At 40.8% G+C, this 71178-nt stretch overlaps 1 protein-coding gene and 1 long non-coding RNA gene across 2 annotated transcripts; both read right to left on the bottom strand.

Moving 5' to 3' along the window:
- Positions 1-11794: 11794 nt before the first annotated feature.
- LOC104930387 (rho guanine nucleotide exchange factor 10-like protein) lies at positions 11795-52870 on the bottom strand. Its single transcript, XM_027286269.1, has 28 exons — positions 52251-52870; positions 48529-48596; positions 44625-44885; positions 44498-44525; positions 43698-43771; positions 36601-36864; positions 36318-36451; positions 32716-32829; positions 32360-32468; positions 31982-32085; positions 29298-29375; positions 28477-28656; positions 27947-28063; positions 26975-27067; positions 25091-25261; positions 24696-24841; positions 23813-23979; positions 23493-23608; positions 22147-22274; positions 21969-22069; positions 21681-21802; positions 21067-21153; positions 20504-20724; positions 20149-20306; positions 19871-20013; positions 18788-18959; positions 18029-18145; positions 11795-11870 (listed from the first exon to the last, which is right to left on the bottom strand). The coding sequence occupies exons 2-28, from the start codon at positions 48563-48565 to the stop codon at positions 11830-11832; spliced, it is 3483 nt and encodes a 1160-aa protein (XP_027142070.1). The 5' UTR covers positions 48566-48596; positions 52251-52870; the 3' UTR covers positions 11795-11829.
- A 661-nt stretch (positions 52871-53531) lies between these two features.
- On the bottom strand, positions 53532-54568 carry LOC113748190 (uncharacterized). Its single transcript, XR_003464183.1, has 3 exons — positions 54510-54568; positions 53869-54010; positions 53532-53716 (listed from the first exon to the last, which is right to left on the bottom strand). It is a non-coding gene; the product is annotated as an uncharacterized LOC113748190 (long non-coding RNA).
- Between the last annotated feature and the right edge of the window lie 16610 nt (positions 54569-71178).

The following is a 71178-nucleotide window of genomic DNA, read 5'->3' as shown; positions in this document are numbered from 1 at the left end:
ATCCTTGAGAGGCCAGTCATATACAACCAAGGATGAGGGTAGGTTCCACCACTTTGTGAAACACTGCAAATAATTCAACACTTTAAGAAATCTTAACTCACTGAAACTGCACATTCAGAAATGTCTCATTTTCAATCAGACCATTTAAAGATTTAGAATCTCGAAGAATCTCATGAAATGCACATGACCTTGACCCGGGCAGCACTACTGTTACGGCCGCCGCCGTATCCTTGTGTGTAGTATTTTTGTATGTAAATACAGGGGTGCGGGTGCTGTTTCCTGGTTAGCCCCAACTGGAGGAGGGGCATAGACACCATTGAGCACGTCTTCAGGAGGTACAGGACCGAGATTGGCGTGGCACCCCTCCGGACCGGCCAATTCACGGGGCAACAATTTCATCATCACGGTATTTAAACTTGAACCGCCCAAAGCATCATTGCAACCTTGTTTTCATATTCTGTATTTGAGGTTGCCTTGTTTTTCAAATCATTATGTCACAGTGGTTAATCTAACTTTATGGTGGTGTGTTAGTGATCATGGCATGATGGGTAACTTGGACTGTGAAGGTCTGTGAAGGCACCATTAATACTGAAAGATACATCAGAGTTTAGAGCAACATTGCTGCCGTCCAGGCGACTTCTTTTTCTGGGAAATCCTGCTAATTTCAGCGAAATGATGCCAAGACACATTCGTATGTTTAAGAGGAGCAGTGGGTTCATAGTGAAAGGGTGTGGGTATTGACCTGCCTGCTACAGTCCAGACCTGTCCCAGTGAAAATATGTGGCCAATATGGTGCACAAATATGATGACAGAGACTCCATACTAGAGCTAGACAAAGACAAGAATGCTCTCCAACCTTAGTTGGCTTTATTCCTGCTAGCAGGCTTTCTAGTGCTGTCCTATTCAGAACATTCAACAAACATATTGTGCTGTCAGCTACTGTCTCAAGCCATTTCCATGGAGCAGTTAATTATCTCACAAGGATTGGTTATATAAAAGTGGATGATGAAATGCTGCTAACGTTTACCTTCTTTAGGCCATGTTCTAAAACAGTTTACCTTGCTCAATGGATTGAATTGTGTGAAAACATTCATTAACAGTCAACCTGACACAATGTTCTTGCAAATTTAGCGTTTCCATCACAGTGAATTGATTTTACTCCAAGGCAAGAGCAAGGGAGATCATGTGCCAGCACAAAAATAATAATTGAATAATAAATTAATATTTTCTTTTAGAATTAACCTCACAATAGATTCTGCCCCTACGGTCATGTATCATTTGCATCTGCACACATGTGGTGTTCTAATACAACCCTGCACCATCTACTGATTTCAACATTGGTGAATCCTCAGTTAAAAATGGAATATTATTCATATTAAATCCAACCAAAACGCTGGCAGATTAAGTTTGTTTAAGTTGGTGATATTCCAGCAAGTTTAAGTCATTCAAACTTTCAAGGATTATAAATAAAATATATTTTACGCGGCATTGAGATGGATCACGCGCAAACCTGTGCACCGTGTGCACATAAAGTCAGAACTAGTTACTGGTTTCTTCCCTGTCACTGTGTGTAATGTGCTCCCCATTAAAGAATTAAATTTTGATGGATAACGATGTCGCAGTGCTAGGGTACTCCTACGCTAGATGAGTTGGATACTCCCCAGCGCACAGAAACCACTCGTTCGGCAGGAAGTTGGCACTGAGATAGAGCTGTGATTGACGCCAGTCTCCTTAGGGAGCTGATGCTGAGCAGGCACCTCTACGGTACCTGGTAAACACGTGCACATTGTGCAAACTGTTAATTTAATGCTAGGCATTACCATCACATGTTTATTCCTGTGCGTACATGTTATGGCTATACAAATCCAGAGAAGGGTCCCGACAGTCTTGAGTTTTGCCTTAGCCCTGTTTCCGAGTGTACTGCGCTTGTTCTGGTAAGGACATCCCCCAGGTTGATAGGATGAGCTTTGTTAAATGTAACTCCATGTACAACTGTCTTTATTTCCCGCCTATACGTGAGGGGTTGATCAGATTTGGGGAGTGTTTTGACATTTATTGTCTTGTTTTCATAAGAAAAAATAAATGGATTGGGTGCTTAACAAAAAAAAAAAAAAAAAAAAAGTTTTTTGTCTTAAGGGGAGGGGTGTTATGGCCGGCGCTGTTCATGCCCTATATCTCTTGTGTGTAGTGTTTCTTTTTTTGTTGGATGTTAATCCAGATGTGCGGTTGCCATTCAGTGATTGGACCCCATCTGAGGAGGTGTGGCCCCGGTGGCATCAGATCCTAGAGCCAAGAGGACCGAGATGGGAGCGGCATCCTCTCTCGACCGGCCAACCGCGGGACCCAATCTGGGCACTTGGTTATTTAAACTTGGAGCACCAAATCGTCCTGGCAGTTTGTTTTTGTCTTCTGTGTTTGTGAGCTCGCCTCGTTCGTTTGTAAGATGTCATACGTTAACAATGGTTAACCTGGTGTTGTCATGGAGGTCGTTTGGTGTTTGTTTACTGGGAATGGGCAGGGTTTAGTTTTATATAGTTACTGATTATACACTAGAGAATCTTTCTGTTTAGGAGCATTAGTTTATGGGAGCTGTTTTTGATGTGTTTTGGTAGTGCTGTCAAAATTAACGTGTTAATTTTGGTGATTAATTTTAAACAATTAACGCTTTTAAAAAAATTAACGCAATTAACGCGGTTTTGTTTACTTCCGGTAGCGGCTGACCCCATAACCTTTGGTCAAATGCACGGTCAAACATCTATCCCATAGACTTATATAGATAGACGTCGCATTGAGCGCTGAATCGTTACGTCGACGTCGCCGCCATTTTGGATGTGGCAAAGTTAGAGCTTTGTTTTCCCAGATATATTAGTGTGTGTGTGAATGGGTGTATAAGAGGCATTAACTTAAAGAACTTTGTAGAAAGGCGCGTTTATGAAGTTCAGTCCATTACTTGTATTAGTTTACGGGCAGATCTGCCACATCCAATATGGTCGGAACCGTTAACGTATCGCAGCAACGGACCAACCTGCTCATGAGGCGTCTACAATATGTCTATGATCTATCCTACCTACAGGAAGAGTCTATTGTATATATGCCTATGATCTATCTAACTAAGGAGAGTCTATGTAATATGTCTATGATTCTATCCTACCTAAAGGAGAGTCTATGTATATGTCTATGATCTATCCCTAACTAAAGGAGAGTCTGTATATATGTCTATGAATCAGCTAGAGTGTGAAGATGACAAAACGATCAGTGAAAAAATAAAAAGTTTTCGACTATGGTGGCCTCAAATGCCCAGCTACAGACATGATTATCCCCTCAAATGTAGGAAAATTCTAGGTGATCGCAGTGATAACACTGTTGAAGCTGTCTCTGATATTGTTTTGGCTCTCTACGTGTTAATTGATCGACTACTCCCCCCTAGAGCTTCATAGACTCCCATGTTATTCGGAGCAGAGAATTTTCCGGAAGGAGCAGGGAGCACCTGTGCTTTCTCTGACTCCTACGGCCAAAGTTTATACAATTTTCGCCTGAAACTTGGCACAGACATGATCCACAAGACGAGCATTCTTCTGGTCATTTCAGGCCACCTTCGAGGGGGATCATTCAGACATATACTGTGCATCTCAGTGGGACAGACAGAGCATGCAGCACCTGTGTCTAGTTAATCTGACCTGCAGCTCACCCTGGTTGCTTGGCAACCTCAAGCATGCCTTTGACTAACTTTTTTGAAGTCTGTGTATGATATCAGACTATGAAGACTACATTTTTAATGTCGGCCATTTTATCCTTGTCTCTCGAAGACACAAACACAGAGACATAGATAGAGAGACAGACACACCAGACAGACAGGCAGACGCGCACACACACACACACACACACACACACACACACACACACACAGAACAAGAACACATGCACGCACACACACACACACACAGGCAGACAGACAGGCAAACGCACACACACACAGAGACAGAACAAGCACACATGCACGCACACACACACACACACACACACACACACACACACACACACACACACAGACAGAACAAGCACACATGCACACACATACACACACACAGGCAGACAGACAGGCAGACACACACACACACGCACAGACAGTAACACACACACACACACACACATACAGTCAGAGAGGCAGGGGACACAGACACAGATTGAAACACATAAGACAAAAGACTCCCTTCAAAATAAGAGTTCCTTCAAAATAAAAGACTTAAAACTCTTCTTACCAGCTCTCACCTACTTCCACAAATTTTGTATTACAGAAATAAAAATTATATAACGACATTCAGCTCATTTTACTTCTACACTAACCTTCTACAATCCTTCTACAGACCTACAATTTAAACTACCTGTCCTTCTACTACAGAGTTCAGTCAAACTACACAGTTTACCAAGATGTTGTACTATTATTTTACTAAATTCTACTATTAATATTCTACAAATTATTCAACTTTTTCTACAAATATTTTACCATTTCAAATCCATTATACAAACTTCAAATCTTTATACAGACCTACAATTTAAATGACTTCTACTTTACTACAGACTTAATTCAAACTACACATTTCAACAGGATCTTGTACTATTACACTTTTATTTAACATTTTTTTTAGATTCAACTCATTTAGAACATTTCTACAGACACAAGCATGCACACACACACACACACACACACACAGTAACACAGACAGACACACACACACAGACACACGCACACACACACAGACACACTGAACAGACGCTCAGTAAACAGATCGACATCATTGTGTTCAAACAATAAAAATCTGCTGATCTACGATCAATACAGGCTGAGCTGCACACCTGGACAGGTGAGTCTCAGGACAGTCTCAGGACAGTCTCTACAATCCTTCTACACTTTAAACTACTTTAACATTGTACTATTATTTTACTAAATTCTACTATTAATATTCTACAAATTATTCAACTTTTTCTACAAATACTTTACCATTTCAAATCCATTATACAAACTTCAAATCTTTCTACAGACCTACAATTTAAACTACTTCTCATTTACTACAGATTAAAATACAAATACATCATACAAACTTCAAATCTTTCTACAGACCTACAATTTAAACTACTTCTCCTTTACTACAGACTTCAGTCAAACTACACATTTCAACAAGATCTTGTACTATTAAACTTGTATTCAAATTTTTTTTTGATTCAACTCATTTAGGACATTTCTACAGACACAAGCATGCACACACACACACACACACACACACACACACACACACACACACACACACACAGCATTCAAAATAATCACACACACACACACATACCGATAGCTATTTAATGACAGAGACAGACACATACAACTTCACTTCACTTTCTTATACTATTACTTTCTACAGTTCTACCTTTTTTTTTTACAGTATTACAGAACATTGTACCACTTCATAGTATTCTACTCTTTTATAGCTTATTTCAACATTTTTAAGATATATCTTTTATGGCCTTTTCAAGCTTTATAGTATAGATACAGCTGAAGAGTGACAGGAATGTGAGGGGGAGAGAGAGTGAAAGAGACAGGGAAAAGACATACAGAAAAAGGGCAGCAGGTGGGCCGCTGGAAATGCGGTTTTCTAGTTAAAATTATTCTTACGCCCTTTTTTTGGCTCGCTACTCCCAGAGTTTTTGTCGCACATAGACAAAACGGGTATCAAAACATGCGGCTCGGCCAGGACATGTGTGAGAGAGTTTCGGCAAATGGTTTTGCCAAAAATCGCCAAAAACCAAGCCAAAAAATGAATGGGTGTGTATTGTTAGAACTTTCCAGAGCTAGAGTGCGTGATGTCATCACTACAGTGGAGAGGGAGAGAAAAAGTGGTCGAAAAATACATTTGTAAACTGCGACTGTGGCCGCAAATGTGAAGCTACAGAAATCATTTATAGGTAGAAACGTAGGAAAATTCGAGGAGGTCGCAGTTGATAACACTGTTGAGGCTGTCAACTTTATAGTTTTGGTGTGACACGCAAATACGCGGCAGCAACTCCCATCCTCAGCCTCATATACTCGGTAGGGTAACGTTTCTCTGAATTGCTCCTAAGGGCACATTTCTTCATTTATCGACACAAAACGACTATGTAGACGATCAGGAAGGGCTCATCCTGCTTGTGGTTAAGTCGGTTCAAAGATTGGAAATATGGTTTGGCCAGAAATCCTTCCTGTTCGAGGGAAGGTCTCAGCATTTTCTCTGTCTCTGTCAGGATTTCTAACTGACATTCTAACAGGTGCAGATTAGCTGCTGCTGATTAGGTCCTGGTTGCTTGGCAACCTCAGCCTGCTTGAAGGAGGAGAGGGGGGAGGGACCAGCAGGCAGAAGGCGAGCGGCGGCCATTTTAGTAGTTCTTGGCACTTAATTTGAACTTGTCTGTCTAAAATGGCAGACAGAGACAGCAGAGCAGCTAGCGCATTAGCGCTAGCTGTAAAGACATGCTATTTGCTAACTTTAGTGACCAATGCTAAAATTAGTACTAATTAACATTAGCCATTAGGAATTAAATACATGTTAATTGCTAACATGATAATGTTAACATGCTAATGTTAATTGCTAGCGCATCAGTGATAACATGCTAATGTTAACATGTCAATGTTAATTGATAGCGCATCAGCGCTAACATGTTTATGATAACATGCTAATGTTAATTGCTACTGCTAACATGCTTATGATAATGCTAATGTTAATTGCTAGCGCATCAACGTTAACATGCTAATGTTAACATGCTAATATTAACATGCTAATGTTAATTGCTAGCGCATCAGGGCATCAGCGCTAACATGCTAATGTTAACATGCTAATGTTAATTCTTAATGCTAACATGGTAATGCCAACATATTAATGTTAATTGATAGCGCATCAGCGTTAACATGCTAATGTTAACATGCTAATGTTAATTGCTAGCGCATCAGCGCTAACATGCTAATGCTAACATGTTAATGATAGCATGCTAGCGCATCAGCGCTGACATGCTAATGCTAACATGCTAATGATAGCATGCTAACACGTTTTAATGTTAATTCCGTGTTTTTTTTTCTGTTCGCTACTCCTCCCAGAGTTTTTGTCACACATACACAAAACGGGTATCAAAACAACCGGCTCGGCCGGGAATCGAGTTTCGGCAAACAGTTTTGCCAAAAATCGGCAAAAAAAAAACACACCAAAAAATGAATGGGTGTGTATTGCGAGAACTTTCGAGAGCTAAAGTGCGTGATGTCATCACTATAGTGGAGAGGAGAGACAACGATCTGTGAAAAAATAAAACGTATTTGACTTACGTGGCCTCAAATGCACCACTACAGACACGATTTATACATAGAAACGTAGGAAGCACCTGTGCTTTCTCTCAGTCCCGAGGGCAAAGTTTATACAATTTTCGCCTGAAAATGTACAAGGATATGGTCCACGAGACGAGGATTCTTGTGGTCATTTCGGATTTTAGTTTGCGGCACACCTATGCCATGTTCGGCCACCTCTTCGAGGGACTTCATTTGAAGGTTTTGTGTCTGCTCAGGGGTCAGAGGGAGAGGGAGGGAGAGAGAGTGAGCATGCGTGCGCACACCTGTCACTAATTATTCAGACACACACACACACACACTGACACACAGACAGGGAGGAGAGGGGGGAGGGGCTATTTTCAAAATAAGAGTCAGCAGGCAGAAGCCAAGCGCCGGCCATTTTAGCAGTTATTGGCACTTAATTTGAACTTTTCTGTCTAAAATGACAGAGACAGCAGAGCAGCTAGCGCATTAGCACTAGCTGTAAAGACATGCTAATTGCTAACATTAGCAACCAATGATAAAATGAGTGACGCGCTAGCAATTAGCATTAGCCACTAGGAATGCTAATTGCTAACATGATAATGTTAACATGCTAATGTTAATTGCTAGCACGTAAGCGCTAGCTGCTCCTGTGTTTAATTAAACAAGTTAAAAATTACTATCTGAGGTGTGCGGGAATTTTCTAGTACTGAATTTGTCGTGTCAGTAATAATGTATGGGGGCGACGGGGTCAGAGTCAGGCACACTTCTTTCGGAATTTTTCTACTTCGTCTTCCGTTTCTTCTGTGGTTTTCAGTGTTAATTTCGTCAGACGAGATGAAATATGTTCGTCAACGAGCCTTTTTCCCTTGATGACGACGAGACGATGACGAGACGACACAATGTTCTAAAAACACTGACGAAAAATGTGCCAATGTGCGTTTTTGTCGACAAATAAAAACGAGACGAAAATGTCATGCAAGAAATAAAAAATAAACAAAAACGCCCTCCTTGTTTTCGTCTAGAAAGTCCAGTGCTGCTGTCATGTGTTTGTGCCAGCACTTCTTTTACTGTAGCAATGTCACGGCCATACGTTTGAGATCCTCTTGCTGCGCCTGTGGCTTGAAAACGAACAGCATGCAGGAGAAACACGGTGTACGGACAGCGCAATCTAGAGCATGAAACAGGCCTTAGAATTCAGGACCGACCCAGCCCAGACCCGACAGAATTCAAACTGAGCCCAGCCCGGCCCGTTTTGATTGACAGCTTTGTAGAGCCCGAACCCATATGCAGCCCGACGTTATTAAAATGTGCGCATATGGGATAACAGTCAAGAATGAGTCTAGCCTCCCCATTTGTGCTAAACACTAACCATGAAAGACTCATCTTAATTTTAACATTTTAGTAGATGCAACTGGCATAAAATCAATTTATTTATATTGAAATTTAACAATTGCATGTAGAAGATGACAGAACATGTCATAATAGGGTGTACCTGCTATTAGTAGATTAAAAAATGAAATCAAGTGCATATTAAGTGTGTGTCATGGACACAGAGCCAACGTCATGGACACGGAACTTGCTCGGCAGCTGGGAATAGAATGCCACCACCTCTCCCCACACGTTCCTGCACGGGCCTTAGACGGACACCAACTCGGCACGGTGACCCACATCACGGCCCCCCTAATAATGGCACTCTCAGGAAACCACCAGGAGTCCATTCAGTTTCACCTTCTGACTTCACCCGGACAACCCATCATTCTAGGCTATCCATGGCTTCGCAAACATAACCCCCAACTCGACTGGGAGACAGGCACAACCAGAGAATGGGGAAGAGACTGCCACTTGACCTGTCTAACGAGAGCTGTTCTGCCCATCAACCCAGACCCTGCTACTCCAGCCACCGACATCTCCAATGTCCCAGTGTGTTACCATGAGCTCAGAGAGGTGTTTAACAAAGCCAAGGCCACGTCACTACCACCCCATAGACCGTATGACTGTGCAATCGATCTTCTGCCAGGAACTGCTCCTCCAAGAGGCCACCTGTACTCTCTGCCTCCCCCTGAAAGAAAAGCTATGGAGGACTATATTACAAATGCCCCCGCAGTTTTTCAAGCCTTGGTGAACGACATCCTCCGTGACATGCTTAATAAGTTTGTTTTTGTTTATTTAGATGATATTTTGATTTTCTCGAAGACCCAATCTGAACACGTCCATCATGTCCAGTCTGTACTCCGTCGCCTCCTTGAGAACTTGCTGTATGTCAAAGCGGAAAAGTGCGAGTTTCATGTCCGGACCACGTCCTTCCTGGGATTCATTGTGACGGAGGGGCGCATCCAGATGGATCCAGCAAAGGTCTCGGCAGTGTCATCATGGCCCATCCCAGAGAGCCGTAAAAAACTGCAGCAGTTCCTGGGCTTCGCCATTTTCTATAAAAGATTTATCCGCGGATACAGTGCGGTGGCAGCTCCTCTCACCTCGTTGACCAGCACCAAACGCCCGTTTGAATGGACCCCTGCAGCTGACAGAGCATTCCAGTCTCTCAAAGCTCGGTTCACCTCAGCCCCAATCCTCCGGATGCCAGATGAGGAACGGCAGTTTGTTGTGGAGGTGGATGCGTCCGATGTGGGCGTCGGAGCAGTACTCTCCCAGAGGTCGGCTGAGGACGGCAAGATGCACCCATGTGCTTTCTACTCCCGTAGACTGTCACCCACAGAGTGCAATTACGACATAGGGGCGGCTGTGGCTCACAGGCAGAGCGGGTCGTCCACTAATCAGACGATCAGCGGTTCGATCCCCCGGCTCCCCGGTCTGCATGCCGAAGTTACTGGCAAGATACTCGAAGGCTGTGTCATCGGTGTATGAATGTGTATGAATGCTTAAATCCTTGATGAGCAGTTGGCACCTTGCACGGTAGCCAATGCTATCAGTGTATAAATGTGTGTGAATGGGGATGGGGTGAATGAGATATGTAGTGTAGAGCACTTTGAGTGGTCGGAAGACTAGAAAGGCGCTATATAAGTACAGTCCATTTACCATTTATATCGAGAGCTGCTGGCCGTCAAACTTGCCCATTGGCTGGAGGGGAGTAGTCTAGACAGACTACAAAAACCTCCAATACATCCAGGCTGCCAAGAGGTTGAACTCCCGTCAGAGACGTTGGTCTCTTCTTCACTCGCTTTAATTTTACCCTCTCCTATCGGCCCGGCTCTTGCAACACAAAACCCTAACCCTAACTGTCTCGCATTTACCAGAAAGATGAAACTCCTGGTGAGGTCCCAAAATCTATCCTCCCAAGCCCCTGTGTGGTAGCCACGGGATGTGACACGGGATGTTGAGGAGCAGGTGAGGGAGGCCATCCTCACCCATCCCAGCCCAAGCACCTGTCCCCCGGACCGTCTCTTTGTCCCGGAAACCCTCCGCTCCCAAGTGATCCAGTGGGGGCATGATTCACGACTAGCCTGTCACCCTGGGGTTACCCGCACCCTCCACCTGCTCTCCCAGCGCTTTTGGTGGCCCTCTCTAAGGAGGGATATCCGTGACTTTGTGAAGGCTTGCCCCACCTGTAATCAAAACAAGACCTCCAGTCATGCTCCCGCAGGCCTCCTCCAGCCCCTTCCAATACCCATGCGGCCCTGGTCCCACGTAGCTCTGGACTTTGTCTCTGGTCTACCCCCTTCAGATGGAAACACTGTGATACTCACCACTGTTGATTGCTTCAGCAAAATGGCTCACTTTATTCCACTACCTAAATTGCCATCTGCAAAGGACACTGCCCAGATTGTCCTCGAACAGGTATTCAGGATCCATGGTCTGCCAAAGGGCACAACACCTGTCGTGGATTGAGTATGCGCACAATTCCCTGACCAGCACTGCCACTGGTCTGTCCCCATTCCAGTGCTTCTACAGATACCAACCACGCCTGTTTGCCAGCCAAGAAGGGAATATCACCTGCCCTTCTGCCCTAGCCTATGCTCGTCCTTGCCGTCGTACCTGGTCCCAGGCTAGGACCACTCTCCTCAAATCCGCCACCAGCTATGCCACCGGAGCTAACCGGCGGAGAAGTCCTGCTCCTGCCTACCAGGTCGGTCAAAAGGTGTGGCTCTCGGCCCGGGATCTACCTCTTCGAGTTGAGTCACGAAAGCTGGCACCCAAGTTCGTCGGTCCATTTCCCTTTCAGAGAATCATCAACCCATCTGCAGTCAGACTCCAACTACCACGGTCCATGAAGGTACACCCAACGTTCCACGTTTCCAGGCTCAAACCTGTTCATGAAAGCCCTCTGGTCCCAGCAGCACCACCGTCTCCTCCCCCTCGTATCGTGGATGGAGGTCCTGTGTACACCGTCCGACGGCTGCTCCGTTCTCGACGACGTGGCAGAGGTCTCCAATACCTAGCGGACTGGGAGGGATATGGTCCGGAAGAGAGGTCTTGAGTTCCCGCCCGGAGGATTGTGGACAAGACTCTGATCTCTGACTTCCATCGTCAGCACCCTGACCAGCCATCCATCAAGAGGGGTCGTCCACGGGGCTCCCAGAATGCTGGCTGCCTGTCTCCCATTCCACGGCCATTAATGGAGAGGGAAATGATAATTTATTTCAAAATTTACCATTTAAGGTAGTGAATGCTGGTTTTGTTTATCTTGCCAGTGTATATTGCCAAAACATTGGTTAATCTCTATAAGAAAAATTTCCTCTCTCTGCTTACAAGATTTTGAACGATGATCCTTACTAAATCTCTCCATAGCTGCCAGAATCAATGCAATTAAAATGAACATTTTTCCACGCTTTTTATACTTATTTCAGTGCATTCCAATCTTCCTCCCTCTTTCTTTTTTCCGTAAAGTAGATAGTCTTATTTTAGGTTTTATTTGGAACAAGAAAAATCCTAGGTTGCGTCTACAAGTTTTGCAGAGGCCCAAAGCTTTGGCGGAATAGCATTACCAAACCTGCTTTACTATTATTAGGCAAAAAATATTAGAAATCTGCATTTTTGGGTTAATTATGGAGATATCGAGGTCCCTCCATCGTGGCTGATTTTGGAATCAAACTCTGTCCAGCCAGCCTCATTGAAAGCACTACTGTATTCACCCTTGTCTTTTTCTACTTCTGGTCACACTAAGAATGTGATAGTCGCCTCCAGTATTAAAATATGGACTCAATTTAGACGTCATTTTGGCCTTTAAACCTCACTTGCAGCGAACCCTGTTTTTCCCCCATCGTTATTGGATAGCACCTTCTTTATTTGGGCTAGGCTGGGCATAAAAACTATTAGGGATTTATATGTTGATTCTAGTTTTGCTTCTTTTTAACAATTGGTAAATAAATTACAAGTCAGACATTTTGTTTGTGGCTCATTCCCAGGTTTTCCTACTCTTCCCAGGCCCTCAGATTTTGAGATTTTTCTCAAGCCTCTCTCTTCATTAAAAGGGGAAATTTCCTCTATTTACTCAAATATTTATAATCTTCGTCCAGGCTCTTCTACTGTACTTAAAACAGTTTGGGAGACAGACCTAGGAGAGGTGATTCCTGATGATGTCTGGGAAGAGATTTTGCGGAGAGTACACAAGTCCTCAATCTGTGCTGGACATAGCTTTATGCAATGTCGAATTCTTTATCGAGCCCACTACACTAAAGCCCGACTTACAAAAATGTTCGATACAGTGTCTCCACTATGTGATCGATGCCAACAAGCCACAGCAAATTACTCTCATATGTTTTGGTGCTGCTCTTCTTTGACTAGATTTTGGTCTGAAATCTTTAGCACTTTATCCAAGGTAACTGAAAGGGATGTAACGCCCAATGCCTTAACTGCTCTGCTTGGTCTATGCCCTTTCCCTTTTACTTTTCCCCTAGCTAAAATGGATTTGATAGCATTCACAACTCTGTTGGCCAGGAGGCTGATATTGTTAAAATGGAAATCCCCAGTTCCACCTACCTATACAAACTGGGTTAAGGAGGTCCTTTATTTTCTTAAATTAGAAAAAATTAGACTGACTTTGATTGGTAAGGATGTCTTATTTGAGAAGACCTGGAGTCCCTTTCTGTTTCATGTTAATAGCACAAGATGTCCGATCACTGTAAACTGAGTACCATAATGTTGTGCCTTTTTTTTTTTTTGATTAGGGCCCGAGCACAGCACGCTGGGGCGAGGCCCTATTGGATTTCGAACGCTGAACGACGTTTAAAAGTAAATCGCATTTTCGACGGCCCATATCCCCCCGAAAACTCACGAAAATTTGCCTATCCCCCCCATGTCAGGTGTAAAATTTTGCATTTTGGGGGTCTCACACATGGACATACGCATATGCCTCGACAGCACCACCTAGGTGTGTGTTTTTGGCAGTGCCCCTCGCCACGATTTCATCCACGTGTACGAAACTTGGTGGGAGTATGTAACATGCCCAGACGCACAAAAAAGTCTCCTGGTGCCCCGGGCTACAGTGAAGCGTACGGCGTCCAATTTTTGTCGAATGTGGACTTTTCCGGTTTTGGGCTCATTTCGAGGGGTCGCATTTGAACGAACTCCTCCTAGGGATTTCATCCGATGCTTGAAACTTGGCGTGTGTGTTCTCAAGGCCTCGACAATTAAAAGTGATCAAAATCACAACTTTTCATCAGAGGGTGTGGCCGTGAGGGCGTGTCAAACTTGACGCTGCCGTTTTTTTCGAAAAAAAAAAGAGACTCCATTGACCTTTTGGCTGATTTTCGGGCAAAAGTGTTGGGCTATCATATACTTTTTCAGAGCTGTCTGAAACTTCACGTGGTTGTTAAGACCAATGTTATGCACAATTCGGCTGCATAATTAATGAGGGGGCGGGGCAAAAGCGCTCTATAGCGCCCCCTGGAATTTTTCTTTGAAACAGCCCCGCCACAGTTTTGGACACAGAGACACAATTATGAAACTCAGCCCAATTGTAGAACATGGCAAGACCTACAAAAAAGTCTCTTGGAGCAATGGGCTACAATGAACAGGAAGCAAGATATTTAAGAATGAAAATCATTTTTGGTGTTTCGGCTGGTTGACAAGGGGTCATGTTTGAATGAACTCCTCCTAGGGATTTTATCTAATTCACTTTAAACTTGGTAGGTGTGTTCATATAGACTTCCTGAGTAAAAGTTATCAAAATTATGAATTTTGGGGAAATTTCCACATGCGCACATTTCAACATGCGCGCATCTGCGAGGGCCCAACCATCGCTGCTTGCAGCTTTAATTGTAATTATTATTTATTTATTTTATTTATCTTTCTTTTTTTAACTACCATATCTATTTATTTTGACATTGATCTCTTACTATCTGCCAACTCAAATATTTTGCTTCTTTACTGACCTTATTATCCTATTTATTTATTTATTTATTTATTTATTTTTTCTGAATATTACAACTGTTATTATAGTTTTTATTTTTATCTACTTATACGTTATTTACTCACTGGTTTGTTTACTTACCCATCCTTTGTTTTCTTTCATTATCTATTTTATTTATCTTATTTTTTTTTTTCTCTTTTTTTCTTCGTTTGATTGTCCTTAATTTATTTTTAATTACACATGTCTATCTGCTGGGGCTGGGTGCCGGAGGGATAGGGGTGGGGGTTGGTATCTGTTCTGGGGTATGCTGAATTTAGATTTGTAACTTGAATACTGTTGTTTTTCAGACATGTAAAACTCAATAAACAGAATGTTAAAAAAAAAAAAAAAGTGTGTATTGAAACAACAGACAAGACACTTAGCAAAGTTGCATTGAAGATGAATTCATTCAATTCAGTTCAATCAAGACATTTAATCAGTATGTTAGCTGTGGAACACAAGTGAACTGGAATTAATAAACAAAAAAAATGTTCCTGAAATAAATAGAAAAAGACTAAAATGTTTTGACTAAAACTAGACAAAAATTTTGAGACTTTTAGTCGACTAAAATATGACTAACAAAAATGATTTGTGAAAGACTAAAAGTGACTAAGACTAAGAATGAACTTTGAAACAAGACTAAGACTAAGACTAAATTGAAAAATGGGTTCGCATCTCCTCCCAGAGTTTTTTTCGCACACACACAAAACGGGTATCAAAACGACCAGCTCGGCCGGGAATGGTATGCTATGACTTTTCTAAGAGTTTCGGCAAACAGTTTTGGCAAAAATCACCAAAAACGACGCCAAAAAATGAATGGGTGTGTATTGCGAGAACTTTCGAGAGCTAGAGTGCGTGATGTCATCACTAGAGTGGAGAGGAGAGACAACGATCAGTGAAAAAAAAAATTTGTCGTCTCACTCACATTCGCCTGCTAAAGCTGTCGGATATATAGTTTTGCCGGGAGACGCAAAGATGCGGCAGCAACACCCACCACAGCCCCATAGACTGTCATGTTAAAAAGGCGGGAAATTTTCTGGAGGAAAGCAGAAGTAACCTTTCTCTGAATTGCTCCCAAGAGCACATTTCTTCACTTTATCAACACAAAATGCCTATGTAGACGATCAGGAAGGGCACAGGATGCTCCCAGTTATGTCGGTTCAATGATTGGAAATTTGGTTTGGCTGGCAATCCTTCCTGTTCAAGGGAAGGTCTCAGTATTTTCTCTCTGTCTCTGTCAGTATTTCTAACTGACATTCTAACAGGTGCAGTAACTGCTCTCCTGATTAGAGTTGGTCCTGGTTGCTTGGCAACCTCAAGCCTGCCTGAAGGAGGAGAGGGGGGAGGGGCCAGCAGGCATAAGCCAGCAGGCAGAAGCCGAGCGGCAGCCATTTTAGCAGTTATTGGCACAATATGCTAATGTTAACAAGCTAATGCTAACATACTAATGTTAACATGCTAATGCTAACATGCTAATGTTAACATGCTAATGTTAATTGATAGCGCATCAACGCTAACATGCTAATGCTAACATGCTAATGTTAATTGCTAGCGCATCAGTGGTAACAAGCAAATGCTAACATGCTAATGGTAATTGCTAGCGCATCAACGCTAACATGCTAATGGTAACATGCTAATGTTGCTTTTCGAATACAGTCCCCCGGCAACAGCCCACTCATCACTCTCAAAATTTCTGCGGGAATTTTCTAGTATTGAATTTGCTGAGCAGTGTCAGTAATAATGTATGGGGGCAACAGGGCCAGAGTCAGGCACTCTCAAAATTTCTTTAGAAATTTTCTAGTATTCTGTAAACTACTCAACAGTGTCAATGATGTATGGGGGAGAGTCACGGGCCAGTCACGCACACTCAAAGTTTCTACTTTTTATGTCCGCAAACGTGTTTTCTCAGCGAGTTATGCACTCCGCTAGTTTTGGTTTTAATTCCTCTGCAATTCAGTGTTTTAGGAGCTATTTGTCTGATAGGTCACAGACTGTATATTTTAATTGCTTTAATTTGAATTGTGCTTTTTCTTGCTGTAAGTCCCTGGACTGTGGAGTCCCCCAAGGAAGCTGTCTATGACCTTATTTTTACTAATCATATGCCATATTTACTCAGTAACGCTAGGGTGGCTATGTTTGCGGATGATTCTACTCTTTATTATGCAGCCACCACATGTTCAGAGCTTAATTAGGTTCTGTCTTGTGAGATCAACATATTATTTAACTGGATCAAAACAAATAAACTTATCCATAATATATCAAAAACAAAGAGTATAATGTTTGGTTCTAAGTATAGATTACTACATAATCCTAAGATTTATTTACACATCAGCAGAGTTGGTGCCAAAATGGATAGAGCTGTTGCCATAATGCGTAAATGTGCTTCGTTTCTCAACTCACAGTTGTTTCATCAAGTAGTTTGTTCACTGGTTTCATGTCATCTTGATTAATGTTAAGTTGTATGGTCTGCTGCACCTAACAGTCTTTTAAACAAATTACAAGTGGCTCAAAACAAGGCTGCAAGACTAGTTCTTGGTTGATGACAAATACTCATTCTTATAACACTAGAGGAAGTCTGACTCTGTGAAGTTGTCAGTATTTTATAGGTCAACTGCGTTCTTCCAGGTAAGGTTTGTGAAATTAAGGGAAAGGCGGGTTTTAAAAGAAGATTAAGAATGTATTTGATATCAACACCTTAATTACATCATCATCTTTTTTGAGTGTGATTGGGTTATGTGATACATGACTGTATAATGTCTTTTCTTTTATTTTTATATATTTTTTATATTTACTTGAGATTGTAATGCCTGTTGTGCTTTATTAAATATTATTGTCTGGACCCCAGGAAGACTAGCTGTCGTCTTGGCGACAACTAATGGGGACCCTTTTAAATAAACAAATAAAGAAATAGACATGTTACTAATCCAAATTGGCTTCAGTTTCAGTAAAAGGTGATACTTTTCACTTTTGAATGTTCCAAATCATCAACCAAATACAGTGTCTTCAATCTTTAATTGATGTAAAATAAAATAATTTACAGGCAAAATAAAAACAGTCCCTCTTTTGGTCCTTGTCTGAAAGAGGCTGCTAGAGGGTTTTAGTTCACAGTGAGTCAACACAGACAGGTCATGTGGTCATTTCATGCTACAGGGATGTTATATGAGCCAACTTTAACTAATAATGAGCACATGCTATATGTGTGTGCCCAAGCTTCAGTCAGAACATGCTGCAGCTAGGAGGTTAGTAGGAGAGCTCCTGTACTGAGTACTGACCTGTGATCTTGGGGATGCCCTCAAGGGTGGGTACAGGGAAGGCTACAATGATGCCTTAGTAGGAGAGCTCCTGTACTGAGTACTGACCTGTGATCTTGGGGATGCCCTCAAGGGTGGGTACAGGGAAGGCTACAATGATGCCTTGGCTGGTCCCCACCCACAGTAGGCCATGGCAGATCAGCAAGCTGGAGACACAAACCTGACCTGGACAAACAACAGACAATCAACCCTACACAACAACCTACAACAGTCTATGTTTAACAGTGACAAAATCCTGGATCACCATCTCCCAGAACAAAGACATGTCACTGAGCAGCTCAGGAAGTTACAAAAATACAAATTCACCAGATGGTAATAATAAACTTACTGGGAAAATAACAGCAATTGCCTGACTGAACATGGCACTAAATCATATACAGTGAGTTCAAGGTTTTATTATCCCCGAGGGGCAATTTGTTGTGCAGCAGCAGGATGCAACATAAATAACACATACAATATACAAACAAACAACAGCCATCAGTAAAAGACAAAACAAATGCACACTACACAAAAGTTCCACATGTCACATAGAGTTATTAAAAAAGCCTATAGCAGCAGGAACAAAAGAGTTTTTGTGTCTGTTTGTTCTACATTTAGGCAGGCAGAAACTGCGGCCAGATGGCAACAACATGAAGCAGCCATTCAGGGGGTGACTTGGGTCGGACAGGACTGACTGTGCACTTGTCTCATATAAATCAGTCAGAGGGTTTTTAAGATTGAGTAACAATGACTTCAACAGAAATGCTTCAGTGAAGCACTGTCAGTATACAGACTCTGTTATTAATCTGATTCATCTTGTTTCCTTACCTGGTGTCAGATGGGAGGTGCGGGTGGAGATGTTGACTTCCTGCAGTGGTTCCAAGGTCTCTGTGTGAAACAGGTGGATGGAGGAGCCCTGGGTGAAGGCCATCCAAACCCCACCACCTGAGTGAACCATGTGGCTGACACTGTAGCCTGGATCAGAGTGTGCTTCAAAACTCTACAATACAGACAGGAGACAGTGCAGAGGCTATCTGTGAACAGTCAAACACCTATTGATTATAGCTGTATTTAGAGCTGTCATTTAGAGCACAGAAATATATTTTTAGCAAGTATATAAATTATATTTTTGGATTTCTACCAAACCCGCTCGGTGCTCATTGTTTGTGTGTTAGCTATTATCCATATAAGCTCACAAAAAAACCCTCTCTCATTCACACACTGGCTCTCATTGGCACACTCGTGTGCTGAGAGGATGTATTATGAAAACTAGATATCAGACTCTAACATTGCGCATAGTCATCTGAATGAAATCTAAAAACACAAAGTGAATAAAACACATTAGTATTTGTCTTTACTCCACCCTCTAGATTTGACATTGGGATGACTAAAAAATAGCATCTGTAGATTCACACGGTTACAAATTAAAAATTGGATTTTACTTTACAGATGTTGATAATGGATGTCTCATTGAGTGCCACAGTCTTTTGGGTCTTCAAAAAAATGATATTCATTCATTCATTCAGCGAGTTGTCCACTTCTCCAGTTGGCACCTTGAATGGCAGTCTCTGCATGGTATGGCCATGTTTGTAATGTGGTTTCTAGAAGATATATGTATATATACATATACACATGTGTGTCTGTTATTTGAAAGGCTCTTTATGGGACAGGCATTGGAAATGAATTGCAACTTTCCAACGCTCCCCACAGGAACTGAGCTGCAGATGTCACTGGGGACATGGAGGGTGTCACGGTCACGCACACACTCTGTCAAGTTCACACTCAAGCGTATCCATGGTATCCCTGAGGACTCATCATTGAAACAGCCACTGGCATAAATATCATGCAGTACACCGAGGCCAAGAAGCTGTTGCAGACCTAACCTAACCTACCTTTTTAATATTTCTGTACCTGTGTGTGGAGGCTGGATCCTTGGATAACTGTGACCTGGTTGGTGCAGCTGGCCCATGCAGCATCTTCAAGTGTCAGCAGGCTGCAGACCGGCTCAGAGCACAAAGACACCAGCCTGCATGAGTCCACGTCCCACAGTCTCTCTGAAGATGAAGAGATGGTTTAGCATCTATTCTTACTGCAATGTGGATACAGTGGATGTGGACCACAGTCTGGTTACTCTGACATGCAAACCAGCCTTACATCAGTGTGTTTGTGCTTCTTCAGTGAGCACTCACCTCCAGTTCTTCTATGGTACACAGCTACTTTGCCATTGGCCAGTCCAGCGAAGAGGAAAGACAGTGAGTGTTTGAGGCAGAGGACTGGACAGCTGTCATGGTTTTCCAAAGTCAGCAAACACTGAACTGCTGTGTCCAGGCTGCTGTACACATGAATACTGGGAAGACAAGAAGACACATTCATGGAAAAATCAAATATTACATATAAAATGAAAGACAAGCTTACCAACACCTCTCAGGTTCAAGAAATAACATACTGCTATCTGTTCAATCTGCACACTACATTCTGTACCAGATAAAAAGTCATAATATCTGTGCCCTGATTCACTTTTGATCTACAGACAGAGGCACTGACCTCCCATCCTGCAGACCAACACAGATGATGTTTCCTATCTTGGCTGCAGTCTGAGCCTTCTCAGCCTGCATCTCATCTGCGCTGGGACACGGCTCCTTCACATACTCCAGACAGAGAACTGGGGCCTTCATTGGGATGGTTTTGACCAGGCGAGGAGTGGCTCGATTCAAGGAGAAGATCTCCACTTGACCATGGTTGGAGCTGCCTCCTCCACCAGTAACCTGAACATCATGGGAACAAAAGGGGGCCAAGCATCACAAAAACATGTAGAGAAACAGATAAGACAGACAGAGAAAAGAAAAGAAAAAAGAAAAAGTTTAACGTCATTAAAAATAAAATGAATAAAAATTTCAAATGGTGAGCTGTTAATAACTTTAGTACTTTGGTATTCCAGATCTTTAGAATGAAGATAAAGGCCAACCTGTATGCTATGATGAGAATACATTTGATAATTAAATCTAGAGGAGTTACTTAAAGATGATGGGAGACAAAGTGGCATGGTTGTACTGTATATTCTGGAGGAAATATAGAGGTCTAGTAGTTTTGTAGCTATCTGTACTTACCCAGAGGTAACCTTGTGGTAATGACGTACTGGCAGTGCAGAAGCCAAGCAGACTGGACTGGGACGGACTGTGAAGAGCTGCCTCCAGCTAAACAGAGAAATGTTGCATTTACTGCAGGACATATACAACTTGACTGGACACCCAAAATACAAATTGTACAGGTAAGTTCATTTTCACTTTCATGGATAGCAAGAGACAAGAATGATAGAGAGGGGAAGAATAAGGTAGTCACCCCCATCCTCGACGTGGATCACAGAGTTACCCCCTTACACCATTCCCTTAGTCCCAGAGAGACAGAAAAGAGTTTTGAAAATGGCATTTTTAAGATTTGTGATGGTCTCATCCTTTTTTCTAAAATTGATTTTAATGTTAACATGTTGAAAACTGCTCTTCCTTCAGCCTCAGTCTGATGGAAATATCAGCTGACTAAAAGAGTGACAACCACAATATCTGGCTGCTCTGTAACAAGTAAACCCCACCAAAGTCTGTTATTAGTCACAGCACAAAATAAAATAAAGTCAAAACATGGTCAGACAGAGCAACCTAAATAATAAGAGTCCCATATTCTGCCTTCTTTTTGATTATTAATACCTATAACCAGTAACAGCCCTCACCTTCAGTGTGTGTGTTTTGGTTGAGAAGATAGGAAGTTTGCAGGTCAAGAGCGGACAACTAAATGGAGCTTTGGTCTTCCCATCTTCTTCAGCACATTCCCACCCCGGAGTGTTCTCCTGCCCTTAACAAACAAACCACATCCACACACATATATACACATACAATCAGCAACACTTTAAAAAATAGCGTTTGTTAATACCGTAAAATCTATCAAGAGTTTCAACAGCAGCCGAACACTGATTTTGCTAACATTCAATAAACACACAGACACACAGTGCTGGACATACTCTGAGCTATCTTGGCGAGGTGGAGCCAGTTGACCCAGGAGATCTTACTCAGGGGGCTGGGAGTGTTGAAGACCACCATGACACTGACTGGACGACCAGATCTGGAAGCAAAAAGTATACAGCTGAACCTCAGTGGCCCTATTCTAAGCCTGTCTTTTGTAAAACTCCTGACACTCACTTGTCAGGTCTGCCTGGTACAGACAGACGCAGGCGACACTTGTTGGCATTCTGGATCTCCTCCTCCTTCAGACGGATTAGCCTCTGTAGAGCCAGGCACCAGTCCTGAGACACTGTGCTGTTCAGATTCTTACAAAGCAACAAAGGAAACATGGATGGACCAGTTAGACTATCCTTTGTTACAACATTCTCTGAGAAAGATGAAGACAAAGATCTAATTTCAGCCCATAGCTTTAACTGTGGTAACATATTAGTAGATGATTTGGGTTGAACACAAATTAGCTCTTATTTTGGTAGTTTTGGCTATTGTTTTCACTTATGATATGGTTGGTACGGTTGTACTGGTGAGATCTGGGAATATGGTGACACACTATAAAGAAATGGGTTAACAAACACAAGCAGTCAGATGATCAGACAGGTGCAAACAAACCAACAAACTAATTTAGAAAGAAGAAAAGGGAGGTGAACAGACATTTATTCCCCAACAGTCTGTTGTAATAATCCTAATACTACTAATAATAACTCATTATAAAACTTATTTCATTATAACACAGTTACTAAGTGCTTTATATCAGCATCAGTTATCAGTGAAATCTGGTCCTGTGTCTGAGTTTTGACTGACCTGTGAACAAGATTTTTGCAGATGGCAGAGATAGATGTTGAAGGTATGAAGAACAGTTACCAGGAGAGACACAATGTAATCTTTGACATGCTTTGAAGATAATGAAAACAGGTTTGAACAGCTTTGATAATAACTGATATTATGCCTACATAAGGTGACCTAAATAAAGGTAACATGTAATTATAAAAAAAGGACTGGACCAAACACAAGTATTTTTTCCAATAAAACATTTTGTAAATGGACTGTTCTTATATATCACCTTTCTAGTCTTGCAAACATTAAAGGCATTTTAACATTACATATCACATTCCCATACACATTCATACACTGATGGCAGTGGCTGCCATGCAAGGTGCCAACTACACATCATACAGGAGTTAATCAAACACACGCACCAATGGCACAGCCTTTCGGTGCAATTTGGGGTTCAATCAACCAATCTTCTGATAAGTGGACAAAGCCACAACTGCTATTAGTTCACAACCGTTTATAAATGTACTTCCTGCTTCAACTCGTACCCACTGCTCAGTTTGCTCACTTTCAGTTTTCTCCAAATGAAGTGGTTTGTAAAATCTGGATAAACTGTTAGTTTTCCACGTGTCTGATAATCCCACTGCTCATGTTTCTTGACCTGTTAGACTTTGTGATGCACGTCTGAGTAGTAACTTAATAAAAATATCAATCATGACATTTTGATGCTTTGAAAGCAGTTATATAACTGTTACCTGATAGGTTCCATGGAGCGTGCCTACAAGAAGTGAGACCTCCTCCACCACAGCCAGATCATGCTGCAGCTCCTCCAGCTCCTGGTATAGTCTAGGAGGACCCAAAAACACTTTACCTGGAACACAGGGAGCAGCAGTCAGCTTTTATATCAGCCTAAATGGTATGTAGATTGTACTGCTGAGAAACTGTTCAGGGCACTGTGCTATCTGGTAGTCCCATCACATCCACATCTCCATATCATGTCTGTGGGTCCTTTTGGGCTTGGTATTTCTTATGTGTCAGTGTGTTGAAAGCTCTGGATGTTGAGCTGTGGATGTACCTATGGTGCTGGAGGTGGAGCTGTGGCGTCTGGCTGTGATGACACTGTCCCTGCTCTGCAGAATGTCCTGTCCCACCTCCACTACCTGGGTCTGCAGTAGTGGGGCACACCACTTCACTGTGTACTTAGGACCGACAGGAACCAAGCTGCTGATGTCAGGGGGACCCCTGGTGGACAAATATTATAAATGTTTATGACATTGGTTACAGTTAGCGCACATCCAGACAGGAACAGGGAAACCAGACACCAGCAACGTTTTTTCCAATTAATTTCAGTGGGGGTCATTTCACCGGCAGCCCGCAACGCACAGGGTTGCCGCAAAAAAACGTTGCCGGCGTCCAGGAGAGAAGTTGAACCAGATTCAGCTTTTGGGTAACCGGAGCCCCACGTCACGCTCCAAACCTCCACAGACAGCCTGAAATGTCACTGAAGCAGAGACTATCCAGGTGAATTCACGGATTAAACTCTGATCATCTACCTGTGTTCGTGTTCTGACGTTGTTTATTTCATGTACCAGCTTCTAAATCTTGCATTTTACGCCACTAAATAGTGACATAAAGAAGTTTAATTTGATTTCCAGGTTTTGCTATTCCTGTCTGAATATGCGCTTACTCTGCAGGAGTTGTGAGTTGAAATATATGTCTCCATGAGAAAGGACTCACTGCATCTACAGGATGCTTCCAGTCCTGTGCTAAGCTACACTAGCCATGCATTTGACCTACCTTTGTAAAGGACACTGAAAAGAGAAACATTTTCAGCAGAAAATACACACATTAATCTAAAGCAGTAGTCTTCTAATATCAGATTTAACAGACAACACAACTGTAGCAGAATTAACACTGCAGCTAACACAGAGCAGCTTAACTGTCTAACAGGTACTTACTTCAGGTTGACATTGGCACAGATGATGGTGTCATTGAGGAGGAAGACCTTTCGCTCTTTCGACTTGAGGACTTGACCTTTATCACCATAAACAATTTCAGTCAGCAGTTCACACTGAATCAGATGTCTTTGCTCTGAGTTCAGAAGCTGGAAACACAAAGCAGTTTATTGATCACAGCAAAGAACGGCGAGTTTGATGAATAACAGTGCTTTTCCAACCGGACTATAATTCAAAGACAAAAATGTAAATAATAATATACATAAAATGTACTATAAGGACTAGACTGCTAGCTAATGAATTTAACTGCCAATGTGTTGACTAGTTTGGATCTCAAAGGCTGTGTTAGGCATGGCTTGTCATTCAATTTTATATATGAAAAATATGTTACATGTCACCTTGCTGAGGTTGCGGTCCCCCACACTGTGTGCTATCTGCTGGATCTCAGCCTCCTGATCAGCCAAACGCTTCTGTTCATTGAGCTTCTCAGCCAGAGTCTCAAGCTCAGTGAGAGCCAGCTGCAGGGGCAGCCGGTCAGTGTGGGACTTTGCAGTGTTTTTCAACATGTCCTGAAGTAATACAGAGATAAATTGTAATAAAATAGCCAATAAAGATAAGAAGCCCAACTACAATAACAAAAGATAAGACATGTTAGAAAAGATGAATGCACATTTTAGAGTTCAGTGGTACAAAAACCATGAGAACTGGTCTACAGCGATGTGGGAGTTATATAATCACATCTGTCATCACTGTATTCTCCACATGTGTGCGAGTATACACTGTATGTGCACCACACACAAGGGAAGTTTGTGATTCATTGACAGGTGGAGGCTGGCACAGTGAGCTGGGTGAGTTTAGTCTGAAGGATGTCTGTGATGAGTTGAACAGGATCCTTGCATATGTCCCAGAGTGGGGATCTTTTGAAGGATGTAGTATAGTTGCATGTTGATTGCATCCTCGGCTGACCTGTTTGCCTAGTAGGCAAACTTGCAGGGGATCCAGCAGGTAGCCTGTGATGTTTTTCAAGTGCACCAACACATGTCTTTGTGTGGACTTCAGGACTACAGACATCAGGACCATTTAGTCCTGTAATGGAATATTTTTGGGGGGCTGAGATGATTGTGGAGCGCATTAGGGGACTTCATAGGCGGCTGTGGTTCAGGAAGTAGAGCGGGTCACCCATGATCAGCGGTTCAATCCCCATTCATGCCGAAGTGTCCTTGGGCAAGATACCCCAAATTGCTTCCGAGGCTGCACCATAGAGGTGTGAATGAATTGTTAGCTCCCAAAAACTGCCATTCATTCACTGAAATGAATGGGTGAATGATATATGTAGCAGTAGTGTAAAAGTGCTTTGAGTGGTCGCAAGACTAGAAAGGTGTTATATAAGTACAGTACATTCACACAGCTTCGGGAACAGGGTCAGCACAGACTTTCAGGCAAGGAGGGTGACACACTGTCTGGTCCTGGTATCATTACCATTTAGGGCTGTTTTTACCATCCAGGACCCACAATACACTGCAGCAGACATGAGTGACTGCCTTTTACTTCCTCTTGTTAGAAACTGAATACAAAGTTTCAGGAACTAAAATTAAACCAAATATTCCACTAGACCACACACCACAAACTAGCCCTCGTTAAAAGATTTGCATTTCCTGTTTGTAAACAGACATTCATAAGCTATCTGTTGTTTCAGCTGAATCTCAATGACTATTTGCTTATTTAGTAATGGTCCTGCATGATGTCGAAATACATTAAAATGGATTAACAGCAGTTATACATACATAATACATAATACATCATATTATATACATAATACATACACATCATACATAAAATGTTGCACTCCATAATGAACTGTCAAAGACACGTCCATCTTCAAACTTCAAACAAACAAAAAAATTCAACACACTTCGTTGTCAGCCTGTATGCACAACTTGTTCTTAAAGGGACAGTACTTTTTTCCTAAAGTGTAAGTTCAAAGATTTTCATTCTTCAAAATATGCAGGCACTCAAGGGAGAAATAATATAATAATTTGACCATGTAATAATAAAAATATGAATTACCACATATATAAAGCAAATAACTGGACACTGATATTATAAAATTAACATTATGAATGTTTTATTCTGAACCATATGTGGCAATGATTCAACAGATCCTAAGGATCAAGGTGACAGGTATCCAGATAAATATCCCGCCAAAATCATGTCCACTGCACTGGGCTGTAGTGGAATTAGTGTGATTAGTGTGAAGTTCCTTCACTGGTGTGGTCACTCACCTGCAGCAGCAGAATGAACTGAGGAAAGCGTTGGATGGGTTTGACCATCAGGCCGTAGAGAGTGATTCTGTCTGGACTGGATGCCTGCTTCTTCTAAAAGTCATATGTACAGTCACATCAATTTTGTCAGTATTTATTCCTGAATTTATTTATTCCATGACTAAAGCATTAAGGATATCTCTATTTCTGGACCCAAACTGTGGAATTCTCTGCCTTTGAGTCTGAGGATGACAAATTATACACAGTGAGAAAACAAAGGGAACTTTGGCATTTTCAAAGTAGGAATGGTACAGCTATTGTGACGGGGGAGAAGTAGCTAGGTCTGTAGGGATTTGGCTTGGGTCCAGCATAGACCAAAGTATGGAGAGACCACCTGGGCACTGCTGAGGTGCCCTTGAGCAAAGTACCAAACCCCTTAGTGCTCCCAGTTACCCAGTTTCACGGTAACTTTTAGTTTATCACTTCTTTTGGATTATTAGGGAGCTTCATAATATTTTTATTTGTAAAAAAAAAAGAAGCATCTAGGTACTGCCTGCTTATTCACATTAGAGGAACGGATATAGTGAACTAAATCTACATAATAATATGTGATAAAATTAATTGAATTTAACCTTCTTTTTTTTTACTGTTCATAATTTTAATAGACATTTTTACAATTGTTTTTCAGTTGCTCTTCTCTGATTTTGTGAAGAACTTTGAGCTGCATTTTGTGTCTAAATGACTCCATATAAACACAGTTCATTATTATATCATTATATCAAGTTTAGTGCTTTTTTAGTGGAGACTGTAATGTGGCTGGTGTGTGGATCAAAGTAAAAGTTTTGTTTAATACCAGTGTGTTTCAGTTGCAACAGACAAACAAGTGAAAAACTCGACTGAAACCTGCCAAGTGCAGACAGGGTTTAAGTTTGAGTCAAAAGAAAGTCAATACTGGACTAGATGGTTGAAATGGTTCAAACAAAGTGTGAGCACCTTAAGAAATTCCAGGAAAGCAGGTTTTGAAATGCAGGCCTTCTTGATCAGTGCCATGGCATTGGTGAAGTTGTTGATATAGTCACTGTACACATTTAGCACCATGGATTTTGAAAACTGTGGAGGACACAAGGTTGGGGTTGTCACAATGCCCACATTTTTGATATAATACTAGTATTGGAAAACTATACTCCATACCTTATTTGATACCAAGACAAAAAGAAAAAAAAAAACAACCTGCACGCAGTGCTGCAACAGAAAACGTCACTGTGCTATTGGGGGCACTACATCCCAAATACCAATACCAATATCCAATATAATGCCCCTTTAAGGGTCTGACTATTAAAGGGGAACTCCACAGATTTTAAAGACAAACATCCGTTCATTCATTTATCATGGTTAAAAGCACAGATTGTGAAAACAGCTGTATAATGTTTTCTGTATTAAGAAAAAATGTGTAACAAGTATGGGTGTAGAGTGATCTGCTTAGACACCAATGAGTGAAATGAAGGAAGGAAGTTGTGACTGACCGAGGCCACAAACAGATCTCCGATCTTCTCACTTTGATCCCACTCAGCCACGCGGGATGCCAGGGCGATCTGGAACATTGAGTGGCACTGATGGATCTCTTGCAGACGGTAAAATATCTGACACACCTTCTTATGATTTAGGATCCAGTTCTGTGGCTCCAGCAAAGGCTTCTGGTATTCCTGAGAGACAATGAGAGGTCAGATTGGCATACTGTAAATCTTCAGCTTTCACCAGCATTTTCCTCTTTTTTTTGTCTTTCAGCAGGTTAGTGCAGTGCTAGAGATCAAATTGTGTACTTTTTATTCTACTTTATTTTTACTTAATAGCTAAATAATTACTTTAAACGTAAGCATTCATCCATTATCTGTAACCACTTATCCATATCAGGGGACACATAGAGACAAAAAAACATTCACACTCACATTCACCAGTTAACCAGTTAAGTGCTGAATTTAGGGAGAAAGCCGGAGTACCTGGAGACAACCCATGCAGATAAAAAGAGAACATGCACAACTCCACATATAAAGGCCCAAGCCGACGTTTGAACCAGGAACCTTCTTTGCTGTAACACGATAGTGCTGTCCCAAAAGTAAGCCTTTTTAAGCAAATGATTATCATGATTATCATGAATCACAACATTCAGCTGTATCACACCATCACTGACAGTTTACACTGTTCAGAAACAGCTAGACTCACCAGTAGTTAGAATATGTTTATTTAAATGTTTCATTTTTACTTTCCGCCTTAGAACAGGCCTTTCTACACATGACATGGGTGACATGCAGTGTTTATCCTGTTACCTGACGAGAGTGTGACTCACCTGAATGATTCTTTTGAGAGAGTCCAAGTAGCTGCTTTCACTCTGCACAATGGAGCTGAGGATAAGACGTCTGACAACCTAAAAAGGGGTAGTGAACAACTTTATATATCCACATCAACATGGAATAAATACATGTGCAAACTATTAAGGAGTTATATCAACATAATGATGCGTGGACTAACTATTACATTACCAACTGTGGCTCAGAGGATTCTTTATCCTTGGGTGGGGGTTTTAATTGTAAATGGACCGTACTTATATAGCGTACATATATAATATATATATATATATAGCGCCTTTCTAGTCCTTCAACCACACAAAGCGCTTTTACGGTACATATCTCATTCAACCATTTACTAACATTAGCTGCCATGAAAGGTGCCAACTGCTCATCTTGCCCAAGGACACTCCGACACGCAGACGGAAAGAGCCGGGCATCAAACCACCAATCATCTGATAAGTGGATGTGGATGACCCGCTCTACTTCCACAGTAGAGTGGACACGAGTGCGCCTCAGTGCACAATCCTGACAATTACGCTACTGTATAAATTAGCTGTATAAATTAACTGACTTACAAAAAGGGGAAATGAAAATAAAAGTCGATATTAAAATAAAGACAGTCAGCACAAACAAAGGATCAATCATGAAAGGGGCAGTTACTTCGTCTGATTGAACTTACCGTTCAACAGTCCAGATCACAAACTGATAAAAATGACAGATACTTAGGAATACATTAATCACAGGAAACAATGACGCTTACGGAAGCGTATTGCATTCATTTGAAAAAAAAATAAAATTAGACACCTTATCTCGTAATTACGAAATCTTAAGGAAAGGTGCCTCATTGGCCACTGCACTTTGGTGAAGTTAGTAAGATATTGGCACTTCCGCTTCCGGGATCAATAACTCTTAATTGAAACGTTGTTAAAACACAAAACACGCATATTTTCAACCGTAGTAAGATAGACAACAAGCTACAACCTAACGTTCATCACAACGAGCTACAACCTAACGTTCATCACAACGAGCTACAACCTACTGTTAATCAAAACGAGCTACAACCTAACGTTCATCACAACGAACTACAACCTAACGTTCATCACAACGAGCCATCCTCAGAGCCACTCCAACAACATTAGTGTTTACTAGGACTTTTTATAATTTCTGGGATTTCTTATTAGGAATATTAATCAATAACTTCACAACATCGGTTTGTATAGTAAAGCAGCTTCATGGTGCCTTCAAGTGCACCTCGGAAACTCAGAAATCAAATAATAATCTCTTCTAAGATACATATGCAGATTTAGAAAAGTCATTAAATAAACAAATCAAATTGTTTTCTGACAACTCCAACTGATTTCTTGTTCTACATGTCCCCAGCTACTTCTGGGGTAATTTTCAAGTTCTTTTACTTTACCAATTTCTAATAAAGTGGTGCTGAACTCATACACAATGTATGGTGACATATGCAGATTTAGAAAATTCATTTAGAAAACAAATGAAATTGTTTTCTGACAACTCCAGGACATTAATTTGGGCCTTTGTCCAGTGACATTCCCTCATCTCTGTCTCTCACTCTGCTTCTTTCCTTTTTTAGAATGGGGTTTCATTTCACCATTTTTGAACAAGAATCAGGTGGAGTTGTCAGAAAACTTTCATTAGTTTCAAAAAAATGTCATTAGTTTTTTAAATACATTTTCTAATCTGACTATGTCGCCATATATTGTGTATGATTTCGGCATGAGACTATTCGAAAATGGTACAGTAAAAGAACTTGAAATTCACCCCAGAAGCAGCTGGGGACATTTGATTTGGTTTGTTTATTTAATGACTTTTCTAAATCTGCATATGTATCTTAGAAAAGAGATTATTATTTGATTTCTGAGTTTCCGAGGTGCACTTTAAGGCACCATAAAGATGCTTTACAGTACAAACTGATGTCGTCGGGCACTAGATTTTAAAGTGTAGATAGCGTTACTGCAGTACTGTATCATATTAAAGTTATTTATTAATATTCCTAATAAAAATTCCCAGAAATTATGAAAAGCCCTAGTAACACTAATGTTGTTGGTGTGGCTCCGAGGATGGCTCGTTTTGATGAACGTTAGGTTGTAGCTCGTTGTGATGAACGTTAGGTTGTAGCTCGTTTTGATTAACATTAGGTTGTAGTTCGTTGTGATGAACGTTAGGTTGTAGCTCGTTGTGATGAACGTTAGGTTGTAGCTCGTTGTGATGAACGTTAGGTTGTAGCTCGTTTCGATTAACATTAGGTTGTAGCTCGTTGTGATGAACGTTAGGTTGTAGCTCGTTGTCTATCTTACTACGGTTGAAAATATGCGTGTTTTGTGTTTTAACAACGTTTCAATTAAGAGTTATTGATCCTGGAAGCGGAAGTGCCAATATCTTTCTAACTTTACCAAAGTGCAGTGGCCAATGAGGCACCTTTCCTTTCCTTTTCTCGTAATTAAGAGATCCTGTAATTACGAGAAAAGATCTCGTAATTACGAGATAAGGTGTCTATTTTTTTTTTTTCAAGTGAATGCAATACGCTTCCGTAGAAGCTGTTGTTTTATGCTGTATAAATACTGTTAATACTAGAATGAATTTTCTCCTGCCTCTACATTTTCATACACAGGTATGTGTACTTGGCCAATGCATAAACAGACATAATCCGTACACACACCTGTTGACTGCTGAGCCCCACTGGCATGGGGCACAGCTGTGGTGGAGGGTGCTTTAACTCACACACAGACACATCCATGTAACCTGCATCATCCTTTCCCTCACCTAAAAAATCAAACACAAGCGCTTTATTCACACACAGAAAGAATCACACAGGAACAGAAATCTATGTTCACAACAGCTTGAACTGCAACTATTTTCCATCCCTGTAATGTGAATTGTGACTTCTTTCACATCACAACTAATATTTTCTTAAAATCATTTTGAAAAACATATTACTTCAGACAGGTTAGTGCTGCTCTTCTTTTGTAAAGTCATTTCTGTGTACAGTTTCTGAGTTTCAGCTGGTTCCCGGGTCTGTCTGTACCAGTTTCTGTACCTGTGGAGTCTTTTCTCTGCAGGAATGACACTTTGCGAATCATGGCTAACTTTGTCTTTTCTAAGCCGTCCTTGGTTCCATTCCTCGCTGCTTTCATCAACTGCTGCACCTAGAAAAGACAACATGAGTACAGATGTATAATCAAGGTTGTTGCAGATAATGCAATGCAATGCAAAACAAAACAACAACAACTTTGGAACAAACAACAAACAAAACAATTTGGTGAAAATTATTCAATTTTTTAAATCTAATATCAGCCCTTATGTCATTACTGTGCTTGCCCTTCATCCCTCAAATACTGCATCCATGAAAAAGAGGAGAACATGAAAGAAATAAAGCTTCAGTCAGAGTCTTACCTTTGTGTCACAGCTCTGTCTGATGTGGGAAACATGTGGTGAACTGAGACACACCGCCAACTCCCTTCTTGTGACAGTACAACGCTCCTTTAGCCTCAGCACATCTGCAGGCAGCTGTGACAAGACCAGATCACAGAGCAGAGAACAGTGTTGAAGATTAACACACCAGGCATTATACCGACAGAACAGAAGACATCATACCTCATATATACTGAGAGACCTCCTCTGCATTTAAATGCAACTGTTAAGCTCCTCTTTCCATTTATAATGTCTCCACACTGAAAGTTTACTCAAGTTACACTATGTCATTTTCTAAACACGAGTTTAGTAGGGAACGTCCAACAGCAGGGTAACACATGGTGACAGAAGCAGAAGACAGAAGTGCTGACTGAGCGAGGGACCGCCAGAAATAATTCACTTCCTCTTTTCGTCAAACCAGGTTTCATTAGGGCCCGAGCATGCGGTGCGAGGCCCTATTGGATTTCGAAAGGTTAAAAGTAAATCGCATTTTTGATGGCCTATATGTACTCGAAAACTCACGGAAATTTGCCTACCCCACTAAAGTTGGGTGTAAAATTACGTATTTCAGGGGTCTCGCACATGGACATACAAAAATGGCTCTACAGCGCCACCTAGATGTAGGTTTTCGGAGGAGCCCCTCGCCACGGTTTCATCCACGTGTACGAAATTTGGAGGGAGTATGTAACATACCGAGACACACAAAAAAGTCTCCTGGTGACCCAGGCTACAGCGAAGCGTACGGCGTCCATTTTGTTCCAAATTTGGCCGTTTCGTGTTTTTGGGGTCATTTCCAGGGGTCGTATTTGAACAAACTCCTCTTAGGGCTTTCATCCTATGTGTTTGAAACTTGCCGTGTGTGTTCTTAAGGCCTCGACAATGAAAAGTTATCAAAATCTCAATTTTTCATCACAGGGCGTGGCTGTGACGGCGTATCAAAGTCAACAGTGCCGATTTTTTCGAAAAAAAATGTGACTCCATTGACTTTTTGGCTGATTTTCAGGCAAAATTACTGGCCTCTCATATACTTTCTCAGAGCTGTCTGAAACTTCTTGTGGTTGTTAAGACCAATATTGTGCAAAATTCGGCAGCATAAGCTGGACTATTGTAACTCTTTGTTATCAGGCTGCTCTAATAAGTCTCTTAGAACTTTGCAGCTAATTCAGAATGCTGCTGCACGTGTTCTGACAGGAACCAAGATCAGAGATCACATCTCTCCCATTTTGGCTTCTTTGCATTGTTAAAGCTCTTCATAGTCAGGCACCATCATATCTTAAAGAGTAGTACCTTACTACCCTTCTAGAACAATGCACTCCCAAAATGCTGGGTTCCTTGTGGTTCCTATAGTTTCCAAAAGTAGATGGGAGCCAGAACTTTAAGCTATCAAGCTCCTCTTCTGTGGAACAAACTACCATTTTGGGTTTGAGAGGCAGGTTCTCATGGATCATTGCTGCTGCTGTGGTCCTGCATGAGGTCCACTACATATAATATTACTGTCATTATTGTTACCATATCTCCATTACAGTTTATAGTATTTGCTGCTATCTATATTATGATATGGTGATATATAAATAAAACTGAATTGAATTGAGGTGAGTTCGATTTAATTGAGAGCTTTCACATTCCCTGTAACCCTGTGGAAGCAAAACTCCAGAATCAGTCTGGCCTTAAAGCTGTACCTCCACAGAGTCACAGCATCAAGAGTCTGGCCAGCCTGTCTCTACGAGTCAGCTAGGTTGCCTAACCGATTAAAAAGTTGAGTAGTTGAGCACTTTGCTTTTTCTGTTATCGTATACCAGACTCCACAGATAAAAACAGAGGCAGTAAAAATGACAGAATAACCAAACCGCAGAATGGGCACCCATTTAAAACACTATGATTAAAAAGAGACAAATGCATTGGTTGTAATGGCACTATGTAAAACCCTGCACTGGAGATCTCCAGTTCTCTTTTTCAGAAGTGGTTGATACATTTTTTTTTCCATTGTGGGCCACACAGAGCACACAATGGAAAACAGAGCCTCTTTAAAAGATCAGTACTTAAAACAAAAAAAACGATCAAGGAAATCCTGTTTCACTAACTTGGAACCATGTGTACTGTCTGTGCATCTTTATCCACTTGTCCACCAAGCAATGGGAAGAGACCAGCTGCCTCAGATCATGGTGGGATACTGGATGAGGCTCTGCATGATTGCGAACTAAAAGCTCATCCTCAGTACAATTAAAACCCCCACCACTTTAATATTTTCAAAGGAACGTTTTCTCTTGTATTGTTATTTGGAGTAAAACCTCTGGATTACAGGAAGCACTGCTCAACTCCACCTGCTCCCCCTCCTACTCCCTGCTCCAGTCTGCCCCATTCCCCACATCACTGTGCATTTCTTGTAAGAACAGGACATCATTACGTTTCATTTTAGCCATTTCAAACACCATTGCTCTATTCCCTCTCTCCCTGGCACCACTGACACTTTAAAAACATCCATAATGAGGGAGATGTTAAGAATAAAACTAAAAACAATCAAGGAAATAAACAAAAAGAAGTGTAGAAACCCTGTGTATCAGTAAAGTGTTGCTCAACACTACAACCTCACCTGCCTCTTTCATCTCACCTGCCTCTTTCACCTCACCTGCTTCACGGAGCAGGTCACTGCAGCTAGGACAGGCTTTGATTTAATGCCTCTCCCCACCACACCCAAAACATTTTATAGTGTTTCCACACGAACACCGAAACAATAATCAAACTCTTCATCCTTGTTATTGAAGATCATGAAGAGCTGCCTGCACTGAGACCCTACGTGAGACACCACCTTTCTGTGTCTCCACAGCTCTCCGATGAGACACTCATCACTAACGAATGGAGGGATATTTGACAGAGTATTCTTTGTTTACGGCTGCGTCAGTGGCAGCACAGGCTCAAACATCCCATTGTACACATAATGTACTTATATAATGCAGATTACAGTTTGCATGAAACTGTAAGTTTGTACTTATTGTTGTTAATGTGGTTAAGCACTCACAATGGACACCACTAGGCAGCAAGATGCTTGTTAGTTTGCTAAAATACTCATTAAGTATTTGACAAATGTGTTGTACTCATGCCTTTGTTATTATTTTTTACACCAAACTTTGATCTTTGCAGAGGGGTTTTATTATTTAACCTGCACTGATGTTTTTCCAATAGAGGGCAGCAAACGCCACCTAATGGACTAATGGTACGTTGATTCACCACTCCACCCATTCTACAGTATGTTGATGTGGAGAGCCCAGAATCTTACCATTTAATATTCCTCATTTCCAGATACCATTACACATGTTCATTCACATGCTGTACAGATTGTAAAGCCCACCAAGGAAATTGGATTTGTAAAATTGGGCTATATAAAAAATATATATAACTTAAATAGACACATTTTCTGCTGAAATTGGAATGAAGTCCTGGACAGTGTTTGTCATTATTATAGTTATCCCGCAGCACATTCTAACAGAGGAAACAGAGGACAGGAACTGAGCTACAGCACAACAGTGACAGAATATTCACAGTGTCCTTTATTCAAACATTATTCATATTTAAAATAAAAACCATACCTTGCTACTGCTGTGGGCTGGAGAAACGGCCTCGTTGTCAGACATCTCATCATAACTCTCAAACTCACTGGAGCTCCAACCATTGGAGCCACGGTGATGAGGTGTTTGGATGTCCTCATAGATGTCATCAACATCTACACACAGAAGTCATCAAAACAAGTGAAGTTTCATATAATACAGTTACTTCTAGTTACTGCCTCTATTGTTTTAGTGAATCTATTCAAACTGTATAGTCCAAAGTGTTTAATACTGTCAAGGTTTACAAGAGTCACAAACTGATCACCTTTGACTGGGTGCTGTAGGCTCTCAGCAGGAACATCATCATAAATGACTTCTGGGTCCTTGACCACACCGTCTGTGCTGCAGGTCACTGTACTCTGGTCGGTTAGCCTGTCTACACCAGCTGAGTGATGTTTAGTCTGTGGACTGTCTGAAGAGGACACCTCATCTTCAGCAGTGTCTTGCTGAGTGTCCTGCCGAGGGTTGCAGCCATTTACTACACTACTGGACTTGTCCTGACAGCTTTCTGGCATTAAATAAGTTGTTCCTACAAAATAATGAAACCATCAGTTTAGCAAGTACCACAGTGTTAAAGAAGTGCTTGTGAAAGTCTTTGTCTTTGTAAAAATCAGGCCCATTAGGACCCTCTCCTCACAGATCTTCATCTCATTAGGGCCCGAGGACTGCGGTGCGAGGCCCTATTGAATTTCGAATATTTATTGAGTGTGCCTGAAAGCGCACACTATATGTTATCCACCGCGCTTATTCTTCTTCTTATTATTGAGTGTGCGTGCAAGGCGCACACTATATGTTATCCACCGCGCTTATTATTGAGTGTGCGTGCAAGGCGCACACTATATGTTATCCACCGCGCTTCTTGAGTGTGCGTGCAAGGCGCACACTATATGTTATCCACCGCGCTTATTAAACTTATTCTTCCGCCCTTTTTTGTCACGCTACTCCTCCCAGAGTTTTTGTCGCACATACACAAAACAGGTATCAAAACGACCGGCTCGGCCGGGAATCGATTGCTATGACTTTTCTAAGAGTTTCGCATGTTTTTCGCGAATTTATTGCGAATTTATTGCGAAAAATTTCCCATAAGGAATGAATGGGGAGGCCCGAAAAAAATACATTTCAACAGACATTTTCAACAATGAACTGCTCTGGCATACTTTCACCGAGAGACTTTGTTTAAACTTTAAAACGTAGGTATGCTTCCCTTATCTTCAGGGATTCACTACATTCATCGACAGCTTTTACCGTTTTTAAACTATCAAGGCTCAAAGTTGAGCAGGTTTTTAGTCAAATTTCTGGGTTTATAATGGGTGTGTATGTGGCGGAATGTTTGTGCTAGAGTGGATGACATCATCAGCTAGAGTGAGGAGCAGGGAGAAAAATCGGTGAAAAAATAAAATGGATTCGACTACCGTGGCCTCAAATGCCCCACTACAGACACGATTTCTACATAGAAACGTAGCAAAATTTGTTGTTATCACTCACATTCGCCTGCCAAAGCTGTCAGACATTAGTTTTGGCTCCGTACCGCTATTGATCGTTACTCCCGCCAACAGCCTCATAGACTCCCATATTAAAAAATGAGGAATTTTCTGGAGAGGCAGACGTACTCGTTTGCTCCTGGGACACATTTCTTCTTATCGACACAAAATGAATATGTAAAACGATCAGGAAGTCTCATCGTGCCTCAGGTTAAGCTGGTTCAATGATTGGAACTACGGTTTGGCCAGAAGTCCTTCCTTTTCGAGAGCAGTTCTCACCATTTTCTCTCAGTCTCTAACTGACATTCTAACAGATGCAAACTGCTCCCCTGATTACAGTTGGTCCTGGTTGCTTGGCAACCTCAGCCTGCGTGAAGGAGAAGAGGGGGGAGGGGCCACCAGAAGCTGAGCAGCAGCCATTTTAGTAGTTCTTGGCACTTAATTTGAACTTGTCTGTCTAAAATGGCAGACAGAGACAGCAGAGCAGCTAGCTCGTTAACATGCTAATGATAATTACCATTAGCCACTAGGAATTAAATACATGCTAATGTTAACATGGTAATGCCAACAGTAGGTAATGTTAATTGCTAGTGCATCAGCGTTAACATGCTAATGTTAACATGTTAATGTTAACATGCTAATGCTAACTGTTAGCGCATCAGCACTAACATGCTAATGCTAACATGCTAATGTTAACTGCTAGCCCATCAGCGCTAACATGCAAATGCTAACATGCTAATGCTAACATGCTGGTGTAACCCAGATAAAAAAACGTGCATTAAAAAGGTATATTTCATTGTGCATTAAAACAGGCCGCAGATAATTAAGCTAAAAAATGTGTTAAAATGTATTAATTTCATATCTAAAAAAAAAAGAGAATATGTGAGTTAAAAGACTGTCAAATTCATGAAGAAAAGAGTATTTGTGGTTATTCATTTGGAAAAAAACTAGGGGAACTTTAATTTGAAAGGGATGAGGTTTGTGGTCCCGGTCTGTCATACAGTCAGAGGACCAGACGCAGTCTGTAATCCCACCTGACGCAGGTTCACTTTTCGCTAAAGCCCTCAGAAGGAGCAAGAGGAAGCATGTTCTGGACACGGTCTTAATGTCAGCGAGACGGAGAAAACAGAAAAGTGGATAAACTGGAAAAAAGTGATTAAAAACTCGGAAAAAACTAAAGGAGGAATCTCCCCGGATGACCACGACCTGCAGGAGTGCAGTTGGAGGATTCGCTCGGGTGTAGAATCGCAGTGGTGAGAGATCGTCCTGCTGTGCTAATGATAAATGCTAAAACGCTAATGCTACAAGCTAAACGGCTAACTCCGTAGCTAACCACTAGCTTCAATGCTATATCGGAGCGCTAGCTCCGGGGCTAATCAGCACTGCTAGTCACACCAAGTATTGATGAATAGCTCTGATGTAACAATTTTGTCTAGCTTTTACTTGAGTTATGTGTGCTATGTGTGTGACTGTGACCATATTTGTTATTTTAAGCACATTAAGTTATGGCTTCTTACTGTGAACCTTACAAGAGTTTACATTTTGGTTTTTGTGATAATTAATAGTTTAATTGCTATGTAAATAGCATATATATATATGTGATGTACTGTTAGAAAAATAATCATTTGGTACCATAATTACTTTAATTATTTACCTTTTGCTACTAGAAAATTGTGATCTTATTTTGCAATACAAGTTTAGTTAAAGCACTTTTCTCTACAGAATATAGAGACAATTTAAGTGATTCATAGTTTAAGAGCTGAGAAATGAAGAAATATCTGATCCTACTTATTGTAGGTCAGGTTTTTGAGGAACCCTTGAATTTCGATAGAGCCTGTCTGGAGGATGGAGCCAGAGAGAGACGCTGATGGCGAGCCGGACCCTGGAGGATCGTAGACGTACACCGCGGAATTGAATCCTTTTGCTCACTTTTACACATACACACACACACACACACAATCGTGTGGCTGGACTGACACCTAAAGGGTGCAGATATAGAGAAGTGAACAGAACAATAAGAAAAAACACGCGCAGCTGTGAAAACTTTTTATTTTGTTTTTATTTTCTATACTACCCGGTAAGGCTGTTGTATGTATTTCATGTGGTTTATTATTCTCCCCAGCTTCATATTAAAATAGGGGAGCATTGTTCTCATTAACAAAAAGAGCCACAGTGTCGTGTCGTTCATGTGCATCGGTTGGTTACACCTGGGCTCCGTAGCTGAATTTAAATCTTCTGTTTCTTATTCTGACCATTAGTTCAAGTTATTATTATCATTACTAATACTTTTCTGCTTCAGAAGGGTTACATTAATATTAACTGTTAGCCCATCAGCGTTAACATGCTAATGCTAACATGCTAATGCTAACATGCTAATGTTAACATGCTAATGCTAACATGCTAATGCTAACTGCTAGTCCATCATCGTTAACATGTTAATGCTAAAATGCTAATGCTAACATGCTAATGCTAACTGCTACCAAAAAATGCTAATGTTAATTGCTAGCACGTAAGCGCTAGCTGCTCCTGTGTCTAAATAAACATGTTAAAAATGACTGTTTGAGGTGTGCTTTTTGGATACAGACCCCCAGCAACAAGCCCACTCGTCACTCGCAAAATTTCTTTTCTAGTACTGAATTTCTGAGCAGTGTCAGTAATAATGTATGGGGACGACGGGGCCAGAGTCAGGCACACTCAAAATTTCTTTAGAAATTTTTCTAGTTATTTTTACGCCCTTTTTTTGTCACGCTACTCCTCCCAGAGTTTTTGTCGCACATACACAAAACGGGTATCAAAACGACCGGCTCAGTGAAAAAATAAAACGTATTCGACTACCGTGGCCTCAAATGCCCAGCTACAGACATGATTATCCCCTCAAATGTAGGAAAATTCGAGGTGATCGCAGTGATAACACTGTTGAAGCTGTCTCTTTTATAGTTTTGGCTCGCTACAGGCTAATTGATCGAGTACCCCCCTCCACAGCCTCATTCACTCCCATGGTTTTTGGAGCAGAGAATTTTCTGAAAGGAGCAGGGAGCACCTGTGCTTTCTCTGACTCCTACGGCCAAAGTTTATACAATTTTCGCCTGAAACTTGGCACAGACATTATACACAAGACGAGCATTCTTCTGGTCATTTCAGATTTTGGTTTGAGGCATACCTTATAGGTTTTTTTTGGCCACCTTCGAGGGGGATCATTCAGACATATACTGTGCATCTCAGTGGGACAGACTGTAATTAATCACAGACCTGTGACTAATTACTCTGACCTGCAGCTCACCCTGGTTGCTTGGCAACCTCAAGCATGCCTTTAACTAACTTTTTTGAAGTCTCTGTATGATATCAGACTATCAAGACTACATTTTTAATGTTGGCCATTTTATCCTTGTCTCTCAAAACACAAACACATAGATAGAGAGACAGACAGACCACACACAGGCAGACAGACAGGCAGACGCACACACACACACAAGTTTTTCAAAATAAGAGTCCCTTCAAAATAAAAGCCCAATAAAAAGGCAATGATGACACAGCTTGTTGTATTAATAATGAATTTTCTGAGCAGTGTCAGTAATAATGCATGGGGGCGACAGGGCCAGAGTCAGGCACACTCAAAATTTCTTTAGAAATTTTTCTAGTTATTTTTTTTCTTTTTATTATTTTTTTCTTGTTCTTCCTAAAAGTAAATAGCATTTTAGACTATATGTACTCGAAAACTCACGAAAATTTGCCTACCCCCCAGAGTCAGGTGTAAAATTATGACTATGTGGGCGTGGCGATCCATAAAAAGATTCAAAGACGAAATCGGCAGGAAGCACCTGCTGATGGCTTATGATTCTCAGAAATTCAAGTGTTGGGCTTTCATGTACTTTTTCAGAGCTCTCTGAAACTTCTTGTGGTTATTAAGACCAATACTATGCAAATTTCGGCTGCATAATTATTTAGGGGGCCGGGCAAAAGCGCTCTATAGCGCCCCCTTGAACTTTTCTTTGAGGCAGCCCCGCCACAGTTCTGGACACAGAGTTATGAAAGCTATGATGAATTGTAGAACATGGCAAAAAAGTCTCTTGGAGCAATGGGCTACAATGAACAGGAAGCGAGAAATTTAAGAATGAAAATCACCATTTTTGGTGTTTCGGGCTGGTTGAGAAGGGGTCATGTTTGGTGTTTCGGGCTGGTTGAGAAGGGGTCATGTTTGGTGTTTCGGGCTGGTTGAGAAGGGGTCATATTTGAACAAACTCCTCCTAGGGATTTTATCCAATTGACTTTAAACTTGGTAGGTGTGTTCATATAGACTTCCTGAGTAAAAGTTTAAACTTGGTAGGTGTGTTCATATAGACTTCCTGAGTAAAAGTTATAAAACTTATGAATTTTGAGGAAACTGTGTGGGCGTGGCGCTCCATCAAATTTGACCATTTAATCCAAATTTCCCCTTGCATATGGTCTATTTTAACAAACTCCTCCTAGGGTTTTTATCCAATCAACGTCAAACTTGGTAGGTGCATTCACGTAGACTTCCTGAGTAAAAGTTATTAAAATTATGAATTTTGATAAAATGGTGTGTGCTCCATCAGATTTGACCCTTTCACCCAATTCTGGCTAATGTGTGTGGCCTATTTTAACGAACTCCGTGCACGTGCGAGGGCCCGACAAATGCTGCTTACAGCTTTAATTCTATATATATTTTTTAAGATTTTTTTTTGGGGGGGGGGGGGCTTTTTCAAGCTTTTTATTTGACAGAGACAGCTGAAGAGTGATAGGAATGTGGAGAGACAGAGATGGGTAATGACATGCAGCAAAAGGCCACAGTTCGGATTCGAACCCTGGGCCGCTGCAGCAAGGACTGAGCCTTCGTATATTAGGTGGATGCTCTACCAACTGAGCTAACCAACACGCCCATCTCATTATATTTATGATGGAATATCGGGGCGGGTATAAAAAGTTTAAAGAAAAGGGTAGTATTGCGAGAACTAAAGGATCAGTGTGTAGCATTTAATGGCATCTAGAATTTTGCACCCTTTTCCTTCTAGCTAGAAGGAAAAACTACGAAAAACCAAAGAGGACCTGTCTAGAGCCAGCGCTTGGTTTGTCCAGTTTAGGCTTATGTAAAAACATAGTGGTGCAACATGGTGGAATCTATAGAGGAGGACCCACAGCATTACTAACCCTAAGGTAACAAATATAGCAATTCATATTTCAAGGTGATTATACACCAATGGGAAAAAGAAATTCTGCCATATTCCGTAAATAGGTAACCTGAAGAACAGGTTTAAAATACACATACTGTGACCTGTCAGGACTAGCAAAATACAATTATGCATAACTTGTTACACAAAGACAAGTCCCACATGAAATGACTGGATTTATTGTAAACTACTGTTCAGAGGGTAGAATAAATGTTTTCGTGTGGGTGTATGAACACACACATACAAGTACATTACAAGGATAAGGAGGACAGCTAGCTATTCCTAATGCTACCAGCTATTTGAAATTTGCCTCATATCACTGAAAGCAGGAAATGAAAGAAAATAATAACTGTCTAAACAAAACTTGATTCTAACCCGACAGGGCATTCATTTGCATTTCTTCAAATAAAAAGATAGAACTTTACTGAAATGTAGCATCTTAACTTTGCTATATGCTAGATACTACCAAAGCTAACACTGCAGGTGAGTTTGTTTACTTTGGTACCTTTGTTTAATCTGAGTCTGAGCTCTGAAAGCACACTGAGCCACTCCATGGCCCGATGTGATGTCTGGGCTATCCGATTGCAAGCAAACACAGACCCCCCCACCCACTTTGATTAGTACAGAGCTCCAAGGCTGGCCTCCACATCCAGCTAAGTATCTGATGGCTGTCACATCAGATACTTATTTCTTACCTTCATAAATACTGCTTGTTTTCCGAGAACTCTCTGATTCTCCAGTCACTCCCAGATCAGAGGAGGTGGAACATCTGAAACAAGAAGTCACTCTAAAGGTCATTCAAAGAACTTTTCATACTTATCACTTTAAAATGTCTTGAATGGCACCCACGATTCTGTTTTCACAGCATTAGGAGAGCAGGGGCGGGTGGGTAGGTGGGTGGGAGTGGGTGGTGTTCCTCAAACATCCACTTGAGGCTAGCTACAAAATGAGTCAGTCTAAGCCTCAATATTAACATGCTGACAGTAAAAAGGGGTAGATGAACTTTGTCACCCACAACTTGACAATTGTGATAGTGTACAGCAGATCTTGTGTGCAGTCATATCACCTGACAAGGAGGAGAGATGAAGTATGAATATATGTATTGTGAGTTTTAAACAGTGTAAACTGTGTGTAAAAACATAATGTGCTTATTGCATTGTAAAAGCTGGGGAATATTTAACTTTCCGCTTAAGTTTAACTGGTATTGAGTGTGAGGGCTTAGAACTATGTGGTTAGACTATTATATCCACTGCATATACATGTTGGTCAATCTGTTGTTGGATTGGTCTTTTTTTGCCATGTCTGGGCTGTGTGGCACACAATATTGGAGACCCAGAAGATGTAAATGTACAAAATGTGTTTTCTGCATGTCAGTACACACAAAGCTGATTTTTCATGACATTTTAGATACTGGTCATTTTATGCTTGGTTTACAGATTTTTGTGTGGTCTGTTTACAGGCTATATTTTATTCTACCTTATTTATTATAACTTACCCCTCTGGGGACTCCCTGACCTCCATATCTGGAAAAAAAAAATTATATAACATTATAATGCCATCTACAAGCATACAAACCCTCATTGTGATACAGCCATATACCATCTGTGTACATGCTACCTCACCTGAGCAGTACTCATGGTACACCAAGGAGTCTTGGCCCACTTGCCCTATACTGGTTGTTCTATTCATGTCCTGGCTTGTTGTCTCTTGGATTTGGGTTTTTGGGTTGTTTGTCTTAGTGTCAGGGTTTGACACTGCTATGACTTTGCTCCAGTCACTCATCTCTGGGGGCCCGACGTCATCCTCATCACCAAACTGAAACTTCCCCCCCAGCTCCTCATCCTCTTCTTCCTCTATGTGTGATGCCCCATTAGATAAAGACACTGAGGAAAGAAGGAAGTGATTTAATACTTCGTACTACCCTGTTTCACAGATTCTCAACTCAAAGCCATTTCATTTACATTACATCGTTGGAGCTTAAAGAGTCATTTCAGGAGCCGGACCACACCTCAACCGCACCACTTCCGTCAGTCCTATAAATACCCTCCTAACCCTCTGGTTCTCCTCAAGCTCGTATTCCGCACGCGACTCAGAAACACACGGCACACCACCTCGAGCACACTCAGGGAAGCGCATTACCACCTGTCTACAAGTAACTTTCATTCATTTACTCACCCTATCGTGAACATGGACTTTGTCTCACTTTCCATCGAAGGATAATCAGACGAAATCAGGACAGTCGTGTCCAAAGTTTCCATCAACACACGCCAGCAGATCCAGCAACAGAAGCGGAAAACGTCTCTGCGGCCTCCATGCACAAGGCTCTTCTTTAAGAAGCTAGTCAATCCAGCGAGCCTCCACTCAGCGCCTTTCATGCCCATTTCCCGCCCGGTCATTTACCCATGAAGATGCTGCTTGTTTCGTCAATTTTGGGGGTTCCTAACAATTCGCAAGTAAAAGCCAAGTTGCTTCCCAGCTTCTGAAATCTACCCCATAATAGGCACAGCTATTTCGTATTCCAGCTATTCTGCCACGCTCTCGCAAGTCTGTCCTCATACACTAATCAACAAGTCGCTGCAACGCCTGTCCACGTCGTCCGCCCATGTCGTCCATCCCTAATATGGCACTCTGTTACACACTAATACGTTTAACACATATTATGTCCCGATCATTCCTTCCATTATTTGGTCTCTAACTCTGGCCATCACGCACACATTCTAGTTAACTTAGCAGCATTAACTTCTCTTCACTCTCTGTAAACTTCACTTCCTAGAGAGCGTTTTTATTCAAGAGCTGCTTGAAATCCTTTCCACAAACCCACTATATGTCCAAGTCATCCATTCGATACATTCCATGTCGCTCCAACACGGTCATAATTATTTGGTTTCTCAGGTCATTTGAGTTTCTACCCTTCACATTGACCCACTTCGTTAGACCTGCTTATCTTAATTGCCAGATGACTCTATAGTAGTTAAAGTGTCATCATACCAAACTGTTAATCCGGTCAGTTTACATACGTCTTCTCTTCAAAGTCTAACCTACGTCCACTCCTTCCAAGTCCGGACAATCGCATGCACATAATCTCCTTGTCCAGCATTCTCCTGTCTACTACTCCAGTCACTCCTTCAGAACCTGAGCAGTCACTTTAGCTCTCCACATAGCATCCCTGATCATCACTGACTTTGATCGGAACTCAGGTCTTCACAGATCCACACTGTCTCATTCCAAGTAACCAGAAGCGGTTTGGGGGTCCGTCATGCCCAGGTGCTACAGCGGATTCCCTACCGAAGCTTCCCCACACCGCAGCATCAGACCCAAGAACTTCATGAGATCACACTTCATCCACAATCATTCATTTGTCAATAAATAATTTTAACATATCTTGTTGATGGTGTGGTCTATGCTAGTGAATTGGAGCTTAAAGCATAATTTTGGGAGCCGGTCCACACCTCAACCGCGCAACTTCTGACAGTCCTATAAATACCCTCCTAACCCTCTGGTTCGCTTCACGCTTGTATTCTGCACGCCCTTCCCGCCCACCCCATTTCTTTCACTTTTTCTCCTCTCTTTCCTAGGGCCTGTCAGGGGGGTCCTTCATGCCCAGGTGCTACAGCGGATTCCCTACCGAAGCTTCCCCACAACGCAGCATTAGACCTAAGAACTTCACGAGATCACACTTCATCCGCACTCACTCATTTTGTCAATAAATAATTTTAATGTATTTTAATGTTGATGGTGTGGCCACAGCTGCCCACAGGGCTGAACGAAAAGAATGGGGCCATTATTGTAGCAAAACTACTCACATATGTAGGTGAAGAGTTTGTACATATAGTCACTCTGCTCTTTAACCTGTGTTTTTGTATTACAGCATGTAACATGGTCTTCAGTATTATTTTAATAAACAAGTGAATTGCCCTTTATGTTTCATCTGTACTGTAAACTGACTGCTGTTTGTACTTTGCCTTCCAGTAAGCCTGAAGAGCAGTAAACTGCCTCAGCAGGTCTTCCCACACTTATACTGATGAAGCCAACAATCTGACACTGTGGGTGTCTACAAGGTGTGATTTATTTTTTATAGATCTTAAACTCACTGTCATAAGAGTCAGAGGCCGGGCCATCCATCTCAATTATTTTAAGATAATACAATATGTTGAACAGCTTGTTGACCAGTGTTTAACTTTGCTGCATAGGAAACAGCAGCCAGAGGATTGGAGAGAGAGAGGTTACACTCAGAACATATGGCCTTTAAACACAAACCCTTGAGGTTATGTCTTCACAGGCGCCTGTGTTGAAACTTATTTTTCAACATTATTTCATTAGATATATGTTTTTTTTCAAACCGTATGCATAGAGTAATGCAGAACAGGGGTCAACGGGTGCACGGGAGATCATTTCTACCCTGGGGTTCTCAAGCAGGTTATTTAGGCCATGAACAATACTTCATCTTTACCTTGCGCTTATAGTTCTTGAACACCTCCAGTGTCCTTTCTTTGACTGTAGTATATTTCCATCACTTCTAGACATCCAGAGTTCACTATGTCAGTCCTCCTGGTTGCTTGTGCTGAACTCCCTGACATATTCATATCAAGGTTGACTTAGAAACATATGACTTACAGAGGCTAGGCCCTTAGACAACATATGGTTCCTAAGCCTGGTAGGCTCTTTGCCTAGAACAGCAGAGGATTAATGAGTCAGGCTTCACCTACAAACGAGTTCCTGAGCCTGGCTGCATGTGTTGAATTTAGACCAGAAATTTGTTTACATAATTTTTGTGCAAATGTGTCTACCTTGTTACAGAATATCACAGCATAGTCCATGATAGAACCTCTATTTTCTTTTGTAAAGGGATTTTTCACATCCAGAGGACCACTAATCAGCCTGTAAAAAGCAGTTGTATAATATCATTTGGTGCAGCTCAAGGACACATGCAGACTGGAGGAGCCAGGGATGAAACCACAGATCATCTGATTAGTGGATGACATGCTCTAATTCCTGGGCCACAGTCACTCCATCTCTGCATTGACTCGAGACATTGGGTTTCAGTGTCAGAAAAATGTCAAAGTTTAGAAAATAAAAAGTCTATTTAATTGCTTTATGAGAAATGTAGGATCCAGTGCTTTTGAATCTTGTCCTGTACTGCACTTTAACTAGCACCCCATCTCCAAGTCAAACCACTACTGTAAGTTACATCACCATTTTGCATCCCATCTTAGTATGCAGCTTCTCAACTGTAATTATTGCTCTCGAGGGAAAGTATAAATGGCTTCCACCTATATTTTTCTGCAGTTGGCTCATTTCCACATTGATTTGACATTTGTTACTTTGACTTAGATGTTTATCTGGACATTTATCCATTTTCTAAAGTCAAAGACAACCAGTGGAGAACAATATAGTACTCAACACTGTTCTCCACTTGGTGCAAGGCTATTTAATGTCAGGAGCTGTACCAAAGATATAACTATAAACTATACTATATATCAAAATAATAATAAATACCCACATCAATATGACGACTGAATGACTCACCCAAGGGATGACAGAGAAGTGGATGTGGAGAGGCCATGCTGGGTTCTTCTTAATGCTCACATCAGCTTCTGTGAACACACAAATCACCTCACCATTTAGCATTTGTCATTACTAGCCTTTCAAAAAAGATAAGAAGTAGCTCTCCGCAATGTTAACCCTAGTGGGGAGTCACTACAACCCTCTTAACACATATAGGATATGCTGACACAGGTATAATGAAGAGCAGAGGGTGGTGAAACCAGTGTTTATCCACATGGACAACTGGTTATAATTGTATTTTGCTGCATTTCGCCAGAGGCAACATGAATGTGTTACATTCCTTTACAGCAAATCCAGACATGTCCCTTTCCGAAGTGTTACACAACCAGATGACAAGTCACTTAAACATGACACCATAGCTTTTAATCGTTCTCAAAACTAGGCCATTGGACATAAAATTATGTTCTAGTCAGTCATCTTCTTACCACCATAAAATGAACACTGACCTTTCAAAGAAAGGGTTAGGGGTTAGTCCCTGAGAAGAACAATCTGTTGTGCCACGTTGAATTACAACAAAAATAGATTGTCACACCGCGGTGAGGTCAAGTTGGGTTTTTGTTCTGTCTCGTCATTTCCTGTTTTATTTTGATATTTACCTGCCCTCTCGTTTCAAGTCACTTGCCCTTCCTCATGTGTCACCGGTCTGACTGTCTTCCCCGCCCTGATTGTTTCCACCTGTTCCCCATTAGCCTGTGTATATATTGTCTGTGTCTCCCTTTGTCTTGTGCCAAAGTGTTTCGTTATCAGATCGATCAACAAAGCCTTGTTTCCTTGTCCATCCATAGTCATAGCCTTGTTGCTCGAGTGTTCTTTTGTTTATATTCCTCGATTGAGTGATTTTTTTTTTTTTTTTTTTTTTTTTTTTTTTTGTAAATTCTTAGTCTAGTCCTTTTGTTTCTTAGTGTATAGTGTTGTAGTCTTTTTCAGCCTCCTTCGGAGCGCTTTCAGTTAACGTTTTGCAGCCTGTTGATTTTCCTCTTGGTGAGTGATTTTGATTTTGATAACCTTTCATAAAGTAGTTTAGAGTTTTCCTCCTTTGGAATGATTTATTTATTTATTTATTTTTTTTCCTAGTTTAGACCTATTTTTTTTATAGCCTGCCATAGCCTCACTCTGTCGAGGGTTTTCTGTTATTTCAATAAACACGCTCATTGACACCTCTGCGCCAGAGTCCTGTTTGAGTCCGGCCTGACATAGATTAATAATTCATCTGGCTATATGGGGGGGGGAAAAAGCCCCCATTTTGAAGAAGATACCGTGGGCCTGGACAATGAACAATAGAAGAAAGAGAGGGAGCTGTGGTGTCAGCTGTGATGAGAAAACAGCCTCTGAATTGTCCAGACTAAGTGATCTACTGAATCCTATTGACAGCATTCAGTTAAAGTGCTAAGCCAAACATGGTAACAAGATGAAGGCACATTCTTGCATAATGTTTAACTGAAAGTTGAAGAATTCTCTTGTTGTATAACATTAGAGTTTTTGCCCCATTAGTATCAGAGCCAAAGGAAGACAAAGTCATCCAGTCAGTCTTTTAGTCAGGCCTGCACAATAAACTTCACAACACCTACTGGCCAGATTGACCTGAACAGATATTCCTGGTACCCAGTGCATTATTCTTAATGATTATAGTACTCGCTAACTATCACTACCACTATCAGTTAAAGACTGTCCAGCCCAACACTTCCAGGAGAACCGATCTCAGATGCTGTCATTAAAATATACTCTGAGAATGTGGAGTCCCAAGAGAATGAATTGTCAGATTATATTCAGATTTGGCAATCTGCTGCTTTAGTTGTAATTACAGTCAAATGGAACTACTAATCTATCCTTAATATATAGAAGAATAAGATGAACAACAACAAATGTTAGTTACACCTAAAAAGAAGCATAAATCTGTGTGCAAGTCATGATGCTGCCAAATACAAGAGGCAAGTTAGAATCCGTACGTATATTCACCATTTGGTGTAGCCTATAGCCAGCTAGCTACTTTAGAACATTCCTCTGTCATGTTTTTTGCAGTTGGCGCTGTCTGACATTATAGCCCTTTCAAACATAACGTGATTGTGCAATTGACCACACAGGACGGTCACAAGGATGCACTGCCTGTCACCTTCCTGCCTGTCACAGACCTGTACTTGATCCCAGCCAACTGTACACAGCCTAAGTGTTGCCTTCTACAGTCTAAGAAGGCAACCTGATTTTTACTGCAAAATATATTGACATATCTACTATCTACTGTCAAAAAGCCCTAAAGTTTTGTATGGAGAGTTTCTATGGACTGAAATATGTTCCACCAGAATTTGAATCATTTATATTTGAATTTGAATTGCTTAACTTGAATAATTGCATTAAAAAACAAAATTTAAATCACATAATTTGAATTTGTATTATTCAATTTGAATCATTGCATTGAAAAACTGAATCTCAATTGTAATTTGAAATAGAATTTATTAGTCTGGAACTGAACATTCAGTTCTCACAATTCAAATTTAGTTCTCACAATTCAATTTAAATTTTCAGTGTCTGGACACACACGCGCGCGCATAGGTGCTGATTGGCTGAAGAGGCGTCCTGAGTATCTGTGCTCGATTTCTCTGCCTCAACTACCAGGATGTTTGTAACAGAAAATGGAATTTGAATTGTGAGAAGTGAAATTTCAAATTATAATTCAGATTCAGTTTTTCAGTGCAATGATTCAAATTGAATAATACAAATTCAGATGTAAATGATTCAAATTCAGTTACTGGTAGAACATATTTCAGCTCATAAGTTTCCCCTTTTGTTTATTTTATACCATGCAACTTATATAATAAAATATAAATTTGGATCCTTTACCTCCCCTACAATGCAATAACAATGGTAAGTGGTAAAACTATAATTACAATGACCTAAATATACAAATATACAATATTATTACTACTTCACTATGATATGAGAGTTTTGTATATGCATTTTAATATTTTTTGCAATGCAGCTTTTAATACATCACTTCCAAATTCAAGGCTGAGGTTGACAGCAATGCAAACTGGGATACAAGGGGAAAAGTATCAAGGGAGGTTCAAGGAAACAAGGAAGCACTCAAAGGGCACTTTATTCTAGTTCTGTAAATAGGGCCCCACAGAACCTCCGCACTGGACCTGTGCATGCAGTCTGACAGGTGAACTGAAGCAGCAGAGACATTGTAGACATTGATCTGCATGTTACCTGCAGATTCACCAGACCCAAAAATACCTTACTCATGATCATCACATGATGAAGATACACTAAGACAAACCTGCAGTCTGTGTTCAGATATTTTCACGTGCATTTATGAACCTTTGTCTATCGTTCTATCGTTCTTTTTAGGTCTGTATTGGTGTGTATTGGTCCTTATCAGCTGGTCATGCAGAATGCCATGTTGCATTTTCATCTTCAAATATCTCAGTTCTACAGATTTTGACCAGTTGTTATGCATTATCATACTTGAACAGACTTGTTTTCTTTTATTATTTGCAGTTAGTTGTTTATGTATGTGGTGTGATAATGTGGAAATTAGTTTTTTATTTAGATAATGAACTACTGTACTTAAATTGTAAACCCTGTACATCTCATTTGACAATAAAACACATTTCTTTGTATAATTACAACCCTCCTGAAAACGATGTAGGAACTACAGCTATTGAGTGAACTGTGTGTGAACCCACCTTTAAATTCAGCATGCAGCTGGACTTTATGTGTAGCACTTCTTCATGAGGTTTTGTTGCTTTATGAAGTACACTCTAACACTCACGCGCCGTCTGGATCTCATCACCAAAATTCAGCATAGACTTCACTCACGCCGTTTGTGAATCTTTTTATGAAGACGTCGCTCAAGTTCTACCGGTGCACCGACAGTCTAGGAATATGGACTTGGTTAAAAATAGGAGTCCCCCAAAACTATCGTTTAACTAACTAACTTTCTTTCCAGGGTTTCCCTATTGTCTTTTCCCTCTTCTTCCTCCGTCTGTTCCGCTCTTCCGCCGCACGCAGAAGCCGAGGCTTCAGTTACTGAGCTGCTCCACTGAAGAAGAAGCATGTAGGAGGATGTAGTCTGGGCGGAGATTGAGTTTAACATACTATTAGCACATTCAGTAACACAAACCTGCAGTCTGTGTTCACACACACACACACACACAGACACACAGCAAGAGAGAGAGAGAACTGGGTACTCAGATATTGTCCTGTCTACCATTAATAACCATTCAAAAACAAAGAGCGAACATCGTCAACGGTAGCACTATTTGTAAATGGTCTGTATAACACCTTTCTAGTCTGCAGACCTTCACTGTCAGGTCCCTAACTTCCACTGTCAGGCCCGGAAAAGCAAGGGATACATTTCAAAATAAAATCGCGAATGCACTTCCAGTTGAATCGTTTTCCTCAATATATTAGTAAACAATATGACTCTATCAATTCCCGGTCTATTGTATATATTGTTTTTTTTTGTATAGTAAACTTTGTTTGGTCAGTGCACACATTTTCTCTTAAGTTATTACTCATATACATACGCCAATTCATAAGATGTCATAGGTCTATACATTTTATTGGGTACTATACGGGTATTGGGTATTTCGAGTTGAGTACTTGAGTACTTTTGCACTGCTCTTTTTCTATATATTTGTTTCAAATAGTTTTTCTGTTGTATTATTATGTATTTTTATTCTTAACCACCATAAATTTCATGTTTGGTTCTATGTCTATGCTAATCATGTTCTTGTGCTGCTAGAACACCTAAGTACCTCTAAATACTACCCTAACTCTTGATATCTACAGTATCATCCAAGTCAAATTATTAAGTGATCAATGAGAAAACATAAAAAAACAGTCGCAACATGATCAAATGTTCTGTAGACCTTTATTCTCAGACATAATAAACTCACTCATCTGTGCAACATTCACAATAGACCAAATATTTTTTTGTCCATTATTTCGTCTGAAGATGGGGATGCAGATGGACTTGCAGGTTGCAGGGAGACGAAGGATGAATCCTGACTCGGATTGAACTGGGTAGCAGCTGAGGTGGATGTTTGTTTTATGGAAGACTTTACATGCACTTTCATGTCTGTCCTTCTAATGATAGTTGTGTCACATATGGGACAATGATAATGTCCCTTATTCCTGCAAGTCAGATCTTCTCAAGAGCAAGTCAAGAAAATGTTTATGTTAGACAATGACAAACAAACCACATCTGTGTGTGTGTGTGTGTGTGTGTGTGTGTGTGTGTGTGTGTGTGTGTGTGTGCATGCACGTAAGCATCTTTAATCTAAAATGCAATGGCATTACCTTCAAATGTAATGGAATTTTTGATGTGGACCTCCAAATGCTGCCAATCTCTGCCTGGTTTCCTTGGTTTAAAAAGGTGTTTGGGACACTGGGCAGCATGTTGTGCAGTGTTCCACTGCAGGTATTCCATCTGATGAAATAACTGAAAGATGCACCCAAAAAAACACATAAAATATATCATGTGTTTATAGTACATGAAAAGAGCAGTTCAGCAAGTTCAAGACCTAGACGTGGATTTGGGGTGATCTTAAACAGGCGATATCACTAATTAGCTTGTCGAAACATCTAGGTGTGTTGCATCGTGTTGATCACATTCTTGAGTTCAGAAAGACGTTTTCAACTTCGTGCATTTGTTGGGCATAGAGTTTACAAAAATGTTTCACAACGTTACATATAGACAAATGCGAACAGTTACTTTACGTTATGCACTAAAAAGTTAAGAATCCTTAGGTGTTGATGTAACCATTGGTGAAAGTAAACTTTGAAGTCATCTAACTTAGCTTCAAAACAACAACCCAAACCGACATGTAACATTCAGTAATTAATTACCTTTATCGACTACTACAACAGCCCCTCTTTTGACGAAGAACACAAGAAATCATGCATTTACTTTCTGTGGATAATAAAAATCAGAAACTCACCGCTACTCGGAGAACAAGCTCACTCTCCTTCTTCTTTTCGTACATATGCTCTCTCGCTGGTCTCTCTCAAATTTAAAGGGCAGGTGAAAATGACCATCTCAAAATGTCTCCACCTCCCCACCCCCCAAAAAACGTCCTCACTTCCGGGCCTGACAGTGGAGGTCTGCAGCCAGGTGCCTCTCCATCAGTTTGAGGAGCTAACCATTCATACACAGATGCTTTCTTCGGGAGCAATTTGGGGTTCAGTATCTTGCCTGAGGACACCTCGACATGCAGGCCGGAAGGGATTGAACTCCCGATTTTCTGATTAGTGGAGGACCCGCTCTACCTCCGAGCCACACTCATAATCAGCCTTCACTGTCGGTTTGGAAAACAAACAGACAGAGAATAAGGCGAATATTTCCCTCCCTCCGTTTTCCAAAATAACATCGTGCACATAGCATCGTTTTCAAAAACGTTTTCATTTACATCAACCCGCATAAATACGCATTGGTCGCACTTTTGGCGCATCAGCTGCCTAAAACTCTGTTTATCTCAATTTACACGCAAACGCAAAAGCATAGTTTTCCAGAATCTCCACTCTAGCTGGAGTTTTTAGAAAGATTCGTTTTCAGAGGCGAATTCACCGTTGGCGTGTAAAATAGGTACAAACAGAGGGAAATGTCTCCGTTTTTAAAAATACCTGTGTACGTGTAAACGGGGCCTTACTCTTTCCCTCCGTTCTACCGGAAGCAGTCTGTCTGTTTGTCTTGACAGCAGGAACAGGCAAGGCAATTTTTGAAAATGAGAAAAGTTTAGACTTCTAAAGTCTAAACTATCACAGTCAATGATGAACTGTGATATCTATCTACAATAGGAGCAGGTCTTCTTTCATGGGTGGCCGCCATATTGAAACACTGTGTTTCTACTGTAGCCCAGAACAGAAAAACCAAATAGTGACTCTAAACAGGGTCCTTAAAGTCTTGTTTCTCCTTTACACTAGGAAGGTGAGGGTGATAGCAGATTGCAATGCAGTGATTAGTCCACTAGATGCAACTACATTCTACAAACTGGACCATTAAGAAGTGCTCCAGAAGCACTTGGAGGAGCAGAAATCCCTCCGTCATTTTGGTTTAACAACAAATCTCACAGAGTTATTGCCTATAGCTAGATACTCATTTTGTATGGTCACTCTGCTTGGTGCTAATAGAAACCATTTTCAAACACTTTCCTATTCATCATAAATGAACTACAATATGAAAAAAATAAGTAACTAGAGAATGCACTGGAGTGTTCAGTAGTGGTAAATGGTTCAGACAGAGAGCACAAGCCATAGCCATCCTTCAGAAAAACCTTTGTCACCACAAATTCAAAGACTGATGATGAAGCTACAATGCTCTATGATTTTAACCTGATCTACACATCAGCTAAACACATTGTGCTTGCTGATGCACTGCCCAAAGTGACAACACAGACTGAACTCAGGGACTGATGTGAATTTCCAAACAAACCTGATCACTAAGAGAGAAACAAAGGCCTACAGAGAGTCATCATGAATCCGAATGAGTCAACAGTATTACATCACCTCAACATCCCCGGCTCCTCCAGTCTGCATGTCGAAATGTCCTTGGACAAGATACTGAACCCCAAATTGCTCCCAAAGGCTGCGCCATCGGTGTGTGAATACATATGAATGGTTAGCTCCTAAATAATGGCCAATGCCATCAGTGTATGAATGGGTGTGAATGGGTGACTGAGATATGTAGTGTAAATGGCTTTGAGTGGTCAGAAGACTAGAAAGAGATCAAACCGCTGATCATCTGATTAGTGGATGACTCACTCTACCTCCTAGAAGGAAGAAATCATGCTAGATATCTTTCCTGATATGAACTGGGTAATGTGTTAGGAACAAAAGGATGTCACATCATAAATGGAAATGAAAATTATCAACCTACAGAGGGCTGAATTCAAAGACATCCCCAAAATCAAAGCAAAAAAATGATGCGGCAGGCTAGTCCATCAGCATCACTGAGCTCCTGGACAGTCTGAGGTGCAACCTGGCATTGTCGGATGGACTGAAACATAATGACCAAAAGGTGTTTCATTGGATTTAGGTTAGTCGAGCATAGAGGCCAGTCAATGGTATCAATTCCTTCATCCTCCAGGAACTGCCTGCATACTCTCGCCACATGAGGCCAGGCATTGTCTTGCACCTGGAGGAACCCAGGAACCACTCACACCTGCATAGGGTCTGACAATGGGTCCAAGGATTTAATTCCGATACCTAATAGCAGTCAGGGTGCCGTTGTCTAACCTGTAGAGGTCTGTGCATCCTTCCAGGGATATGCCTCCCCAGACCATCACTGACCCACCACCAAACCTTTCATTCTGAATGATGTTGCAGGCACTTTAATGTTCTCCATGGTGTTCGATCTGTCCTAAACTGAACTGACATGGTTTCAGATGAGTTGGACCACAGAATGAAGGAAAAGCAGCCAGCAAGAGTTCAGCATATATAGGTACTCCTTTAATCAGTCGTTAAATTCATTCCAGGTGATAACCTCATTCATCAAGTGAGTGTGCTAAGCTGTCATTGACATTTTTCATGTCTTAAGTGTTAATCTACAAAAAAGAAAATAATACATATAATAATTAGGGCTATCAATCGATTAAAAAAAATTAACTAATTAATCGCAAAAAATTCTGTAATTAATCGCGATTAATCTATCAATAAATGTATCAATAAATTAAATGCATTTTTCTGAGACTGAAGCTTATAATGAATATTTATTTATGTAAAATGATCAAATTAATGTAGAATAAACACAGAGAAAGTATATTTAAATTCATTCATTTTATTGGCTTAAGGTGCACATATGCACAGTGCAAACGGAGAAAAGCCAGAATGAGGAAATATACTGACGAGTGCCACACTCTTATAGTGTAGACAGGGTGTTTTGTTTTGAGGTGATATATTAAAGTCGTGTTACTTCTGTGGAATTTAAATTCGGCTTTGCAAACTGTGCAAATGCCTTGTTTTTGTCCAACGAGCCGTTGGGCAACTTTTTAAAATGAAATGTTCCCCCTAAAAGTCCGTCCTTATCCATCTTTTCGCCATAGACTCTCCTTTAGTTAGGATAGATCATAGACATATATACATAGACTCTCCTTTAGTTAGGATAGATCATAGACATATATACAGACTCTCCTTTAGTTAGGATAGATCATAGACATATATACATAGACTCTCCTTTAGTTAGGATAGATCATAGACATATACATAGATGCCTCATTGAGCAGGTTGGTCCGTTGCTGCGATACGTTACGTCCGCCATATTGGATGTGGCAGATCTGCCCGTAAACTAATACAAGCAGGGCCGGTTTTAGCTGTGGGCAATGTGGGCGACTGTGCAGGGCGCAGTCTCCGTGAGGGCTTTAAGTTAATGCCTCTTATACACCCATTCACACACACACACTAATATATCTGGGAAAAAAGCTCTACTTTGCCACATCCAAAATGGCGGCCGCCACCGGAAGTAAACAAAACCGCGTTAATTGCGTTAATTTTTTTTAACGCGTGAATTCTTTAAAATTAATCGACAAAATTAACGCGTTAATTTTGACAGCACTAATAATAATATAAATTATTATTCATTTCAAATAAAAATAACTGAATGACAAATGAATAAAATATAATATAATAATAAATATTCTTAAATTTGCTTGTAATTGTAGCTCGCTGAAGAGATATTATGAGTTGTCAAGAGACATGTTACTGGCTAAAAGTTGGGCGGCTGTGGCTCACAGGCAGAGCGGGTCGTCCACTAATCAGATGATCGGCGGTTGGATCCCCGGCTCCTGCGGTCTGCATGTCGAAGTGTCCTTGGGCAAGACACTGAACCCCAAATTGCTCCCGAAGGCTGTGCCATCGGTGTATAAATGTGTATGAATGGTTAGATCCGCAAACTGATGAGCAGTTGGCACCTTGCATGGTAGCCAATCCCATCAGTGTATGAATGTGTGTGAATGGGGTGAATGAGATATGTAGTGTAGAGCACTTTGAGTGGTCGGAAGACTAGAAAGGCGCTATATAAGTACAGTCCATTTACCATTTAAAAAAATGCTATTAAGGAATGCGACGGCCCCGCCCTCTATTTTGGGGGTGTTATTGGCAGGCTGCTGGTTGGTCTGCTTTTTTTTCCAGGTTCATCAGAGGTGGAATCATCATCATCACCGGGCCCAGATGTGCTACACCTGGGCAGCGCATTTATCTCCACGCTGGCTGCTCTCTCGGGCTCTCACTCCATTCACGCCGTCTGAGGAGGACACTACGGCGCAGCTGTGCTCTCCTGTTTTCTTTCTTGTTTTCGCACTCGCTCACACACATGCATCCATGCACGCCTACACTACTGATCACAGACACTGATCTTTTGCTTAACTTTCTGATGTCACAATAAACATGTCACGGTTGTATTTGAATCTTGTCTCCTCTCCCATTCTTGGTTACAGTCCCTGAACCCGGACTGTAACAGAAATAAAAGGGCTCCTGAAATTGAAATATCTATGATAAAGGAAAAAATGGCACCCAATAAAATGTTTTTTTTCTTTTTGAAGAGAGAATGAACAGCTCCACTAGAGGGCACTCTGTGTTAAAAAAAGATGTCTTGCTCTCCTTTTTGCTTTCCTGTAAAAGGCCATTAGGAGATTAATGAAATGAATGAAAGAATACCAAATAGAACACTGCTGTACATCTTTAGTAAAATGTTTGATAATTGTTCAGACTCATCCCAGGGAGAGTGGTCTTGACAGTTGCATAATAATTAATAGATACAGTATGGTTACTTTGAAAGGTCTCTAAAGCCCAATTCCAAGTTTTCCACATTAGTTTGGCATGAAAATGTATCTGTCATTGATAAGGTATCCAGTTAGAAATCAGGTCAGTCTGATCCACAGTGGAAAGAAAAGCTGTACCTGTCTTTATTGTCAGGATCAGACTGGTAACACTACCCCCACCACACACTCTGTTCTGCACTCCTTGTTTCCAAAGAAATGAAAGAACATTCATAAAAAACTAGAAAATAAAAGAAAAAGTAGAAACATAAAACTACAACAATAAAACAAATAAGAAAAGAACCTATAGGATAAAAAGCATAACAGTTGCTGTAAAAGTAGATATGACCTGTACAGTAAATAAGCACCAGAGATAAAAGTAACAGGGAGTGATCGGGGCATAAAAATTCAGTAGTGAATGGCCAGGCACCTTAGGTAAAAGCCAGGCTTAAGTTGTTTTTTAAAAATATCTACAGAGGTGCAGTCCCTCAGATCCATAGGCAGGCTGTTCCAGAGATGGGGGCCGCGGTAACTAAAAGCGGCCTCACCAAACTTCTTTGTGGAGGTTCTGGGGACAACTAGGAGTCCAGATGCAGAGGATCTGAGGGACCTGCCTGGTACATACCTCTGTAGCATGTCAGAAAGGTAGGTCGGTGCCAGGCCCTTCAGTGATTTAAAAACCAATAAGAGAATCTTAAAATCAATTCTAAAACTAACGGGTGAGCAGTGCAAGGCTTTTAAAATAGGGGTTATGTGTGCCCTCTGTCTGGTCTTTGTCAGTACTCGGGCTGCAGAGTTCTGTATTATCTGTAAGCGGCCAGAAGGGCATTACAGTAATCAAGTCTTGAGGTGATAAAAGCATGAATTAGTTTTTCTGTGTCAGCCTTGTTGATAAATGGTCTGACTTTGGTAATATTTCTAAGGTGATAGAATGATGTTTTGGTTATGGTTTTTATATGGGTCTCAAAGTTGAGGTCGGAATCAAGGGTCACTCCCAAGTTTTTGACCTGATCTTTTGTCCCTAGGGCCAGGGATTGAAAATGCTGTGAGAGGTGTTCTCTCTGGTCTTTGGGCCCGAATATTATTATTTCTGTCTTTTCCTGATTAATTTGTAGAAAGTTATTTCCCATCCAGACATTGATTTCATCTAGGCATTGTACTAAGTTGATGATTGGGGTGAGGTCGTGTGGGGATACTGCGATGTACAGTTGTGTGTCGTCTGCGTAGCTGTGGAATTCAATGTTATGACTTCTAATAATTTTGCCGAGTGGGAGCATGTAGATGTTGAACAGAAGGGGCCCTAAGATAGAACCTTTAGGGACTCCACAGGCAATAATATTTACATCTGATGAGAAATCACCCAGTGTCACAGTGAAGTCCCGCCCAGTCAGATATGACCTGAACCAATTCAAGGCCACACCCGAGAGGCCAACCCAATTTTCAAGTCTGTTTAGTAAAATATTATGATCAACTGTGTCAAAAGCTGCACTAAGATCAAGTAGAACCAAAACAGAGAGTTTGTTTGAGTCAGTATTGATTCTGATTTCATTGAGTACTTTTACCAGTGCAGTTTCTGTGCTATGGTGCACTCTAAAACCAGACTGAAAAATCTCTAAGATATTATTAATTGTAATACAATTATTAATTTGCTTAAAAACATTTTTTTTTCAAATCTTACCTAAAAACGGGAGGTTTGAGATGGGCCTGTAGTTGTTAAAGTCTGAGAAATCTAGGTTAGTTTTTTTAAGTTGTGCTTAGACAGACATCCCAAGTTCCAAAAAGTCATTTCCGGGAGATGGGGGGGGGGGCGTGATGAACTTGGCATACCTCGACATGTCGTTTGCAATCATTAAGTCCGCCGTGGGAAATGCTGAAATCACTGTTGCACACAGTGCACCTTGCCATGGTGTCATCATTCCTCACTTTAACAAGACAAGGATATACTTTCGTATACTCTGCTGTAAAATGAGTTTTGTATTTTTTTTTTCTTACTGGAGGATTCGCCCTCTGCCATTTCGCGAGCTGCATTGATTGAAGGAGTGAACACAGAATTTTTAAACCTGTGGCGATAAATAATAAGTCGGAGAGAGTACATCGAAGTCCCTCCCACAACGAAAGCTTATTGGTGTATTTTGCTGACCAAACCAATCGGCGCGCTCTCTCTCGCAACCAGTCGCCCTGAACACGAGAACACGCTGAAAAAACGCGGAACAGAGTTTTCGCTTGAATGCATGCACGGGTGCTTCATGTAGCTTATTGTATCTAGTCTCACGCGCTCACCCCCCTCCCCTCCTCTCGCCTATGCCTGCGCAATGTAACTGAAAGTAATCCGAGCATGATGCGCAGGTACTATCTTTTCTTTAGCTCGCACTCGCATTTTTTTTTAATCTCTCTCGCGTAATCCAAAATCCGGGATGTTTTACCTAGCTCGCGGGCATCAGGGAGCCACTGTCAATATCAGGGAGACTCCCGGAACTCCGGGAGACTTGGGATGTCCTGGCTTAGACTATTGCCGTCTTGAAAACCTGGGGAAAGTGCCAGTAAATAATTGAGTAATTAACAATATTTTAAAACCTCCTCTAAAAGGGAGCTAAAAACAGATTTAAAAATGAGGTAGGTATGGGTCAATGTGCAATGGAGGGTTTTAGCTCTGAACCACCTTACTAAGTGCCTCAGGATCATCGTGACAACGATGCAGTATAATTAAAGTGCTTAGTGCAATCTAAACGTTAAAAGACCTTGTTGATTAATATTAGTTCTAATTGTTTGAAATCTGTTATGGAAGTAGGCAGAAAATTCATTGCACATAGTGATAGAGAGAAACTCACTGGGACATGTAGTGTAGGGTTAATGAGATGGTCAAAGGTACTAAAGAGCACTCTAGGATGTTGTTTTGATTTTTTTTTATAATTTCAGAGAAGTGATCTGTCTGGCATTTCTTAGTGCCTTGTTATAGTCCTGTTAAAAGATCAGGTAAAATGGTTGTAGTGGATCACGAGTTTACTTTCCTCCATTTACGCTCGGCTTTCCTACAATTTTGTTTAGTTTGTTGACATTTTCATTTCCAGGGGGCTTGCATTTTTTTAGCTACTTTTTTAGTTGTACTGGTGCAACAAGGTCAATGTTGTGTGTATCGGAAATAAAATTCATTGGCTAAAAAGTCTGGGAAGAATTGTGGAGGCTGGTTTTTATATGGGCTAATAAAACTTTCTCCAACTTCGGGTGTAAGATGTCTTTTTCTGACGGTGTGTTTAGTTTAAACTGGGTTGTTGATGCAGTGGCAGTAAATTCAATGCAGTGTGGTATGATAGGGCGACATCTCTAATTGAGGATATTTCTACGTCTAAACCTTTGCCAATGACCAGGTCCAGCGTGTTGGCCGCGATTGTGTGTTGATCCACTGACAGCTGTCTAAAACTAAGGTTGTCAAGAAGATTTATAAAATCGGTTGCCTTTTTGTCATTTATGTTGTCTATGTGCAAGTTAAAATCACCAATTCTAAGAATTTTTGTCGTAGTTCGTATTAAGAATAATAAAAACTCTGAGAATTCTGCTAAAAAGTTAGGGCAATGATTTGGTGCTCTATATACAGTGACTGTAAGTAGGGTGGGTGGCATTTAAAAACAGAAGCAAGATATTCAAAAGAGTTAAAACATCAAAGGAGACTGTCTGCAGTCAACAGTGTTAGAGGCAGTGTTGGCCAGACCACCTCCCCTCTTCCCCTGCCTACAAGAAAAATAAAAGCATAGTTCAGTGGGGCAGTTTCAATAAGAACAGGAGGTGCATCTAAACTCAACCAGGTTTCACACAAAAAGATGCAGTCAAAGCGGCACCCTGTAATAAGGTCATTGACCAGGAACGTTTTATTGGTCAGGGACCGAATGTTCAGGAGGGCCATTTTCAATTTTCCGTGGTTTATATTTTGCTGTGTACAATGTATCAAGGGATGTTTTATATTATTCTGGAGTACCGGTCTAGGCACCTTAACGTGTTTTTTAGCATGATGAAGTGATTCCGATTGCATTTTAGTTTATTCCTCTGCATCAGTATGAAACAGACTGAAATATCTCGAAAGTATTAAATTTTAATACTTGATTAATATTGATTAATTATTATTATTATTATGTTTTGGTTCATGTTTCCCTCATATGAATGCAAGGGTAATCCCTTAACTTTCTCTCACTGCATTATCAATAACAAATGACAGAGCTCCTAACATTACCTTGTTGTTTTACTTTTCTTTATGGACCTTCACCTGCTAGACTTCAAGTTTGTTTATTTGCATTAAACCAGGATCAAACACGACATGCTGACTTCACATTTTCATTTTGAATCAAGTGATTGGGTGTGAACACAAACACAAGGAATAAGAGGAAATGTGAAAGACACTATAACTGCATCTGCTCTTGACTCGTTGAATCATGATATAGTAACATTGTCTTCCTAAAACAAGACAAATCAAACGAAGAGTGAAGCTGTTTTGACTTTAGGAATTAATGAATTATTCAACGGATGTGTGTATAATTCAGTGTCTTACCTGTACCATACACAACAGCAAGGAGATTGTGATGTGTTCATTCAGCATGTCATATCAGATTAAGTGGTGGTGAGCTGTCACAGTGACTTCGCTGCATGAAATCCAACGACAACCTCGGGACTGACTTAAATAAAGAAGAAGGCAAAAATGGCACAGATTTTTCATGTCATGGTTTTAGGACTGCTGATGTCCAGACATAAAGGAATTCCATCTAGGCAGTGGTTACCAGTGTAGCCTCACAACAAAAAGGTCCTGATTGATTTCTAGTCAGGACAGGTTCTTTTTGTGTGGCCTTCCTGTGTTTGTGCTTGTTTTCTCAAAAACATGTAATGTTAGGTTAGGTTATTCTTCTGCTGTACACTGGGTAGCACAGCTTATTGCAGAGAATAGATTCATTATGTGTAGGATGGTATATGTGACCTTGTGTAATGGAGTAGACTTAAAAATGACTGAATTCATCCAATGAAAAAAAGAGTTTATATTCATCTTTGTCAGCAACCCACATGCAGTTATATAATTAACTTGTTTCATTTAGGTGTTATTGTGTACACAGGGTAACTGCAACATTTTGCCACGTCAAACAAGAAATACATGAAGAGTGGACCAACGCAAATCATACATGTCCGATCCTTGGGTTGTGCCTTCAGTTGGAGATAAAAGTATAATCAACATGGTCCCAGGAAACTGTTAGGCTACCCTGATGGGGAAACACAAAAAGAAATAGGGTTATTATAGTAAAACTGGTCATGTAGTGGTCATCATTATAATAATGCACATTTCATCCTAATCTCTAGATGCTGCTGTGTTCCATTACATCCCACAATAAGAGACAGTACAAACAACATTATTGTAGTGCTACATAGGTAGTGCTACAGGAAAAGGTCACCATGTCAATAAAACACAAATATTTCAGCATTTTGGGAAATACTATTTGCTTTCTCTCCAACAGTGACATGCTCGGATGCATATCAGTCTCATTTGTGTTACAGTACAGCACTGGAGTCAAGACCTGGTTAGCCTAACTTAGCATAAACACATTAAACAGGGGAAACTGCTAGTCGGGCCCTGTTCAAAGTTGAAAAACACACCTCTAAACACAATAAACACAATATGTTTGTGATTTTAGGCAGAGTTACATCAGTTAAATTTTATTTATATAGCACCAAATTAAACAGAAGTTATCCCGTGACACTTCCCATACAGAGCAGGTCTAGACTGGTATCTTATAATATGATAGGACCAACAATTCCACCATGAGCAAGCACTTGGCGACGGTGGCAAGGAAAAACTTCCTTTTAACAGGCAGAAACATTGAGTTACATTAGGAACTATTAACTCAAAAAAAGCCCAGCTGGGTGCAATGACTTACCACAGTCTTGTTGTCACTGTGGGTGCACAGAAGCACTAGACACTCTAACTATAACTATGTAACTAATTCAGTGGCATCTCTTCTTGACACATACAAATCGACTTTGACTACCTAACCAAGCAAATGTTTGACCTTCAATGCCTCAGTATTTATAAAATCCTTATTTAAATCCTTATTTTTATTTTCTTCTGCCATCCTTAGCTGCAGTCGTACCTCTTCCATTGTTACATCCCAGACCACTAGCGTTTCCTATTCGATCCATCCTGGCTCCAAAGCAGCTAGAGGTCCTTTTCCTGGTGTCATCAGCAGGTCCTGCAGGTGGCTCCTCTGACTTGCTGTCCTGCTGTGGCCCTCAGCTGGTGATTGAGATCTTTTGATATCAAGGTCCTTGGTCTCCCTCCTGGTCCGGCTCCATTCTCGGCTGGCCTGGCTGTGCTCAGGGTCTGGTTTGTCCCTTCATAATCAGCTTCAGAGTCTTCCTCCTGGGCTGCTCAGCCAGAGTCCCTCAAAGCGCTCCAGTAAAGACTGGTGTGTGGGTAGATGAAGATGGGATTACATTCAAAACCACAATTGGTACATTCTGTCAATATATTTCAGGCGTAGGAAGCACACTGATTAAAAAACAGGCCTGCTAGTGAATCTTTAACTAGAAACAGACCAGAACTTGGTCTTGGGCTTTTGGGAGAATCTGTTTTGTCGAGGCAGCGAGAACTAAGATGTTTTATTTATTTATTGTTTATAATTAGATTCGCAAGCAAGTAAAGTATTCAACAGTTTAAGCTCACACTGCCTGGATCTGATCTAGTCTTGGACTACAAGGTTTCTGTGCCTGCACCAAAACTATTCTCATTAAATAATTTTGAACATTTTGAGGCGCATTTACAAGTGATAAAGTGTCTCTTTAACTTTAACCATGAACATTTATGTATTATTATATCTCCAGTAATTATGGCAGCGACTGGACCCACTGAGCATTAGACGTCTATTAGACATCTAGTCTAAGTTTACCTAGACGATAGAATTTAAATCCATTAATTATAAATATTAAATAAAAAAACAACTGTAAATGGTATAAATGGTGGCCAAATGTTGGATTAAAACATTTTAACATTCATTGATCAGTGTACAATGTAGTTTAGATTTAGACTCGATTTAGATGTCTAAATCAAGACCTCATATCAACGTCTATTTTTAGACCAAATCTAGACGATTTAATTAAATAATGAATACTGACCAAAAAAACACCTGTAAATTGTAAAATAGGTGGCCCAATGTTTGGATTAAAACATTTTTAACAGTCATTGATCAATGTACAGTGTAGTTTAGATTTAGACTCGATTTAGACGTTTAATCAGCGTCTAGATTTAGACCAGGTTTAAACTATTAGTTATCTTTATTTTAATGTTTTCTGTTATGTTTATACCTTGTGCTTTCTTTTTTTAAGCATAAGATTATGCCACCATGTTAGAATATTTAGAGATCTTTAACCAGAGATTAAATTGGGCCGACTTCCCCTCTTTTATCATGTCAAAAATCAGTAAAAACAGTAGGCTACATCAGTCCTGTGCACTCATGCTGTTTCCTTCCAGAGCGTAGCTGCCCGCTGAGCTTCATTATTGAATCCGTTCTGCTTAGGTATTTGATATAAAACCTGATCAATGGGAACGCTCAGTCCATGTTTGTCACTGATACTGACACCCTTCCCGCAACAAACACGCACGCACCACACAACAACACACCACCACACACACACACACACACACACACACACACACACACACACACAGTGCTGCTGATGTTCAGGTCATTGTTAACTTACGGAACTAAATGTCTTATTTTTCACCTTAATGTTTGTGACAAGGTCACAGAAGACATAAAAGTCAATTATAAAAATCGTTCAATAACTAACTGTTTAAGAAGCACTAAACCGGAGGTCAGCAGACCATATAGCAAAGTAGACAGAGACAGGAAAGGCAAAGACAAGAGATCTAAGTCCTATTTGGAAGTTGTGAATAATTGTAATGACTAACAACTGCTGAATTTGGTATGATGTTGTGACATGTAAGAAAGTTTGCAAACAATTAATTTGATTGATGTAGATTTATGGTGTCAGATGTAAGTAAACTATGTGAATTTATGGTGGTGGAATTAACTGCTCTGGCATACTTCACCGAGAGCTTCATTTAACTTTAAAACGTAGGTATGGCTTGCCTTCTTTTCAGGGTTCACTACACTCATCGACAGCTTTTACCGATTTTATAAACTATCAAGGCTCAAAAGTTGAGCAGGTTTTTTAGTCAAATTTCAAATTTCTAATGCTTATTGATTGCTATTAGCCACTAAGAATTAAATACATGCTCATTGCGAACATGCTAATTGCTAACATGCTAATGTTAATTGCTAGCAAGTTAAGGCTAGCCACTCATTCAGTCACTAAGAATACAGTTAATGCGAACAGCTAATATTAATTGTTAGCGCTAGCGCGTCAGAGACCAGCAGAGAAGCTAGTGTGTTAGCGCTAGATGTAAAGACATGCTAACTGTACTAATTACTAATGAACATTAGCCATTAAAAATAAAGACAGGTATTGCTAACATGAACGCGCTAGCAATTATCATTAGCATGTTAGCAATTGCCATGTTTTTAATTTTTAGTGGCTTAGTGGCTAATGCTTATTTAGTGGGATAATTAGCCACTAAGCCACTAAAAATTAAAGACATGGTAATTGCTCCTGTGTCTAAATAAACATGTTAATAATTACTATTTTAACGTGTGGCTTTTTGAATACAGACCCCCGGCAACAGCCCACCGTCACTCTCCAAAATTTTTTCTGCGGGAAATTTTCTAGTTTAGTGACAGTGCCTACGACACTCGTCACTACCCCCACAGAGCTAGCAAAGCTCTGGGACATTTTCAACAATGAACTGCTCTGGCATACTTTCATTCTCCACCGAGAAGACTTCATTTAAACTTAAAATGTAGGTATGCTTGCCTTCTCTTCAGGGATTTGAATACACTCCATCGACAGCTTTTACCATTTTTAAACTATCAAGGCTCAAAGTTAAGCAGTGTTTTAGTCAATTTTCTGGGTTATAATGGGTGTGTAATGTGGCGGAATGTTTGTGCTAGAGTGGATGACATCATCAGCTAGAGTGAGAGCAGGGAGAAAAATCAGTGAAAAAATAAACGTATTCGACTACCGGGCCTCAATGCCCGACTACAGACACGATTTATACATAGAAACGTAGGAAAATTTGTCGTTCACTCACATTCGCCTGCTAAAACTGTCAGATTTATAGTTTTTGGCGGGAAACGCAAAGATCGGCAGCAACCCCCCTTCACAGCCCATAGACTAACCATGTTAAAAAGGCGAGAAATTTTCTGGAGGAAAGCAAAGTAACCTTTTCTCTGAATTGCTCTTAAAGACACATTTTCACTTAATCGACCAAACAAATATGTAGACGTTCAGGAAGGGCACAGAATGCTCCCAGTGGATTTCGTTCAATGATTGGAATAACTGTTTGGGCCAGAGTTTCCCTCCTCTTCGAGGGGTGGTCCTCAGCATTCTCTCTCTCTCTGTCAGGATTTCCAACTGAAGTTCCAACTGACAACAGGTGCAGAAGCCCAGTGGCGGCCATTTTAGCAGTTTATTGGCTTCATTTGAACTTGTCTGTGAAAATGGCCACGAGACAGCAGAGCAGCTAGCGCCATAGACATATAGACATAAGATGCCGCATTTGCGCGCTGAATCGTACGTCGACGTCGCCGCCATATTGGATCGGGCAGATATCCGGTAAAACTAATACAAGGAAATGGACTGAACTTCATAAAGCGCCTTTCGAAAGTGCTTTAAGTTAATGCCTCTTATACACCCATTCACACACACACTAATAATCTGGGAAACACAGGCACCAAAAACAACGTATGTAGCTTTTAAAGTGATGATTATAAATGTTTAACTCCTTATGTATCACCAAACCAACATATGTATTTTCTAATGCTGAGTGTTTACAGCTACTAATGTAATGTAACCTGTTACTGTGATGATAAATTGAATATTTATATTTAACATTTTAATCTGTGTCTATAAGAACCGATCCTAAAACATGAAGGGTTTTCTGAATAAAGAGCACACACACACACACACACACAACACACACACACACATATATATATATGTTGTTGTGTGTGTGTGTACTATTGTGTGTGTTGTGTGACTCTTTTATTCAGAAAACCCTCATGTCACATCTACATTTCAGGATCTGGTTTATTATAGACACAGATTACATGGTAAATAAAATATTTCAATATTTATCATCACAGTAACAGTGTTTGACCACATAGTAGCTGTAAACACTCAGCATTAGAAAAATACATACGTTGGTTTGGTGCTTACACAGGAGTAAACCATTTAATAATCATCACTTTAAAAGTTTACATACGTTGTTTTTGGTGCCCTGTTGGTTTCCCAGATATAGTAGGTGTGTGGTGTGAAGGGTTGTAATAAGAGAATATAACTTAAAGAACCTGTGTAGAAAGGCGCTTGTTATGAAGTTCAGTCCATTCCTGTGTATTAGTTGTACCGCAATCTTCCCTGGATCCAAATGGCGGGACCCGTTTGGACGTATCGCGAAAACCAGACCAACCCGCTCAATGCGGCGTCCTATGTAATGCTAACTGCTAACATTACGGCCCATTGCTAAAATGATTGCAAAAGGTTAATTGCGAGCACTCAACGCTAGCCAAATTAGCCTTAAGCCACGAATAACCAAATACATGCTACTTCTGATATGCAATGCTAACATCTAATGTTTAATTTAGCAAACTAAGCCACAAAGAATGGAAATAATGCTAATTCTAAACATGTTAGATGTTAATGTTTTTTAGCCTCTGCGCTAGCAAACGAGCATTTAGCCACGAAGATTAAACACAGGATCATTGCTAACAGGTTTAATGTTAACATGCCTAATGGTATAATTAACAGGTAGCCACGGAATTAAGTACATCTCGTTAACTGCCTAAAGCTTAACCTGCTAATGATAATTTGCCTAGCGCGTGATATCTGTCTAAAATGAAGACAATGACAGCAAGAAGCAGCTAGCGTGTGAACATATAGCATTAGCCCATTAAAGTATTAATAAACTGCTAGGATAGGTAACATGCTAATGCTAACCTGGGTAAATTGTAACCTGCTAATGCATATTGAGTTTATATTAGCCACTAGAATTAAATACATGCTCATTGATAAAATGTTAATCCTAGCATGCTAATGTTAAACTGCGAGCACTTAATGCAGCCCCACTCATTTTCAGTCAGTAAGAATAATGTTTAAGTTGCTAGCACGTCAAGACCAAGAGCAAGCTAGCTCATTAGCGCTAGCTTGTAAAGGACATGCTAACTGGTAAATTAGCGGCCAATGCTAATTAAATGCAAATGCATAAATACTAATTAACAGTTAGCCACTAAAAATTAAAGACTGGTAATGGTTAAACACACTAATGTCCAATTTGCTTGCGCGGCGAAGCCGCTAGCTTGCTCCTGTGTCCTAAATAAAACATGGTAATAAATTACTATTGACCGTGTTGCTTTTTAATACAGACACCCCGGCAACAGCCCACTCGTTCCTCCTCCAAATTTCTAAATTTCTCGTCAACTACTCCAGAGCTAGCAAGCTCTGGATTAGTTGATGTGTTTCTTGGCAATATTATTATGGGTGTGCGTTGCAAGGCGCAACACTAGAGTGTTTTCCACCGAGCTTATTATTGAGTGTGCATGGAAAGAGCACACTCTTTAAACCTCTCGGGCTTATTAATTCCTCTTCCGTTTATTTCTATCTTCCGTGGTTTGTTCGGTTCGCTTCTCCGCCCCAGAGTTTGTTGTTGTCGCACATGCACAAAACGGGGTAAAACGTAAATCTAAGCAGAGCGTCAAAGGAGAGCCTAGGAAATGGGAGT

The sequence above is a fragment of the Larimichthys crocea genome, chromosome I (genome assembly GCF_000972845.2).
Source record: "Larimichthys crocea isolate SSNF chromosome I, L_crocea_2.0, whole genome shotgun sequence".
NCBI lineage: Eukaryota > Metazoa > Chordata > Actinopteri > Sciaenidae > Larimichthys > Larimichthys crocea.
Note: the sequence above shows the minus strand (reverse complement) of the source record. Positions and strands in the feature narration are given on the sequence as shown.

Bases quoted from the DNA above. Each gene is read 5' to 3' on its own strand.
- LOC104930387 (XM_027286269.1), bottom strand. From the start codon at position 48,565: ATGGCCTCTCCACATCCACTTCTCTGTCATCCCTTGG. The intron at 32,469-32,715 runs GTAAGACTCTGA...TGTCTTTTCTAG, and splicing joins GACAGAGCTGTGACACAAAG to GTGCAGCAGTTGATGAAAGC. The intron at 11,871-18,028 runs GTCAGTACTCAG...AATGGGAGACAG, and splicing joins GGGCATCCCCAAGATCACAG to GCAGCCAGCATTCTGGGAGC.